This window comes from Phyllostomus discolor, chromosome 12 (genome assembly GCF_004126475.2).
Source record: "Phyllostomus discolor isolate MPI-MPIP mPhyDis1 chromosome 12, mPhyDis1.pri.v3, whole genome shotgun sequence".
In the NCBI taxonomy this organism is placed as follows: domain Eukaryota; kingdom Metazoa; phylum Chordata; class Mammalia; order Chiroptera; family Phyllostomidae; genus Phyllostomus; species Phyllostomus discolor.
In genome coordinates, this window is record NC_040914.2 from 14,804,550 (window position 1) to 14,876,638 (window position 72,089).

General features: G+C 42.7%; 2 long non-coding RNA genes and 1 other non-coding gene across 3 annotated transcripts; 2 read left to right on the plus strand and 1 right to left on the minus strand.

Moving 5' to 3' along the window:
- Window positions 1-13,543: 13,543 nt before the first annotated feature.
- On the plus strand, window positions 13,544-22,095 carry LOC118497578. Its single transcript, XR_004900111.1, has 2 exons — window positions 13,544-14,126; window positions 17,219-22,095. It is a non-coding gene; the product is annotated as an uncharacterized LOC118497578 (long non-coding RNA).
- Window positions 22,096-24,103: 2,008 nt separating this feature from the next.
- LOC114511763 lies at window positions 24,104-24,206 on the plus strand. Its single transcript, XR_003685732.1, has one exon. It is a non-coding gene; the product is annotated as a U6 spliceosomal RNA (small nuclear RNA).
- Window positions 24,207-28,857: 4,651 nt separating this feature from the next.
- LOC118497497 lies at window positions 28,858-31,224 on the minus strand. The gene is made up of 2 exons (XR_004900021.1): window positions 31,056-31,224; window positions 28,858-29,287 (listed from the first exon to the last, which is right to left on the minus strand). It is a non-coding gene; the product is annotated as an uncharacterized LOC118497497 (long non-coding RNA).
- Between the last annotated feature and the right edge of the window lie 40,865 nt (window positions 31,225-72,089).

Consider the following 72,089-nt stretch of genomic DNA (forward strand, 5'->3'; position numbering starts at 1 on the left):
AACATTAGCGTGGGGAAGATGGCTAGCATAGGTAGAATCAGGGGAAGTATGGAGATGAAATATAGAGTATTTTAAAATATATTTTATTGATTATGTTATTACAGTTGTCCCATTTCCCCCTTCACTCCCCTCCACCCTACACCCCCCTACCACCCACATTCCCCCCACTTTAGTTCATGTCCATGTGTCATACTTTTAAGTTCTAAAACTTCTACATTTCCCATACTATTCTTACCCTCTCCCTGTCTATTTTTTACCTACCATCTATGCTACTTATTCTCTGTTCCTTTTCCCCCTCTCTCCTTCTCTGATTGCCCTGTTTCTAATGCTCCATGTGATCTCCATTTCTGTGGTTCTGTTCCTGTTCTAGTTGTTTGCTTAGTTTGCTTTTGTTTTTGTTTTTGTTTTAGGTATGGTTGTTAGTAATTGTGAGTTTGCTGTCATTTTACTGTACACATTTTTTATCTTCTTTTTCTTAGATAAGTCCCTTTAACATTTCATATAATAAGGGTTTGGTGATGATGAACTCCCTTAACTTGACCTTATCTGGAAGCACTTTATCTGACCTTCCATTCTAAATGAAAGCTTTGCTGGATAGAACAATCCTGGATGTAGGTCCTTGCCTTTCATGACTTGGAATACTTCTTTCCAGCCCCTTTTTGCCCATAAGGTCTCTTTTGAGAAATCAGCTGACAGTCTGATGGGAACTCCTTTGTAGGTTACTGTCTCCTTATCTCTTGCTGCTTTTAGGATTCTCTCCTTCATTTTTACCTTGGCTAATGTAATTATGATGTGCCTTGGTGTGTTTCTTCTTGGGTCCAACTTCTTTGGGACTCTCTGAGCTTCCTGGACTTCCTGGAAGTCTATTTCCTTAGCCAGATTGGGGAAGTTCTCCTTTATTATTTGTTCAAATAACTTTTCCACTTGTTGGTCTTCCTCTTCCCCTTCTGGTATCCCTATACCAATACTAATTCAGGTGTTGGAACTTTTAAAGATGTCCTGGAGGTTCCTAAGTCTCTGCTCATTTTTTTTGAATTCTTGTTTCTTCATTCTTTTCTGATTGGATGTTTCTTTCTTCCTCCTCCACTCCACTCCATTATTTGAGCCCCAGTTTTCTTCCCATCAGTATTGGTTCCCTGTACATTTTCCTTTATTTCACTTAGTGTAGCCTTCATTTTTTCATCTAATTTATGACCAAATTCAACCAATTCTGTGAGCATCCTGATTACCAGTGTTTTGAACTGTGCATCTGATAGGTTGGCTATCTCTTTGTCACTTAGTTGTATTTGTTGTGGAGCTTTGATATGTTCTCTCATTTGGGCCATTTTTTTTTGTCTCAGCGCACCTGTTATGTGATGAGGGGCAGAGCCTTAGGTCTTTGCCTGGGCGGGGCAACCCAGTCACTGAGTTGTGACACTGTATGTGGGAGAGGGGTCTGAGAGGGAACAATGGAGCTTGCTCTGCTCTCTGCCGGATTTCAGTCACTTCCTCCACTTCCCACAAGCAAATTGGGTCCTTCTAGTGCTGATTCCTGTGTGGGTGGGTTTGTGTACATTCTAGGATCCTGTGTGGGTCTCCAATGAACTCTCCTGTGAGGCTTGGAGTTTCTCCAAGCAGCTCAATCACACAGGTGTTTTCAATTGGTGTTTTGAGGTTTTATTTTCCTATGCTTGGACCCTGTTTGGCTGGTCTGTCTCACTCCCAGTTTTGCCTGGTTTATCTGCAGGGGAATGTGGGACTGCCCAGTCCAACAGCCACCTGGTGCACTATGCCCCTCCACAACATGCCACCTCGATGAGTCCACCAGCTGCTGTCTTATGCGCCCAGTCATCCACCAGCCACCACTTTGCTGCAACCCCTTTCCTCCTGACTACCCAACTCCGTCCCTCCTACCAGTCTGGATAAATATGTCTACTGAACTCCTTGGTTGTTGGACTTTCATACAATTCAATTTTTTCTTGGTACTGGTTGTTTTTTTGTTTCTAAATTGTTGTTGTCCTTATTTTGGTTGTGTGAGGAGGCACAGTGTATCTACTTATCCTTCCATGTTGGCCAGAAGTCCAGAGTTTTTATTATAGGTTAAATGAGGCATTCTTGGGACAGCTAGAAAAAGATAGGGGTGAAAAGAACATATTATAACCCAGGAACGACTATCACTCTCCATAGGGAAAACACCCCTTCTGGACTTCACGTCTTTTTTATACAGAAGGTGTCCTAGAAGGCGTTCCACAAAAGTGAGTCCCATTCTCCAAGTTTTAGTATGCCAAGGGCTAGTGTGGTTCGGAGACATGACTGTTAAAGTAGGAGCTCCAATTCCCCCCACCATCCCATCCCACACTCCCATAGATAGTGTTAGGTTTGGCAGGGACAGTAGTAGAACCCACACTAGCATACACTTCCCACTTGGCACCCCAGTTTTTAAATTGTTAATGGGGTGTTAGGAATATCAGTGAGTGAGGGCTGTTGATCTCTACACAATGACCAAGTGATAGGCTCAGAAGTTTTTGTCTTAAGTTTGCAAAGGGGTACATCTGGAGGGGGAACAGTTACTATTGTCCCCATCATTTTCTCCTTTAAAACCTATGGCTCCTATAAGGGAGATATCAGCTTGAAGTTCCTTATTATCAATGGCATGTGCTTACCATTTAAAAGTTATAGCTAAACACGGAGTGTCAGACAGCATGGAAAAACAAGCAGGCAAATGTTCTGACACATAGACAGTATTTGTAGGGACAGATAACCAATGTCGTTTTTTCCTCTAAAAGCCCATCGGGGGGAGACAGATGTTTCCTGTCCATTTGGTATCGTTGCTAGATAAAGGAGGCTCTGAATTCCACCAGGTATGGAGTTTAAATATGGGTGGATTACAGCTCCAGTAAATATGCTGAGTCTCAACAGCAAGGCTCAACATCCAAAACTAGTTAAGAGGACAAGTGTCAACATAACTTTGATAGAATTAGAGGACCCTATTGACAAGTAGGCTAAAAACCTGTTTTCTGGAGTGCCATTGACCCCTGATTGCTGAATAACTTGTTTTTCCCTATTATTAAGGGTATTTAGATCACCCCACATTCCTCTCTGGGGTTGATGTTGAGAACTAACTGCCTTCAAGGGTTTGCATCTCCTGGTGTGGTCACCACTTTGCTTTTGTCCCTTGGGACACCTGCTCTGTCTGTTCTTTCATCCAGCCTACTTCCTGTTCGAGCTGTGGAGTCCTGATGAACAGCCACATCGGATGCTGGGGATGGTCTATTGTTATATGGCTTTACTCTTTTTGCTTGAAGCCACAGTGGTCCTGTAGGAACAGGAACACAAGCACACCCTCTTCCCCAGGTTAATAGTTCAACTAGGCCTTCCCATCTTCCTTCTCCCAGTGGGTCTTTGTGTAAGACCAAAGGCCTGTTGTGTACAAAATATTTTTCTATGGGTGTTCCTAAGCTATCATCACAATTTAAAAAATTACATGTGTACATTGCCAGCATGGTTAAATTTTGGGGATATGTTCCCTGACTCCCCATTTTTTGTTTATGTAATAATGTTTTGAGGTTTGGTAAGCTCTTTCAACAATTGCTTGACTTGTAGGATTCTAGGGGATACGTGTTTTATGCTGAACTCCCATTTTTCTATAAAAAGCCTGAGTGGCTTTCACAATGTAACCTGGTGCATTATCCATTTTGATTTCTTCTGGGAGGCCTAAGTGACTGAAGGCCTCGAGCCAATGGGCTCTAATGTGTTTTTGCAGGTTCTCCCTCTCCTGTAAGGGGGGAGGCATTTAAGGCACCTGAACAAGTACCTATAGATACATAAGAGTATTTGAACTTCCCGAAGGGGGAGGGTAATGAGTACCAACTGTTTGCCAAATTACCTGTGGCTGTAACCCTCTGGGGTCAATGCCAAGGGCAGGGGAAGCCTTAGAAAGAGCCTGACAGTCAGGACATTCTTTGAGTATTTGTTTTGCCTGTGCTTGAGGAATTCTAAACTCTTTACGTAGGGCTTGGCTATTTTGATGAAAAAAATGATGAGACTTACCACAGATTGAAAAGTATCTGCTAGGCTGACAAGGGCATCAGCCTGAGAATTACCTTCTGCCATAGGGCCAGGTGAGCCTGAATGAGATAGAATATGGGTAACAAATAAAAGATGTTCTCTTTTATCCAGAAGACTCTTTAAGGTTAGAAAAAGACATAATAATTTGGGTTCAATAGAGCCCTACAACAAGGCTTGATCCGTATGAAGAAGAGTATATACAGTGTATCCAGATTCACAGACCAAATGAACAGGCTCCTGAAATTTCTGCCCATTGGGTGGAAATTTCTCTGCCCCTCAGAGAGAAAATGTTTCCATTTATTTCCTTCCTTCCAGGTGACAGAAGCTTTACCTATTCTTCCTGAGCCATCAAGAATAATTGCTTTAGCTTTAGAAATAGTAGTGGCACTGAATTTTTCTGCTCAGCGTATATTAAGAGTGGGGAGGTTTTGAAGAAGCTTATCAGAAGGTCAATGAATGTTAAGATCTCCATCGAAATCAGCAATTGCACACTGGAGTTCTAAGGAGTAACTATCAAGTTGTTGTAAATAGGCTTGGGTAAGTGGAACATGTATAACAGCTGGGTCAGGGCCAAAAAGCTGAACTACCCTGTCATGCCCCTTAATGAAAAGCTGACACCATGCAGTGACATAAATAGTAATTGTAGGCTGAGATAAATGACAACTGCCCAATTAAACCCGCAGGTGTCGCTAGAGTAGAGAAACAAAATAGTCCGAAGGGGAGTTGTTTATTAACCCTTGTAAGCTGTCTGCAGGAAATATATTGATTGACTAAACTTAATTCCTGTAGAGCCTGGATACTGAAAGTTCTGGGAAAGTTTAAATCGGGGTCTCCTTTAAGAGTATTAAATAGGTGAGTTAACTGTCTTGTAGTAATTCCCAATTAATAGTTCCTAACAGCTGCTATAAGCTGCTAAGGGTTAAGGGATCTGGCACCTGAACGTGAACTATTTGTGGTCTGACTGTGCAATGAAATAAAACATACCCCAAATATTGCCAGGGCTGACACTGTTGTACTTTTTCTGGGGCTATAAATAATCCTGCTGAAGAAACATTGTCTTTAAGACAGAGGTAAACTTGCTTTAACTCTTTCTGAGATGCTGTAGCAATTAAGATGCCGTCCATGTAATGATCAATAATACTTTGGGGAAATCAGCTTCTCACTCGCTGAATGGCCTGATGAGCAAAATGATGACAAATGGTGGGACTATTCAATAACCCTTGAGATAAAACCTTTGAATGAAATCTCTAAAGGTTGTGAATTATTAAATGCAGGGACTGGAAAAGCAAATCTCTTAGGATCCCTTTTAGCTAAGGGAATAGCAAAGAAACAGTCCTTTTACTCTTCCCCATGGCTTTTCCTGTTTAGCCCCAAGGTCTGATCCTGGCCTTCCTGGGAGGGCTCCTCATCTGTGGGCTTTAAGCCCTTAACCCTTGGCTTCCCAGTTTCCAACAGGCAGGAAGCAGTGCCACTGAGGCTCCAAGTACAGCTGGAGCCTCAGTTTTAAAAGAGCCATTTCTTTTCTTCTGTTTGGAAAGACAGGCCGCCTGCTCTTTCTGCAGCTGCAATGAGTTTGAACAGTGAGTTAATTGCCCTGTTGTTCTCAGGACCTTGTAGCTCCTAGGTGCAGTTTGCAAGGAAAGAGGGAAGGATGGGGGCACTCTGCTTAAATATGTTTTAGACAAAAGTGGTCATGTGCCAAGGGCCTTTTGTGACTCGATTGACTAACCATTCCCTCCAGGAGAATAGCCAGTTCTTCCCCAAGGAAACAATCAGTGTTTACAGGTATGGAGTTAAAAATGGTGCTTACTCTTCCATGTAGTAGGGCGAGTTCTCCCTGGGAGATAGACACCTACATTTCATTTTTACAATAAAAGGTTACGGCTCCAGCATAAACAGAGAGGATTCTTAATATTTCTTTAACACGTCACACCCCCATCCCACTTACAGACATGTTTGTTTTAATTAACAGTTACGCCAAGGGCCAATATTGGCTGGACATAACAGGCACATCTGCTCCTGTGTCTAATAGACCATGGAATTCTTTGTGTTTTGTTTTTATCTTTAACACAGGCTTTTTTAGCCCTTAGTAGTCATACTAGACCATCATAAAGTTAGAACTACTGTTACAGAACACAACAAGGAGAGCCTGGGATGATATACTATTATTGAAAGAAGGCCCCGGGTCCGTTATGTCCGCTGCCAGAGGAAAGACGTCTCTCAATGCCAGAGATTCGTGAAAAGGAAAGGAAATGTTTATTTAATGCTCTACTAACTTAAAGTAGTGACCTAATGTCTTCACCAAAATCCCAAAGTCCCTGAAAACATCTACAAACAGACACAGTCCTTCCTTCCTTCCCCCTTTGCCCAGTCCAGAGTACCATATCTCAGGAAAGGAAATAGGAGTCCATAGCTTAGGCAGTCCTCTGGTTCTTCCCAGTTAGTACTCCATCTCGACTGGGGGACCTCCCTGGGTTCCCGGCACCCTCAGCTGAGTCGCCGGGATCTCTGCTAAAACCAGGTGGTGGTTCCCCCTTCTAAAGCTGTGGGGGTCCCCACTCTGCCAGGCCGCGTGGTTCCCTCTCTCTGGGATGCGGGAGTCTCCACTCTGCTAAAGACGCGTGGTTCTCTCCTCAGGGCTGTGCATGGCTCTCCTTCTCAGGGCTACACATGGCTCTCCTCCTCAAAGCAGCATGGTTTTCCTCTCAGGGCTGCGCATGGCTCACCTTCCTAAAGCAGCATGGTTCTCTTTCTCAGAGCTGTGCATGGCTCTCCTCCTCAATGGCCGCCAAATCTGGGTTTTAAATCCCCGAGGCCAATCTTCCTCTGCAGCCTCATTTCCGACTCCTCCCACACTCGGCTTCACATGCCAGAACTCGTATCCTTCCAGCTTTACTGGGCTGCCATCATGAGTCTGGGCAGGTGTGGCCCCAGGTCCTGGAGCCAATCCTCTCTGAGCTCCCACACAGGCACTGTAACTCAGGGGACCCGCCCCCCCCCCCATTACATCTGGGTGGGGAAGTTACTTCCATTCCCCTGGCTTAGAGCTGATCACAGCTACTTAACATATCTATGCAACCAGTCAAAGGCTATAGGTATGTTAAATGACCAAGCCAGAGGTTAGCTGCAAGGCTGTTGCTATGCAAAACAGCTCTCAATGGCCCTGCTCCATTTGTCCCTTCCCCCAACCCACACCCTGGGGTGGGGGGGGGAGCAGATGGAGACATCCCAACATTTCCTGGACACCTTAAGTTCTGGACCCCATTTTAAAATGCCTATTTGGGGCCCCCCTCTTGGCTGCACCCTGTAACACTACTAGCCCCAGGGCAATGGCCCCCACACTCCTGTCAGAGCAGTGACTGCCTCATCTTGTTCCTTTAAGATGAGCTCCATGGTGGTGGCCAGGTCCAGACTTGTGCTCCCCCTAGTGGCAGCACGGAGATTGGAGGCCCAACATTTTCCTGAGGCCAGAACAGCTGATTGCTGTTGTTGGGGCTCCTTTTTGGGTTCTGGGCACCTGAGCTCCCATGCCCCCACTCTCATTTTCCCAAAGGGGAGGCAGTAATTTCCCATCCTTGTCATGGATAGGCCTGCACTGATTGGCTCATTGTTTGATTTTATGGCACCAAGGACGTTCCTTCCTTGGGAATTTTTTTTATTTTTACTGCCACACTCTTTCCAAATGTGTCCTGCCTTGCCGCAATTAAAGCATTTAATCTCGCCTGTTAAGGCTGCAGCAAGTAACATCTCCTTGTGTTGTTCTGTTCCAACATTCTGACAGGCTTTGATTTATACCTTTCATTACTAAAACTATGTATCTTCCCAATTGAATTAAAATTGTCAACCTTTAGTGACAACTAAAAGTAAGTAATTAATTAGCATGCTTTAGTTTGACAAATTTAGGAACACACTCATAACTTTGAGAAACATTTTTTTCTCCCACCGGCAAATACATTTACTTTTTTTGTGTGTGTTTTCCCCCTTTGGTGATTACTGCATTCCTTGAGTGTGCTCAAAAGTGACCTTTCTCATTATCTAGTGCCCTTGACAACTTTAGGGAGGCTGGAGAAGAGGAAGGGAGGATACCAATCTTGGCATGGCTTGTTCTCAGGACCAAAGCAGTCCCTGGGCCTTCAATCCTGAAGGAGGATTCAGGCTGTTTAAAAGACACACTTAATCAATTTTTTTCTTCCTGAGCTTTTTACTGTCTCAGAGGGGAGTGAGATCTTTTTACTTCTTTAAACAATCAATTGAAATTCTTTCTGAGTAAAATCCTTATGATGTAACAACATTAGAGACCTCGTTCCACTTAACAGAGGTTTAGCAAAACATTTTGAAACAGAGACTGGGCCATTTCTTAAAAAAAAAAAAAAAAAAAAATTCAACCAAACCAGAATTTTCAAATGAAATCCTCTAAAAGGTGGGAGTGAGACCCTAGCCTTAATTTCTCATCTCACACCACCTGGTGCCATTTCAAATTCTGTCCAACTTTTCCCTAAATAGCTAAGTCTGAAGATCCCTTATCAGGGAACCAGGGGTGGTATTCATTCCTGAACAATTTGAAGCAGATTAACTGGTTCTGTTCTTTGACCTGACAGCCCACAGCCTTCAGGAGCTGCTGTATTAGCTTGAAACACTGCTCTTGCTCCTCAGAGACCCCATTCCCCACAACTGAGGGGTTTGTAACAAACCTTTAAAGGTAACTACTCAATTAATGCATAAAATAACCACTTCAGAAACTTCTGCTGCAAGTGAAGCAATTGTGAAACCAGTTTCACTTTTCTAAGATTTTTTAATTTTATTTTAATTATTGTTCAAGTATAATTTTCTATCTTTTACTCCCACCCCAGCCCACCCACCCAGCCCTCCCCACCTCCCTCCCATTTCCACCCGCCCCTAGTTTTTCTCCATGTGTCTTTATACTTGTTCCTGCAAACCCGTCCCCTTTTCCCTGGAAATTCCCCTTTCACTTTTGTCCTCACTCCATCTGCACCTTCAAGTCCTACTTCTTGCCAGTGAGAAGAGTGTAGTGGGTCAGAAGGTGCTGCTTGTGAGGCGCGGTCCCAGGGCTGCTACCCCTAGGTCATCCCTGCCTCTCTTCTAGGTATCAGTTTCTCCCCTGCTTGTCTAGAACAGCCAGTGGGGCTCAGAGTGCTGGCTGACTACACCTCATGCTCACTTCTCCAGATGAGATGAAACCACATGACCGTGATTGGAATTCCATGTGAGTCCCCTGCACGTCTCAGGGATTGACCCCAGACATCTCCGCAAGGCCCCCACTCATGCAGGGACACCTGAGATCTTAAGCTGGAGGGAGAATTGCCTCTTTTCTTCAGCGCTCAGCAAGAAGCTGAGACATTCATAAAGAACCCAGTAACTATTCGCTGCTTTTAAAACTGATTGAAGTGAAAGTCTTTGCTCTTTCTCCCATACCTAAACCTAGGTGGGGACTGGGCCACGGGGAAGGGATTGTGAGTGTTCTTACAGTGTGCCTCTCGTTGGGTGCACTTTTGTTTGTGACTGGCCAGAAATCTAGTGTTCTCTCCGGGTCCACATTCCAGATTATCCTGTCATGGGTGTCTTCTAGCAGTGAGTGCCCTAGTGACTTTTAACTACTCAACCTGTCCCAATGGGGTACGGCAAATGCTTGGGAAAGAGCAAGACTCTTACTCACTGAAGTGGGTGCAGGAGAGAGAAATGAAAAGAAAACCACTCAAGAGACAGCAAACAATAGACCTTTCCTTTCATCCTGAACACAACTGGCGACCTTACCGAGTCCGTCTGCGGTGCTGCTGGGTCCCTGTGGAGATGATTAGTACTAATTTCTCATCCTCTTAGGTGTGCCGTCCATGACAAAATAGCTCATGGCCTCTGTCCCTGGCCTGGACACCAGATGATGGGGGTCCTCCACCCCCAGAACTCTCTTGGTAATCGCAGATGAGAAATACAAATGCCCAATGAAATTGGGAACTTCCTTGGGAAGGAAAGGTGATCAGTCCCTCAAAACACAAAGGACCGGAATACCTTCTTCCCTGCATTTTTATTGGGTTCAGCTCACAGACATAGAGCATGCACATAGAGCTCATCAACCAGTGCTCAAAATGCTACTGACTTCATTTACAGATAATATTTCAAGAAATACAGGGACTGTCTCAGGACAGGGTTGGCTTTAGCTCAACTGTCTACTTCATAGCAACAGGGCAGAGCAGGTCTCAAAGAAAAAAACTTATGTTCTTTCTCTGGCCAGGTTCCCCCTGGGAGCCGTCTGATCCAGTACCAGGTCTTTGGCATAGTTCCCAGGCTGAGTCAGGCAGGGAGAGCAAAGCAGCCAAGGACCAGGAGACTTTTGCAGGAAGACTGAGGACTCAGGCTATGACAAAGCCAAGGGGTGAGGGTCTTTCTGCCCCTTCTCTGAAGACACCTGAGTCCTTCCCTGATGGCCCATCAGGACAGTGCCTGTGCTAGGTTGTCCCTCCTCCTTTGAGGGATCTTATCTGTCATCGGCTAACCTGTCATCTGTCCGGGACAAGCAGCGGGGAAGTGAGGGAGGCAGGGGCTTGCTCCTGCCAAGAGGTAATGTCCTATCTCCTTAGTGGCTCATGTCCCCAAGGCCTTCTCACTCGGCTCTAGCCATGGGACAAAAGGCTACAGTCCCTGAAACCAGGCATGACAGCTCCCCAAACCCCCAATGCCACCCATCCTAACCCTGGATCTCACCCCACTTTGCTTTTGTCCCTGTGTCCTTTATACATGTTCCTGAAAACCCCTCCCCCTCCTCCACCATTATCCCCTCCCACCTCCCCTCTGGTTACTGTCAGTTTGTTCTTCATTTTACTGTCTCTGGTTATATTTTGCTTGCTTGTTTGTTTGTTGATTAGGCTCCACTTATAGGCAAGATCCTATGGTATCTGCCTTTCACGGCCTGGCTTATTTCACTTAGCATAATGCTCTCCAGATCCATCTGTGTTGTCACAAAGGATAGGAGCACCTTCTTTCTTTCTGTGGCATAGCATTCCATTGAGTAAAAGGACCATAGTGTTTTTTTAATTGCATTATTATTGTTCAATTCTTGTCTGCATTTTCTCCCAGCCACTCCCCCTCACCCCAGCCAAACCCACCTCCCTCCCTTGCTTCCACACTTCTCCTTGGTTTTGTCCATATGTCCTTTGTAGTAGTTCTTGAAAACCCTTCCTCCCATTGTTCTTTCCCCCCTCCCTTCTGACTATTGTTAGATTGTTCTTAATTTCAATGTCTCTGTTTATATTTTGTTTGCTTTTTCCTTTTGTTGATTATGTTCCAGTTAAAGGTGAGACTGTATGATATTTGTTCCTCACTGCCTGGCTTATTTCACTTAGCATAATGCTCTCCAAATCCATCTATGCTGTCACAAAGAGTAGGAGACCCTTCCTTCTTTCTGTTGTATAGTATTCCATTGAGTAAATGAACCACAGTGTTTCGATTCATTCATTCACTCATGGGCACTTAGGTTGCTTCCACCACTTGGTTATTCTAAATTGTAGTACTATGAACGTTTTAACCTCCTCAAGGAAATTTTGACCCTGCATTTTAGAAAGAGAGGAAGGGAGAGAGGAAAGACATCCATGGGTTGTCTCCTATATGCACCTTGACCAAGAATCACAACCACACCAAGAGGCTATCAAACAAACAACCTTTCAGGATTGGAACATCGCTCCTACCAACTGAGCCACAGTGACCAGGGTGACTCACTTCTTTCATGGAATTGGCTCGCACACTCACTTCAAGTCTTCTGTCTCTCCCAGGTCCTCATGCTATTCTCCAGAACTTGCACAATCTATAAATATCCAGCCTCAGTGGAATCTGAATGCTATCTTCACCTTATGCCTGGTGCTCTATCCTATTTGGCCTGTAACTCAGGACCACTTGCCTAAGTTCTGAGCTTCTTTCTTTGCCCCTAGAGGCATTGATTTTCAGCCTATTTGCCACACATGCTTTGGTGCAGCTATGGCCTTGGGGGCTATTACTGGACCAAGAATGCTTTACCAGTTTTGGTGAGGCTGAATGTGAGAGAAGAGCTCTAACATCCCCAGGTGATTTGGAAATCCACTCATCTGGAGAAAAAGGTGGTTTCCCATGAAGACAGCATTTGCTTGAGAGAAAAAAAAACATTCTACTACAACTCATTGTAGTATATCCAAGAAACTTCAGCATGAAATGATAAGTAACTGCATTCTTTTTTATGTTCTAGAGCAATGAGAAACACTAGAAAGGATAAATTAAGAAGACCATGGAGGTAGTGGATGCCGAATCATTAAGCAGTCTGTTCAAGAAAGAGGAAAGACAGTTGCCCCATCAACCACGGTGACCACAAACTGTATGAATTGAAAACAATGTTGCAATGAGGCAAGTGACTTTGCTTTGAAATATACCAACTACCGTACACCATCAAACAAGCAGCCTACTTCCACATCAGATCAAACAAAGATGTAATGATTGATGCCAAACACACCAGAAACTCTGGTGTGAAACTGCATTACAAGAACATTTGCTGAAAAATCAAAAGAAATAACATTCTTTGGTTAAAAAAGAGAACTGCTGATCACAAATAAAGTGTCTTGAGGAAAATAAAAGGTGTCAAAGAAGAGATTCTGACAAGATTTCATATTATAAAGGGGTTTTGTTTCCCTCAAGCCACGTGATGCAGAACTTGAGCAATTCCCTGAAGTTCTCAGAGAGAATAAAAATACCAAGAACGCAAGAGGCTAAGGTCTTTTCTTGATGCATTGAAAGAATATAATGATAACATAAGGAATAAGAGAAATAAACATGGACACAGACAACAGTGTGCTGCCTGTTGAAGGACAGATGGGTGAGGAAGCAGGAAAACAGTAGAAATGAGAGGAAGGGTAGAAAGGGTACAAAGTAGGCAGAAAAGGGTAAGTGATGCTGGTGGGAGGAGACTTTCCTCAGGATGGTGGACACACAATGCAACAAAGGGGACATACTGTAGACTGGTTCACCTGAAAGCTGCACTGTTTTATTGGCCAATGTCACCTAAATTCATCCTGGCAGAACTGTTTCTGGTTTAATCTCTGCCTATGAAGCCAGCGTGTGTTTAGACAATCTTGTGAATGCTTACAAGACAACCTGACATATTATTTTTAGGAGATGACACCCCCTGAGGAATTCTAAGAGGACAGTCTGGCTTCCTCACTCCAGAAAAATAGGGGATGTTAAAATCATGGTCTTCAGGAAAGCACACAGTCTCCCGTTTATTATCCTCCCCAACTTGTTCCTGCCCTGCACCTTCAACTACAAGGGACCATGGAATTTTGATTCTGAGCTTAGGTTTCATTGCCACACCAATTCCACCTCCCTGACAAGAAAGCCACCTTAAATCCAAGAAAATAAAAGATTTATGCAACAAATACGTGGTGTCATTGTGGTTCTGTGGTGACTTCCTTCCCATTTGGGAGGTGAGTCCCTGATTGGGTTCTCAGCAGTGGTGGGGTCCCAATCTGGAGGGAACCCCCCAGCAGTCGAGAGGACATCTCCATGGGGCAAGGCTAGTCTGAACTGTGAGCTTCTGGGGATTTAGCAGAAAGAGAAGTTTCAAAGTAAACCTCTAGAATCCAGTCCTCAGGAGGCTATAAAGGCCTCCTGTTTCAAAATAGAATCAGAGACACTGAAATTAAGAAGAGACTGCCAGTATCTAGAGTGGGGGTCGTAGGGGATAATGAAGGGTAAATGGGGAATGGTTTTTAGCAACATGCATAAGGTACACAAGGACTAAACCAAAGGGGGCTAGGATGAAAGGTGGGAAATGGGGATGGCCAGAATGTCGGGGGATAGTGGAAGGAAAATTGAGACAACTGTACTTGAAAAACAATTTTAAAAAGTGAAAAAATGTTCCCGCTTCAGTATGGAGAGCAGAGGAGGTGGCCTTGAGTACACTTCCCAGCACAGGGAAAGGGGAATCTCCACACTTGCAGACAGACATCAGCCAGATGGCAGAGCAGACATGAAATGGCTGCCACAGGGAAGTCGAAGCCATCAAGGGCCCTGAGCAGCTTCTTGGGGCGGCAAGTCTCAAGGAACAGGTTAGGGTCTGGAAGGGGGAAACATGAACCTCTCTGTGTCAGAAACCTCCCCCAGAAGTGTAAGGACACACCTTGGCTGGGGAACAGTGTGAACTTGACAAGCCCCTCTGCCATCCTAACGGGACCCTTCAGACCTCCAGTTTTGACAGAGTGGGATTCCACTCATTCCACTTTTGGCAGGAGCAAAGAAAAGGCTAGACAAGCAGTGTCAACCCCTGAAAAGTGATTCCTACCCTTGGAACTCAACTCCATGACTTTCTATGGTACTTGTCCTGTCCTTGGTTTTTCCCCTTACTTTGTCCCTATATCCCCACCTGTCCTTTTCATGTTCTTCTGGGCTCCCAGCAATCAAGAACTGCTTGCCCCTTGGTCTCACACCACCTCATTTGTCATGATTCTTCTCAGCAGCGCACATCCCATACTCCTTTTTGACCCCCAACACCCACCTCATCACTGTCTGCCTCCCAATTGATCAGGTTTCTCCAGCCTACGACTTTTAGGCTTGGGCACCTTACCCCAAGCCACAAACGTGCTACATGCTTGGAGGCTCTGCACACTACACTCTATACTCTTCCTTGTTTTTCACCCACTGCATTTACCCCTCTCCCCATTTTTAGGTTAATCTTGGTTCTGAACACTCCAAGGTCTTTTCACCTTCCAGCCCTGCCCTGACCCCTCACCTTGCACAGGCATTTTCTTCAGCCTTCCTACAAGATCTCCATAAGTTCTCCTTATAAATGTAAACATCCACTTACATGAAAAATTGGCTGCAGTGTGACTGGAACCTTGGAAGTCAACATTGCTTTTCTGACCCAGCAAGGGAAGGACTGCAATCATCAGGCCCAAACCCAGCTTCCAGCTGCTGTGCAGTCTTGGCCAGTGAAGAACTGAAACTGCGAAGCCTGCCCCAGCTCCAAAAACTGTCTTTGACGTGTCTTTCTGCCACCTTTCACAGCTGGTCATTGGCCAGTTCTGCCCCCCACCACAGCAGTTCAGGAAACCTCTTTGGCTCCAAACAATAACACTTGAAAGAATTTAATGGTGCTTGAAGAATAATAGAAAGATGCATGACTGTTGAAGAAAAGGCAGGTGGGGGAGGCATAAAAAGGGTAGAGAGGAGATGAATGGTGGTGGGAGGAGACTTTCCTCGGGATGGTGGACACACAGTGCAATATACAGGGGATATACTGTAGACTGGTCTACCTGACAGCTGTATTATTTTGTTGACCAACATCACCTCTGTTCATTCCATTCAAAGACATTAAATAAGTACGTCAGTAAAAAAAAAGTTTTTAAAACAAAAATAATGTTTCTTTAAGAATTGTACATATATTTGCCAATGAAAGAAGCTGTTTTTAAGAGTTATGATAATCATATATTTACTAAATAAAGGATCTGAGTTGCTTCCTTGTTAGGAATCCCTAGAGATTAAAGCACCTAGGAGCAAAGAATTTGAATTAAATTAAAAAGAATTAGCATATGTTTAGTAATAGAAGGTATAATGTAAGGAAACATTTTTTTAAAAGAAAACTGAAGAGAAATGGACTGTTCTAAATTTGCTTATTTCTAAATGAGTTAAGAAGAGACAAAGTGAGCAAGATGAGAAAAGCTGTAAACTATTATTGATGAGAAATTTTTAGAAACAAAATTTCACGTATGTTAAGCTGAACAATAAAGTTGATTCTGTAAATAAGTTTAAATAACAAAAATAAACTTATAAAGAATTTGAGTTTGGTTCTTCTTCCTTCCATCAAGGGGAGAATGTCTTTCATGTATCAGCTTAGAAAACAAAGGCTCTGGTTTGTTAAAATAGTTCTGTGTCAGAAGAAACTAATTCAAGACAACAAGTGGTTATTGGTGTTGTGGCACACACCCATTGGCCAAGACTTCTTTGGAAGGAGGAGCTTGCCCAGTACTCCTTTATAAAAGAGGCTGACTCTCCACAGTGATGTCACTCCTGGCCACAAAACCAGTGGAAGGAAGGGTGACATTCTTCGTTTAGAGCTGTGAACTTCATTTGGAAAGGACCTGGGCATGGAGAACGCAGTATATACTTTAGCTAAATATTTCACGGATAAGATCTTGGATATTGGAAGACATCAGTTAGAGGCACGTGGAATGGAGCAAGCCCTGATTGTCTTGGACCCACTGTGTACCTTTCTAATCAACCAGATGCTGATGTTTCTACTTGGCAAGATATCTTCAGCTGCGTACAACCGGGTAAATATGACTGTTTTACGAAGGGACATCACATATTATTTTAGAAGGATGATGCGTCGTCGCCAACCAGCACAGGTGTTTGTGGTTTAATCTCTGCTAATGAGGCTACCTCCTGTTTAGATGATCTTTGTGAATGCTTAGAAGACAACCTGACATATTATTTTTATGAGATGATACCCCATGAGGAATTCTAAGAAGAGAACTGTGGCTTCATCACTACACATGAATTTCATATGTTAAAATAACGAACTTCAGGAGGACACACAGTCTGCTGTAATTTGCTCCCCGGACTTATTCCTGCACTGCCAGGAATATTCCTTCAACTACCAGGGACCATGGCATTTTGCTTCTCAACTTAGCTTCCATAGCCATACCACCTCCACATCCCTGATTAGAAACGCAAGCTTGAAACCAAGAAAATGAAACACTGTCCTATGAGAATGTGGTGTGGCTTCTGGTCCTGCGGTGACTTCCTTCCCATTTGGGATCTGAGTCCCTGGCCTGGGCTCTGAGCAGCAGATGGGTCCCGAAACCCCAGGGAACCCACCACCAGGAGCTGGGACGTCACCTCCATGGGCAGGAGGTGTCTGTGCTGTGAACACTCAGGGGATTTACCAGAGAGAAAAGTTTCAAAGACAAAACTATGAAGTCAAGTCCTGAGTCAGCTTTAAAAACCTCCTGCTTCAGAATGGAGAGCAGAGGGTGGTGGCCATGAGTGCAGATCTCGGCGCAGGTAAAGGGGATTTCCACACTTGCAGAAAAATGACAAGATGGAGGAGCAGACAGGAAATGGATGCCACAGGGAAGTCCACGCATTGAATAGGGCCCTGAGCAGGTTCTTGGGGCCAGAAGACTTCAAACAACAAGCTGAGGTCAGGAAAGGGGGAACACGAAGCTCTGCATTTAGGAACTGCCCCCCACTCTCCTCCACAGAAGTGTAAGGACAGACCTTGGCCATGGAATGGTGTGGACTTGACAAGCCCCACTGCCATCCTAAAGGGACCTTTCAGACCCACAGTTTCAACACTGTGGGACTCCACTGAGGCCACTTTTTGCCTGAGGAAAGAACAGTGTGGTCAACAGTATCAAGCCCTGTGGTTATTCCTATCCTTGGAATTCCCCGCTCGGATTTTCTATAATACTTTCCCTCTCTCCACCTTCCTCCTTACTTTATCCCTACATCCTGACTCATCCTCTCCAGGTTCTTGTGGGGTCTCCACAGTCAAGAACCTTCTACCACTTGATCTCACATCCACTGCATGTGTCTGGATTGTTCTGGCTGCACATACTTCAAACTCTTTTTTGTCCCTCAACACCCACATCTTCACTCTCTGCATCTTCTAGCTTAATCTGGTTTCCCCAGCCCAGGACTTTTAGGCTTGGACACCCTACCCCAAACCACAAGCCCCAAAATACATGCTATACTCTCCACTTTTCCTAGATTTTGACCCACTGTTGCCAACCCTCTTCCTATTTTTATGTTAATCTTGGTTCTGAACAATCCAAGGTCTTTTCACCATCCAGCCCTACCCTGACCCCTCACCTTGCACAGGCATTTTCTTCAGCCTTCCTACAGGATCTCCATAAGTTCTTCTTATAAATGTAAACATCTGCTTTCATGAAAAATTGGCTGCAGTGTGACTGGAATTTGGAGGTCAACATTGCCTTTCTGACCCAGGAAGAGAAGGACTGCAATCACCAGACCCAGACCCAACTTCCAGCAACTGTGCAGTCTCAGTCATTGAAGAACTGAAACTGCGAAGCCTGCCCCAGCTCCAAAAACTGTCTTTGACGTGTCTTTCTGTCACCTCCACCAGCTTGTCATCAGCCATTTCCCCCCATGGCAGTTCAGGAAACCTCTTTTGGCACCAAACAATAACGCTTCACCCACATCCTGCTTTTAAAGTTTGCTTCTGCTTTTGTTATTTTTTAACCTTCCTGAGGACATTTTGGCCCTGCATTTTAGACAGAGAGGAAGGCAGAAAGGAAAGAAAAGAAAGAAACATTGATGTGAAAGAGTAACACTGATGGGTTGCCTTCCATATGCACCTGGATCAAGAATCACGAGCACGGGAACAGGCTATCCAACCAACAACCTTTCAGTATGAGGACAAGGCTCCTACCAACTGATCCAGGGAAACTTACTTCCTTTTTTGGAATTGGCTCTGACACTCAGCTCAATCTTTCTGTCTCCCCAGAGACCTCATGTCATTCTCCATTCTTTGCTCAGCCTATAAATTTCAAGCCTTAGTGGGATCTGAATTCCCCTCTTCACCTTGTCCTTGCTGCTCTATCCCATTTGGCCTGTCCATCAGGACCACCAGCCTGAGTTCTGAGCTTCTTTCTCTACCCCTAGAAGCAGCGGTTTTTAACACATGTTCCAAGGCACACTGCAATGCCACAATGGTCTTGGAGTCAATTACAAGGCCAAATATGCTTTTCCAATTTTGACCAGGCTACATGTGTGAGAAGATCTCTAACATTCCCAGGTAATTTGGACATCCACTCATCTGGAGATAAACTTGGGTTCTCATGAAGATAGCATTTGGATGAGAGAAAGCATTCCACTGCAACTCTTTGCAGAGTATCCAAAAACTTCAACGTGAACTGATGAGTCACTGAATTCTTTTTCATGTTTTGAGTCAAGGGGAAACAGAAGAAGAAATGAAATAAAGAAAACCATGGAGGTAGGAGCTCCAAAATCATTAAGCAGCCTGTTCAAGAAAGAGTGAAGACAGTTGCCCCATCAACCACTTTGACTTCATATTTTATGAATTGGATGGAATGTTGCAGTGAGGCAAGTGACTTTGCTTTGAAATATGTCAGCTAATATCTAGAGCATCAAACAAGCAGTCTGCTTCCACATCAGATCAAACAAAGATGTAGTGAACGGTGCCAAACACACCAGAAACTCTGGTGTGAAACTGGCCCACAGCTGGAATTTGCTGAAGAACTTCAAAAGTATGAACGTTTTTTGGTGAAAGGTGAAGAACTGCTGTTCACACATAAACTGCCTTCAAGAAAATGAAAGGTGTCAAAGAGATTCTGACAAGATTTCCGATTATGGAGGAGATTTTGTTTCCCACCAGCCACAAGATGCAGAATTCAAGCCCTCCCCTGAAGTTCTTAAGAAGAAATAAAACACAAAGAAAGCAAGAACTTAAGGTCTTTTATTTGACATATTCAAAGAATTTCACAATAATTTGAAGAACAATAGAAAGAAACATGGACACAGACAACAGTGTGCTGACTGACTGTCAAAGAAAATGTGGATCGCGGAGGCAGAAAGTATGTACAGTGGGGACAAATATTTAGGGAGGGATACTTTCCTTGGAATGATAGACACACAATAACACATACAGGGGACAGATTGCAGAGTAGTCTACCTGAAACCTGTAGTATTATATTAACCGACATCACCTCATTCAATCAATGAATTCCATTCAAAAAATTAAATACATACATTAATAAACAAAATTTAAAAAACAAATATATGTTTCTTGATAAATTGTAAATATATTGGCAAAGGAATGATTTTGAACCTGTGCTCTGAGGCTCACTTGAGTGCCTCTTAAACTTTTGATTCTTGTTAGCATACTGATTCTGGTCTCAAGAGGTATGATAAAAATTTTTGACTAGTATCGATTGGCTTTATTTAATTTGTTTATTTCTTTCATGTGTCTGTATTTTTGGTCTAGACTGTGTCTTCAGTGTGTTTTCTGCTTTGAAGCCCCTGGTTGACCACTCATGGCACCTTGCAGAAGAAGGGGCATACGAGGTTTTAAAGTCAGTCAGGATTGATGGATGGTGAAGCAGAGACTGTTCTGTGATATGGCTGATGCCTGTCCCCCAGGCTAGATCTTGGCCAATACATACATTGTTCCCATAAATTCCCTAGGAGTCTTTCTGCTTTACCTCCCCCTTATTCTCAAAAGCATGTTGACTCTTGTAACAGGCTGGCTCCTTGCAAAGAAATAACATGAAAAATTTGTTCTTTTTATCTGGGTTGGGTCTCAAAGCAATACCCCTATCCACACTTCCCTGTTCTACATAATTCTTAAGTTTCCGCTAAACTGATAGAATTCTGGAGTTGTCAACTTCATTGTGTGGTCTATCAAGCCCAGGAAATTTTACCAACAATTTGTATTCAGGACTCTTTGGATCCCATCCGAGCTCATGTTAACAACACAACTCAGAATGGGAACTGGTCACTTAAAATATGAACCATGTGGTTAATAGATTAGGCTTTCAGCAGACCTGACATCCAGATAAACAAGTGAAAATACAGACCAAATTCAATACCATTGCCCATGTCAGTCACAACTGCCTATGAAATTAAACCCAATGAACATTCTGGACACTAGTGATCAGGTGAGCTTTTGGTTGTTAAAACCTTCAATGTGGCTGAGCATGGTGTGTCCTGCCTCCTTTAAGAGAAGACATTGGCTGATTCACTAGTGGAATTCTCAATGACATAGCTCTATATGTCTCTCTTTTTGTTAGTTCCAAATTGTATTACATTGCTGTGATATAACTATAATCATAAATATGGAATTTTGTCGAGCTCTATGAGTCATTTTGGCAAAATACTCAACCCACTGGGGTTGTGGAAAGACCTGAAGTAGTTCATTGGACAAAAGTCTGGGTGGCCTTGGAACTCCACATGTGTAGCTAGTGTTGATGTCAGGAGAGTCTTATGAAGGAAGTTTCTTTTAGCCACTGGGTATTGTGCTAACTCTGATGGTGAGCCTCAGAACTCAAGTGCAGGGCACTCTTACAGTGATATTGAGAATCATAAACTTCAGAAAAGGGGACATACTGAGATGCATCTCCTATATTAGTTGGAAACCCTAAACCCAAGTAAGAGCCTCAGGTGTGCTGTTGAGGTCCAACTGGTGAAGAAACTGTGTCACTGAAATGCACGTGGTGGATATCCTCAAGAGATCAGAACTGAAAACAGGAGGTCCTGTTACAGAACAAAACTTTGTAGTAGCAACAAGGGCGATAGAATCTGAGAATTACAGAGGCCAGCACGTAGCCATCAAAAGCATTGTGGGAGTAATAACCCTAATAAGCTGCACTATCAGAGTGCAAGCTAGTGTGCAAAGATGTAACAGACAGCTCTTAACATAGTGCCTTTAGAAACAAAAGCTATGAAAGGTCAATGATGGTGTCACTAATAGACTTAACAGAGAGATAAAGGAGCAAAGATCCGGGGGAATTCCTACAGACGTTCAGATCATGATGGTGGAGCAGGAAAATACTGTGCTCTCCTCCTCCTACAACCATATCACAACAACAAGTAAATTATAGAGCAATAAACCTAAAAGCCATCTGAAGACTAGTTGACAAAAACTATAATATAACTATGGATATAAAAAAGTAACCAGGACTAGACTGATAAGACTAATGAAAACATAAAACAGGATGGTCCCAAAGCCATGTGTGGTGGTTGAGAATCAGGAAAAATATCTTGGCTGCAGAAGTCCTCTAGGGAGTGAATGATCCTAGCCCCATAGAAAGCTCTCCTGCCTAAGGCCCCAGTACAAGGAATAGGAGTCCCCACAGCAGCTGGCTGTGGAAACTGGTGGGGATTCTGTCCCAGTGAAGTGCGGGGCTGTTGGAAACACATGTGTCCTCTCAAAGGACCCACACATAGACAGTTGCTCACAGACACTCACTCTAAGTTCCAGCAAAGGGACAGCAGCCCATAAAGAACCAGAGAAATTAGGAAAAAACCTGAGCTGGGTGGCATAAAGGCAAGGGTGGCCCGTATCTCTGTGTTGAGCCTTGCCGCCAATCTGCATGCAGGTGGGCAACAAATTTAAATCTGCCTTAACCTGCCCAACACTGCTCACCCCGCCCTGATGATTCCCTGAGACCCTACCCCATCTGACTCAGCAGGGACTCCATCCAGGTGAAATAGCAGGCTTGTGAAATTCATGCCTCCTTTTAAAAAGCCTGTGCACAGACTCACTTACAAACACTCAGTGTGCCTTTTTCTTTTATGGAGTGGCCCGGGCTTAGTGATGGTGGCAGCTAGCCTTGGGTCATAGCATGACCTCTCTGACATTCCCCAAAGCCCAGACAAGCAGCTACCATCTGGGTATCACACTGTAGCCCAGGTAGTCCTGGGCTGGGCACCAAAAGTGCCAGAGTCCCTGCAAGTACCTGAAGTCCTGAGTCCACAACCCTCACTCACCTTTTTTCTCAATCTCTTAAGCTCAGCAAACTTCAAGAACACCCTGCCTCACTCCCCCTCCATCAGGTACCACAATCCCCACTGCCAGGCTGCTCCCTGGCCTCCACTCTGTGCCTTTCATGACTTTTTTATGGACATTTACAGTCAACTGCAGCCTTTAGGGTCAGAAGTTTTAGGGTACTGGAAAGGTAACATTTTGTGCTCCTAAGGTGTTTCCAGGCCAAGATGAAACTGCTAGAACCACATCCACCTTGGGGAACAAGCAGCACCAGTCTACCCCTAGACAAAGTCACTCACTGAAAACCCTGGCCTGCAATCCTTTATAGAAACCAAGATCCCTGAACTCTGGTTGGCACACTCCCCTCAACACCAATCCACCTGCCTTTCCCACTGTTTTCCCAGAATGAAGTTTTAAAACCCTCTTCAGATCTGACATTCACTCCCAGAATTCCTCTCTCCTTGCAATCTCCTCCCGCCTCTTCTGCTTCAGTTTACCTGTATGGTTTTTGCACCCTCTCATCTGTCCTTGCTACCCAGGCTCCTGGTCCCTCAGTGGCCTCCAGTCTCTCTCTCACACCCCTCCAAAGGCCTTGTTGCCCCTTACCTGGGACTACAAAGTCCTAAAAGGCAAGTTCCTGCACTCACATGGTTAGAGCCCACATGTTTCTCTGGCTACCTCTGTTGAGGGACACATTGTCTCCTTCCATCCCAGCACTACTACAACCCCAACCCTGCTTACCGGTGTTTTTGTTTTGTTTTGTTTTGTTTTTTGACAGTTTCTTGTTTAATTTTTTCCCTTCATCTATAGGAGTGCATGCCTCCTCCATGGACTTCCCCTAATTAAGTGTTTGGTCCCAGTATCAAAGGAAGTCCTCCAAGCCTCCAAGTACATTATTGTTTCTTTCAAAAAGCCATCCTGCCTCTTAAGACCATGACCATACCTGGAAGAATAGCTGCCTCTTCTTTTCCACCTCCCTCAACCAACTCCAATGACTCTCTTCTCTGCAGTTGGACTGTGACTTCTCCTTCACTTTGAAGTTCTCAGCCTTTTCCTGAAAATATTCTCTTCTGCCTCTTCTCCCTACATTTTATCTTCATTTGAAACCAAGATTACAACATATACACTTCCTCTCATTTCTGCTTTTCCAATCATTAAAATTTCCCATCTAATTCTCTCCAAGATTTTACATATTTTCTGGCCTCCTGATGGTCCTTTGGTTTCAAAAGGGCAACCAGCCTGCAGGTCTCTCTAGGATTTTGTTCTATGCTCAGGAGGCAATCAGAGCCAAAAAAAAAAGCTCATCAGAACCAGAAGGTAGTTTCTATTTTCCAATACCTTGTTTCTTGTTTGTGGACTCTTTGAAACAGGTACATGGAATTCATGCAAATAACAAAAAGCTAATAATGTTTCCTATGTTGTGAGTGCACCTCAGGGGTCTCCTGGTGATCAAAGGACAGTGAAGGCATTGGTTCCCCATGCCCAAGATCTGGGGCCTTTACCCCACTGGCCTTTTAGGGAGTCCTTACACTTCCCACACAGTCAAGATTCTGAGTGGTGCTTGCTTTGGCAGCACATATATTAAAATTGGAATGATAGAAGATTAGCATGGCCCCTATGCAAGGATGACACACAAATTTGTGAAGCCTTCCATATTGTTAGACACAAATAATTGGAAACATATACCAGGTTCATGAATTGGAAGAATCAACATCATCAAAATGTCCACACTACCCAAAGCAATTTATAGATTCCATGTAATCCCTATTAAAGTACCAATGACATAATTCACAGATATAGAACAAACATTTCAAAAATTTATATGGAAAAATAAATGACTCTGAATAACTGAAGCAATATTGAGGAAGAAGAATAAAATAGGAGGAATCACAATATCTGACATCAAAAGATATTACAAAGCCATGGTAATCAAAACAGTCTGGTACTGGCATAAGAACAGGCACACAAATCAATGGAACAGAATAGACAGCCCAGAAATAAACCCAAGTTTCTATGGTCAATTAGTGTTCAACAAAGGGGGCAGAAGCATAATATTGAGCAAAAATAGACTCTCTAACAAATAGTGTTGGGAGATTTCAACAGCTACGTGCAAAAAAAAAAAAAATGAAACTCAAACACCAATTTACACAAAAATAAACTCAACATGGATAAAAGATTTAAATATATGTCATGACACCATAAAAGTCCTAGAGGAGAACACAGGCAGGAACATTTCAGATATTCCACTCAGCAATGTTTTCACTGATGTGTGCCCTAGAGCAGGGGACATAAAGGAGAGAATAAACACATGGGATTTCATCAAACTAAAAATCTCCTGCATGGCTAAGGAAAACATCAGGAAAACAAAAAGGGAACCAACCATATGGGGAAACATATTTACAAATGATACCCAGACAAGTACTTGATCTCCAAAATATATAAAGAACTCACACAACTCCACTCCAGAAAGACAAACAACCCAGTTGAAAATGGGCAAAGGATGTGAACAGACACTTCTCCAAGGTGGACATAGAGAGGGCCCAAAGACATATGAAAGGTTTCTCACCATCACTAGCTATCAGAGAGATACAAATTAAAACCACAATGAGATACCACTTCACACAGATGAGAATGGCCATCATAAATCAACAATCAACAGGTGCTGATGAGGTTGGGGAAAAAAGGAAATTCTAGTGCACTATTGGTGTGAATGCAGACTGGTGCAGCCACTGTGGAAAACAGTATGGAATTTTCTCAGAAATCTGAAAATGGAACTGCCTTTTGACTCAGCAATTCTACTGTTGGGATGATACCCTAAGAACCATGAAACACCAATCCAAAAGAACCCATGCACCCCAATGTTCATAGCAGCACAATTTACAACAGCCAAGTGCTGGAAGCAACCTATGTGCCCATCATTAAATGAGTGGGTCAAAAGATTATGGTTCAGAAGATGGAGGCATAGATAGACACACTGCGCATCCTTGCACAACCAAAAGAAGGACGACGACAAATTTAAAAACAAAAAACAACCAGGACTGACAGAAAATTGAATTGCATGGAAGTCTGACAACCAAGGAGTTAAAGAAACATTTGCCCAGACCAGTAGGAGGGGCAGAGACAGGCAGCCAGGTGGAGAGGCCTTGCAGCAAGGCAGTGCCTGGAGGATGGGGGCAGGAGACATGGTGGCTAGAAGAGTGGGTGGTCCCACATTTGTGTGCAGATAAACAGGGAAGGACAACCGGGGATACGATAGACCATGGCACCCAGGGTTCCAGAACAAGGAAATAAAGCCCCAAAACCTCTGACTGAAAAAACTGTGGGGATTGAGGCAGCAGAAGAAACTCCCAGCCTCACAGGAGAGTTCATTGGAGAGATCCACAGAGTCCTAGAACACACACAAAACCACCCACCTGGCAATCAGCACCAAAAGGCCCAATTAGCTTGTGGGTAGTGAGGGAAGTAATTGAAAGCCATCAGTGCACTAACCAAGTGCCATTGTTTCTTCTCTGATCCCTCCCCCACATACAGCATCACAACACAGTTACCTGGGTTGCCCTGCCATGGTGAATACCTAAGGCTCTGCCACTTCCTACATAACAGGCATACCAAAACAAACAAAAATTACCCAAATGAAAGAAAAGATCAAAAGCTCAAGAAAAAAATACAACTAAGTGATGAAGAAACAGCCAACTTATCAGATGCACAGTTCAAAACACTGGTAATCAGGATGCTCACAGAATTAGCTGAGTATGGTCGCCAAATAGAGGAAAAAGTGAAAACTATGAATAGTGAAATAAAGGAAAATGCACAGGGAGCCAACAGTGAAGGGAAGGAAACTGGGACTGAAATCAGTGGTTTGGACCAGAAAGAAGAAAGAATTAATTAGCTAGAACAGAATGAAGGAACAAGAATTCAAAAAAATAAGGAGAGAGGCTTAGGAACCTCCAAGACATCTTTAAACATTCCAACATCCAAATCATAGGGGTACAAGAAGGAAAAGAGTAAGAGCAAGAAATTGAAAACTTATTTGAACAAATAATGAAGGAGAACTTCCCCAATCTGGCTAGGGAAATAGATTTCCAGGAAGTCCAGGGAGGTCTGAGAGCCCCAAAGAAGTTGGATGCAAGGAATCACACACCAAGGCACATTATGACTACATTACCTAAGATTAAAGTTAAGGAGAGAATCTAAAAAGCAGCAAGAGAAAAGAAGACAGTTACCTACAAAGGAGTGCCTATAAGACTATCAGCTGATTTCTAAAAAACAAAACAAAACAAAACAAAACAAAAAACAGCTTACAAGCAAGAAGGGGCTGGAAAGAAGTATTCAAAGTCATGAAAGGCAAGGACCTCCATCTAAGATTACTCTATCCAGCAAAGCTATCATTTAGAATAGAGGGGCAGATCAAGTGCTTCCCAGATAAGGTCAAGTTAAGGGAGTTCATCATCACCAAGCCCGTATGATATGAAATGTTAAAGGGACTTATCTAAGAAAAAAGGAGATCAAACCTATGAACAGTAAAATGATGACAAACTCACAACTATCAACAACTGAACCTAAAAAACAAAAACAAAAATAAAAACAAATTAAGCAAACAACTAGAACAGAAACAGAATCACAGAAATGGAAATCACATGGAGGGTTATCAGCATGAGAGGGGGTGGAGGAGAAAGGGAGAAAAAGTACAAGGAATAAGTAGCATAAATGGTAGATAGAAAATACACAGCAGGAGGTTAAGAATAATATAAGAAATGTAGAAGCCAAAGAACTTACATGTACAACAATAAACACGAACTAAGTGGAGGGCGGTGAGTGGAATGGGATGAAAGAGGGTATGCGGGACAGAGGGGAATAAAGGGAAGAAAATGAGACAAATGGAGTAGCATAATCAACAAAATATATTTTTAAAAAATTATGGTACATTTACACAATGGAATACTACACAGCAGAAAGAAAGAAGGAGCTCCTACCCTTCACGACAGCATGAATGCATCTGGAGAGCATTATGCTAAGTGAAGTAAGCTAAGTGGTGAAAGACAAATACCATATGATCTCACCTATAAGTAGAACCTAACCAAGAAAACAAACAAGCAAACAAAATACAACCAGAGACACTGTAATAAAGAACAAACTGACAGTAACCAGAGAGGACGGGGAGAAAGATAACAGGTGATAATAGGGGAAGGGTCATCAAGGAACATCTGTGAAGGATACATGGACAAAGCCAAAGAAGGTAGATTCTCAGGTGGGAAGTGTGGATGGGTGGGGCAGGGGGCATGGTGAGGTGAAAATGGAAACAACTGTACTTGAACAACAATAAAAAAAAAGAAAATAAACATCAACTTAAAATTTTTTACCATTAAAAAAACATACAAGCAAGCAAAATATAATCAGAGACATTGACATAAAGAAAAAACTGACAGTAACCAGAGGGAACTGGGGAGGGGATAACAGAGAGAAAAAGGGGAAGGGTCATGAAGGATCGTGTATAAAGGACACATGGACAAAGCCAAAGTGGGTTAGGATCAAGAGTGGGAGGTGGAGATAAGTGGAGTGGCAGGAAGCAGTGGAGGGAAATGGAGACAATTGTACTTGAACAACAATTAAAAAAGAGATTCTAGGAGATGATATCTTTGAAAGATTTATGTATATTCTTGCTTACAAGTAAGGTGAAAATGTATGTGGAATTGGAACAATGTTGGTGGTTAGGGTCCTTCCAGGCCTCTACAAAATCATTGGTTATTTACCACACATGTTATTTGTTCAGTGTTCCCACAAATGTTTTTGAGGAGACCTTAACTATTTCCTATGCCCCAATGGGCCATCCTATGGGAGCTGTGGAGGAAATTTCAGACAAGGGACTAAGGAGTGAGCAGATGGTCATCTGTATGTCTCCAACGTGCATCTGAGGAAATAAGGCATTCACTGAGTCTTGGAGACCAGAAGTCTGAAATGGGCCCCCCTGTGCTGAAATCACACTGTGTGTCATCAGGACCCTTCTTCCTCCTCAGGCTCTACAGGGGATCTGATTTTGCCTTTTCCAGTTTCTGAGGCTGTTCTCATTTTTGGCTCATGTTTTCCTATGAGAACACATGCCTTTCTTCCCCTGTACCCATGGTCACAATTGCTCTTTTTTATGTCATTTAGTTTCTCTCTCTCTCTCTCTCTCTCTCTCTCTCTCTCTCTCTCTCTCTCTCTCTCTCTCTCTCTCTCTCCCTCCCTCCCTCCCTCCCTCTGTCTCTCTCTCCTCCCCTCCTCAAAGAACATTTGGGATTACATGGAGGGACCACCTAGAAAATCCAGAGTAATTTTTCCATCTCACTACCTACATCTTCATCACATGGGCAAAGTGGCTTTTGCCAAAAAACGTAAGTCACAGGTTCGAGAGATAAAACTCAGAATATCTGTAAGGGGCAATGATAGTGCCTACCACAGTTTAGAAACATTTCACAATGTTCTCTTTTCTCACTTTAAAAAGATTTTTAAAAGCTACTCCGTTACAGTTCTAGGTACTTAAACAGGGTAAGCGTTGTCCCCACAGTTGTAGCTGCTCATGGTCCCAGTTCTGGAGGAGGCTCCTATTACCTCTCCCCTCCTTGGACATTTCTGTTGACACATCCTTCCAGACAATTTGGCCCCAGGGTGGTGACATTGGAATGAAAATGGAGCAGTGAGCAGTGTCCTTAATCAAGAGCACTTCCAAAGGCTATGGATCCTGCTCAGGTCAGATCTGTGACCCTGTAAGAAGCCAACTTTTCAGGTCTAAAGTCATTTCTGGGATTGAGGCTAACAGACACCTCCATTCTATCCTCCAAGAATTTAGCTACTTCATTTATGGAAGACAAAGTTTTAGAATTTTTAATAGACCATTTGACTATATTTCTTGTGGATGACTTTCAAATATTTCTGAGAAGTAAGTGATGTGTCCAATAAAGCCATTGTGAACGTTCTTAAAACAGATGTTTTCTATTGAATAAGTTTCTTACTGGCACTGGGCAGAATTGTTCCTATGAGCTCAGTTGTCAGAAGAGAATAGACCACAGAATAGAGGCCCCATGGGGTTAACACATAACTAAACTGGAGAGAAAAAAAATGGAAGGAGCAGGGAAAGAGTCCAGCTTGCTCAGACTCCTCACACAGCATGTGGCTGTGAAGCCTTGCAACCCCTGTCCTGTCCTGTCCTGTCCTCACCCCCGTGAGAGACCAAGTGTGGCAGGAGTGGGTTTAATACAAAAATATCACAGGGAAGGAAACCACAACAACTGCTTCTTTGAAAATTCATTCTCATAAATGACAAAATCATAGATTGGAAGCTTTAGTATTACTGAACTGCCCATGCTACCCAAAGTGATCTACAGATTCAATGCAATGTATTATAATCACAATGATTTTTTTAAAAAAAAAATGGAAAATAGTCTCAATTCATGTAATATCTTCTGGAACCCTGAGGACCCAAAGTAATCTTCAAAAAAAGCAAAATTAGTGGCTTACACTTCTTGATCTAAAAACACATTATAAAGTTAAAGTTAAAATAGAGTATTCCTACCCTAAAGACAAACACATAGGCCAATGGAACAGAACAGAGAGCCCAGAAATAAATCTTCCTCTATATGGTCCAATGATCTTTAATAAAAGTGCCAAGACCACTCAATGGGGGAAAGACAGACTTTAACAAAAGGTGTTAGGAAAACTGCATATTCACATGTAAAAGAATTTTATACCACACACACAAAAATTAACTCAAAATGGAATAAAGATCTAAACGTAAGACCTAAAACTATGCACTTACAGAAAACAGAACACAGAAGAAAAGCTTACTGACGTTGATTTTGGCAATGATGTCTTGGACATGATACCAAAAGCTCAGAAAACAAAGAGGATATGAGATTAAGACTACATCAAGCTTAAAAACAACTGGTCATCCAATGAGTATAATAGAAACAATAGAATAACAAGTAGCGTTTACGAATCACATATATCTGTTAAGGGTTAACATCTAGGACATATATAGAAACCCTACAATTCAATAACACAAAAAGTCAAATTATCTGATTAAAACTGAAAAAAACACATGAATAAAAATTTCTCCAAAGAAGACAAGCATATGCATGGATGCCCAACATCACTAATTTTTAGAGAAATCAAATCCAAACAACAATGAAATGTTCCCTCACACCCTTTAGAATGGTCACTATCAAAAAAACAGAAAGTGACCTGGGTTGGCAAGATGTGGAGAAATTGGAACACAGGCCCAGCTGATGAAAATGCAAACCGGTACGGCTATGGTAGAAAACAGTTTAGAGCTTTCACTACAAATAAGAAATAGACTTATCAACCCTAGCCTGGGAGCTCAGTTGGTTAGAGGTGTGTTCTGATATGCCAAAGTGACAGGTTTGATCTCTTGTCAGGGCACATACAAGAAACAACCAATGAATACATCAATAAGTGGAACAACAAATTGATTTCTCTCTCTCTCAAAAGGAAATCAATCAATCAATAGACTTACCATATGGTCCAGTAATCTCACTTCTGCTTTTATGTCCAAACACATGGACGAAATATTTTCAAATTTATTTCATTGTACCATTATTCACAATAACCAAAAGGTAGAAACAGCCCTAGACAGAATAATATAAAAAGAAAATATGGTATGTATATGTGTATATATATGTACATATATAACAGAATATTATTTAGCCTTAGAAAAAGATCATTCTAGATATGCTAAGTGAAACTAGGCAGTCAGAAGACAAGAATGGTATGTTCCACTTATAACTGTTATCTCAAGTATTCTGATTTATAGAAACAAAGTAGATTGGTCATGGCAGATAATTTGCGGGAGGAGGAAATGGGGCATCATTTTTCAGTGGGTACCTATTTTAAACTTTACTAATGAAAAAGTGCTAGAGGTCTATTTTATAAATATGAGAATATATATAACACTATGGAACTGCACATGAGCTCTTGGTTATGATGGTGAATTTAATGTTATGGGTTTTAATACAGTTAAACGGATTTTTTTTTAATTTATCATTGTTTGAGTACAGTTGTCTCTGTTTTCTCGCCACCACTTTCCCCCACCCCACCCACCCCCACTCCAACCTCAACCCTTCCCCACTTTAACTTTGTCCATGGGTCCTTTATTCATATTCCTTGGCAACCCTTCCCTTTTTTTCCCATTATCCCTTTCCTTACTCCCCTCAGGTTACTGTCAGTTTGTTCTTTATTTCAACGTCTCTGGTTATATTTTGCTTTCTTGTTTGTTTTGTTGATTAGGTTAAAATCTGTTTAGGACAAATACCATATGATCTCACAGATTTTTTAAGCAAAAAAAAAAAAAAGCTTAGGCTTAAAAGCCTTGAGGCTTTTGAGAATATCCTACATTAACAGTGGAAGTTCTGTACACAATTAATACAGAGAGTGTGGTTTGTGGGTTTATTTCCTGTTTTTAAGCACTTTTTTTAGTTCCAGGCTGTTGGTCTTGGGGCCTCTGAGCCTCTCAGAAGCACATTGTGGAAAAGGAGGTCCAAAGCTCCAATGACTCTCAGTCGCTGAAGGTAATGGGCAGGAGGGAAAGGTCTAGTGGAGATGGGAAGACTGGTCAAGGAGATTGAGTCTGGAGAGGTGGACAAATCAAAGACTTCAGCGAGTTGAAGACTCTAAGGTGTAAAATACAGTACCAATGAGAACAGGGGTGATGAGTAGTGACACATTTTAAGTGAGCAGTGGTGGGGACTTCCCAAGTCAGCTGCCCTGTGTGGTCACTGAAGCTCTCCTTGTGTTTAAGAAATGTTTGCCTTTTCTGAAAATATTAAACCGAGTTAGTGCTCTAATGTTGCAGCATGTAGTCTATGGCAGAAGAGGAGGAAAAGGGAGAGTTACCCGTGGCATTAAGAGGCGGTTAAGGCAGAGGGAACAATTTTAAGGAGCATGAACAATGTCTCAGTTGATTAACTTCCTCCCATGAGCAAGCTTCAGGTTAGGGCAACAATGAACCCTCTCAGAAGATCTGAGAGCTGCGAAGTCACAGAATGGAAACCAAGCCACCAGTTCTTTAAAAACCAACCACTCTGGCCACCAAGAGAGCCAAATGATGTGCTTAGGATGGTCTTCATTCTGTATGCAACAATACCACTGACACATTCAAGCACAAAACAAATGTGCTTGAATTCACATTTGGAGACAAAATATTTAAAACTTGTTATGGTGATAAAATACACATAATGTGAATTTTCTATTTTAAGCCTCTTAAGGTGCAGTTTAATGGTATTAAATACACGCATGCTGTTGTGCTGCCTTCTCCATCACCCATCCCCAGAACTCCTTTCACCTTATGAAACTGAAACACTACCCGCTAAATTTTTAAAAATATCTTTACTCTCTTTTCCTCCAGGCCCTGACAACCATTATTACTCTTTGTGTCTCAATAATTTTGATTAATCTGAGTACCTTGTATAATTGGAATTATAAAGTAGTTACATTTTGTGCTTGATTTATTTTACTCAGTATCACACCCTCAAGGCTTATCCATATTGTAGCGTATTACAGAATTTTCTCTATTAAAGGTGGAGTAATATTCCATTGTCTGTTTATACCACATTTTGCTCACCCATTCATCCATCAATAGACACTAGGATGGCATTCTCATTTTAGCTATTGTGAATAAACCTGCTATGAATACGTGTGTGCAAACATCTACTTGAGAACCTGCTCCCAGTTACTCTGAGTATGTACCCAGAAGTGGAATTGCTGACTTACATGGTAATTCTGTGTGTAACTTTCTGAGGCACTGCCATACTCTTTTCCAAATCAGCTGTTCCATATTACACTTCCACCAATGGAGAACAAGCATTCCAACACTTGCTATTTTCTGGTTTTTGCTGATAGTCACCCCAGTGCGTGTGAAATGGAATCTCATTGTATTTGTAAGTCTTTATTTAAATTGAAGTATAATTCACTTTCAGTATTCTAGCAGTTTCAGATGTACAACATATTGGCTCAACATTTATTTACATTACAAAGTGATCTCCACGGTATGTCTAGTTACCCTCTGCTGCCATACAAAATTATTGAAAAATTACTGGCTACATTCTCTATGCTGTTTGGTACACCCCAGAGACTTATTAATTTTATAACTGGAAGTTTGCATGCTGTAACCTCTTTCAGCTATTTTGATCATCTTCCCACCCACATTTCTCTGGACTCCAGCAGTTTATTCTCCTCATCCATGAGTCTGTTTTTGTTTTGTTTGTTTATTTGTCTTCCTTTTTAGATTTCACATATGGTAACATCTTACAGTATTTGTCTTTCTGTGTCAGACTTATGTTACTTACAATAATACCCTGCACACCATCCATTTTGTCACACATGGCAAAATTCATTCTTTGTTATGGTTGATTTATATTCCATTTTATTTTATGTATACATGTGTATTTACATGTAATAAACATATATGGCATATACATATCACATCTACTTTATACATTCATTTATTGATGGACAACTAGGTTGCTCCAATATTTGGCTATTGTTAACAATGCTGCAATGGACATAAAGGATCATATTTCTTTTTGAATTAGTGTTTACATTTTTTTGGATAAATAATCAAAAGTATAATTACTGGGTACTGTTCTACCTTTTTTTAAGCTTTAAAGTGCTACTTTCTTTCTTTTTTTAAATTTTATTTGTTTATTTTTAGAGAGGGAAGGGAGGGAGAAAGAGAGAGAGAGAAACATCAATGTGTGGTTGCTGGGGGTCATGGCCTGCAACCCAGGCATGTACCCTGACTAGGAATTGAACCTGCAACACTTTGGTTTGCAGCCCGTGCTCAATCCACTGAGCTACACCAGCCAGGGATTATTCTACTTTTAATGTTTGAGGAATCTCATTGCTGTTTTGATCAGTGTTTCCCTGAGAGACATGACTTCTTATCACAGTTCCTGAACCTGACACTCAGCCCTGGGTCCTGGCCCTCACGCAGGACTCACCTGGGCCTGTTTTACTGATCTCCCCTTGGCCTTCTGGAATCTTGTCTTCTCTTCTAGTTACTAACACACTCACACCCTTCCAGGTAAACAGCTTTCTTCCTGGGCCATGGCCTCCGTTTCCCTCTCCCTCAGGCCCCAGCTGAGGAATGTAGCAGCAGGGAGGATGCCCAACCTACCCAGGGACCTCTGGGTCCCTGGATGGCACCCCACAGGGGAAGGAAGGCCTTAGCTCAGCATTCCTGGAGCCCCCAAAGCCACTCCCTCTCTGAACCCTCATCCTCTCTCCATTCCTCTCTCCCACCCAGGGCACAGGTTCCTCTTCAGCAGCTTCTGGGGCCTTAGTTTCTTCTCCATGCAGCCCTAGGTCTCTGGCAATAAACTGTTTCCTGACTCAAGTAGTTACCCAGGTATTAGCTTGGTTACGTTTTGTTAATTCATGTGTATGTAGTATGAACTTTCTTAGGCTTTTTAAATAAACTAGCTTATAAAGTAACATTCATGGTTTTGTTTCATGATCATCTTAACTTTAAATATAATTGTTCCACCTTTAATATAAATAATATTTTTACAAAAATATAATGACCCATTTCTGATAAATAACACTTATCCTTTATAATTATGTCATTTATTAAAATAAGTTTATAGGTTTTTCAAACAACAAAATAATTGTGTTTATTTAAAAATGCAATAACCAGTTTTTTAAGAGTAATGAACTTGTCCTTGTAGAAAATAAAGTAATAGTGTTTCCTTACTATTGTAAAGACATTCCCTTTTGAAAAGTATAATATGCTTTTAAACATGTAATGGCCTTTGCCTTTCAAAATATGCAGATCATGTCCCATAGACAGTCAATGATCCTGTCTTTAATAAAAGTATCCATTTTTGAGGAAGTGTAAATATCTTGTAGTGATGGCAATGACAGGAAGAAGGCTTCACATGCCAATATGGATGTGTTTCAGAGACACAATATTTAGTAAAAAGAAGCAACACTGATCCATGTGTCTAGTCCATGTAGTGTGGGCAGGTAAGTGCAGAAGTAACAGACTAGTACCACCGAGTTCTGTGCCTTCTGAAGTGACAGCCCCAGTAAGAGACTGTTTTCTCTCTGAAATACAGTATGGGAAGAATGAGAATTCTTCAGGGTCATTTCAGAGATGGAGTAAATAGAGGCACAAAAAGCCAGGTGGGGACTTCTGGCCAAGATGGAGGTGTAGGCAGATACACTTTGCCTCCTCTCACAACAAAAGAAAGACAACAACAAATTTAAAAAAAATAACCAGAAGTGACAGCAAATCAAATTGTATGGAAGTTCAACAACCAAAGAGTGAAAGAAACATTCATCCCGATGGGTAGGAGGGGCAGAGACAGGCAGCCCAGTGGAGAGGACTCATAGCAAGGCAAAGGCTGGAAGACTGTGCAAGGCAGTGGCTGGCAGAACAGTCAGTTCCACATTTGCATGCAGATAAACTGGGAGGAACAACTGGGGAGTGAGACAGACTTAACTGTCTGAGCCCAGGGTTCCACACTCTCTGGACAACCCATGGTTCCAGTACAAGGAAATAAAGCTGCAGAACCTCTAACTCCAACCTCATAGGAAAGTTTTTTGGAGAGACCCACAGGGTCCTAGAATGTACACAAAACCACCCACCCAGGAATCAGCACCAGAAGGGCCCAATTTGCCTGTGGGTAGCAGAATAGTAACTGAAAGCCAGCCAAGAGCCAAGCAAGCAGCATTGTTCTCTCTCAGACCCTTCCCTCACATACAGCAACCACAACACAGCTACCTGGGTTTCCCCACCCTGGTGACTACCTAAGGTTCTGCCCCTTACTACATAAGAGGTATGCTGAGACAAAAAAAAAAAATGGCCCAAATGAAAGAAAAGGTCAAAGCTCCAGAAAAAATACAACTAAGAAATGAAGAGATAGACAACCTATCAGATGCACAGTTCAACATACTGGTAATCAGGATGCTCACAAAATTACTTGAGTGTGGTCACAAAATAAAGGAAAAAGTGAAGGCTATGCTAAGTGAAATAAAGGAAAATGTACAGGGAACCAACAGAAATGGGAAGGAAACTGGGACTCAAATCAGTGGTTTGGACCAGAAGGAAGAAATAAATAGTCAACTAGAACAGAATGAAGAAAGAAGAATTCAAAAATATGAGGAGAGTCTTAGGATGCTCCAGGACAACTTTAAAAATTCCAGCATCTGAATCATAGGGAAGCCAGAAGGAGAAGAAGAAGAAATTGAAAACTTATTTGAAAAAAATAATGAAGGAGAACTTCACCAATCTGGCTAAGAAAATAGACTTCCAGGAACTACAGGAAGCTCAGAGTCCCAAAGAAGTTGGATTCAAGGAATCACACACCAAGGCACATCATAATTACATTGCCCAAGATTAAAGATATATAAGGAGAGAATCTTCAAAGCAGCAAGAGAAAAGGAGACAGTTACCTATGAAGGAGTTCCCCTAAGACTATCAGCAGATTTTCTCAAAAGAAAGCTTACAGGCAAGAAGGGACTGGAAAGAAGTATTCAAAGTCATGAAAGGCAAGAACCTACAACCTAGATTACTCTATCCAGCAAAGCTATCACTTAGAATGAAAGGACAGATAAAGTGCTTCCCAGATAATGGAAAGTTAAAGGAGGTCATCATCACCAAGACATTATTATATGAAATGTTGAAAGGACTTGCCTAAGAAAAAGATCAAAACTATGAAGAGTAAAATGACAACAAACTCACAGCTATCAACAACCAAACCTAAAAACAAAAACAAATAATTAGAACAGGAACAGAATCACAGAAATGGAGATCACATAGAGGGTTATCAGCAGGGCAGAGGAAGGGGAGATAATGGAAAAAAGGTACGGAGAATAAGTAACAAAAATGATAGGCAGAAAACAGACAAGGGGAGGTTAAGAATAGCATAGGAAAAGCAGAAGCCAAAGAACTAATATGCATGACCCACAGACATGAAGTAAGGGCCAGGGGGGATATGGGTGGGATGGGGTGTGCAGGCTGGAGAGGAATAAAAGAAGGAAAATGGGACAACTATAATAGCATAATGAATAAAATATATTTAAAAAAGAAAAGAAAAAAAAACAGGAAGGCACCCTTTGAAAGGACCACAGTGTCTCTTCACCAGAGAACTTTGCCCATGATTTTGGGTCTTCAGTACCCTGAACAAAAATTGATTATTTATTATCATGTTTGGCATTTGTTGTTTACAGGACTCTCATCATGTCAGACATGCAGCAATTTTAAGTTTGGGGTCTTTTGTTACATACCAGTATATGTCAGGAAGGAGGCTAATCATTACATCATTCCTACACATTGACAGCACTAGAATCATTTCTATCTTACAGTGAAAATGAAACAGGGTGCAACCAGGATGCCCCCAAGAGGGATTTCTAATGGGGTCCAGAACACGGGGTGTCCAGGAAATATTAAAAATATAGGATGTCCTCACCCCCACAGGTCTGAACTGGGCAATGGAAAAAATGGAGAAGAGCCATTGAGAGATATTTTGCATATCAACAGTTTTGCAAATAACAGCAAATGGGTCATTTAGCATTCCTATAACTTTTGGTTAGTTTCATAGATATGTTAATTAGCTATGGCCCTGCTTTGAGCCAAGGAGATGGGAGTGACATGGACCCATGATGTAACTGGGAGGCAACTCCCCTTGCTTACAGATCCTGAGTGAGAGCTTGGAGATTGTTGGCTTCACACCACTGGGTCATGCGAGCCTGGACTTACTATGGCAGCCCAGAAAAGCTGGAAAAATATGGGAATGCTGGTAGGTGTAGCCGATTGTGGGAGGAGTCTGAAATGGGGATGCAGAGGAAGATTGGCACTGGGATTTATACCCAAGTGTGCCAGCCTTGTGGGTTGGAGCCATGCAGTTTTTTGTGGAACCACACGGTTTGGGGCTCTCTTTGCCATGCAGCTTAGGAAACAGGACAGACAGTGCAGGACTAGGGACGGGGACAATGTGAGACCTTGCAGGAAAGGAAAGGGGTGAAAGGACTCTTGCTGGTGGGCCATGAAAAGGTGCCAGGTGGGTTTGACTTAAGAACTGGAGATCCCAGCCACACAGCTGATGGTGCTGAAAACTGCACAAGTCCTGCCAGCCAAGCACAGGTGACTGGGAAGAACAAGGGGCTAGCTGAGCCACGGACTTCTATTTCTTTTCCTGAGATATGGTACCCCTGACTGGGCAATGGGGGGAAGGAAGGACTGTGTGTGTTTGTGGGTGTTTTAAGGGACTTGGGGATTTTAACAAAGACAATGAGTCATTACTCTAACTCTGTATAACTTTTGAATAGTTCCTTTCCTTTTCACCAAACTCTGGCATTGGGGGCATAATTCCCTGGTGATGAGCAAGGTAGATTCAGTACAGCGGGGCCCCAGGAGAGGGGGGTTCATTCAGTATCTTGTCCCTGCCACAAGTTGGTTCTGTAACACACTCAGTTTCCTGCATGCACTTATGCACAGGCAAATGTACCCCCTATCTGAACAGTGAGCACACGTTCTTCCCAGGTTGGTAGTGGTTGTAGGGACCCAAAGAATGAGCTTGACAGTCACTGGCCTTATGAGGCTGATATTCTAGTGATAAGGAAGAGGTGATCAGGAAATTTCAAACAAGTGTTAAAAATCAAACAAGTGGTATTTCAGGTGATGGTAAGTCCTCTAAAAGATAAATGGGATGATGGAGACAGAGAGTGGGTGTGTTGGTGGCTACTATCTTACACTGGATGGTAAGGGAAAGCCTCTGTGACTGAATATCATTTGAATGAGACCGAGAAGAGGGAGAGAGGTACCATGGAGGTCTCTGAAGAAAGACTATCTAAGGGAGTAAAATGGCCCTGCAATGTCCCTGCAATACCCCTGGGGCAGAAGGTTGCTTGCCCTGTTTAAATGTCAAAAAGCCATTGTGGCCAGAATAGATGAGGTGAAGAGAATGACACAAGAAGTGTAAGTGTAGGCAAGGACCAGATTTTGGGGGCAGTGCTATCAAAGGTGATCTGCAAGGAGCTAAAGAGTGTGGTACCAAAAGTAAACCAACCACCTAACTCAGTGTCCTGCTTACTTCAGCTGCCATGGTTTTCAGTGCAAGTTTTCTCTGCCAAAGCACTGAGATGTTTGATGTTTTGGTGGAAACTCCCTGTCCTGTGCAGACCAGCCCTGTGAGCAGCATTGATATAGGACGTTGTGGGCTGTGGTGAAGATGCTGATTTGGTGTGATTACGGTGGGTCCACAGGAGGGCTTTCAGAAGATAAAGGATGACCTGAGTTGAGTTTTAAAAGAATTCATCACTGAAGAATTACTGGTCCGTCCTACACTGGAAAAAATGGATATAAACTGAGCCAAGAAGGTGGCAGGAAGACCAGTTAAAAGTCTGTTACAATGACCCCATGTAGCCGTGATGGTGGCTGGGACCCGAGGACTTGAGTTCTCTTTATGCTTGCAGACTGCCCACAGGTGTGCTGATGGGTTAGAGAGTACTGCAAGAGCAAGAGAGGCACGAAATTCCAACAAGATTTTTGACCTAGGCATTTAAAAAGACAGAGTTGACATTTATTGAGAAGAGAGTTTCTGAAAGGATCAGGTTGGAAAGGGGGAAGAGTAAAGATCTTAACTGTACACATGTTACATTAACGGTGCCCCTATAATGTCTAGGACGGATACCCCATGATGGCTTAGCTCTTTTTTTTTTTCAAAACCTCTTGGAAAAAGTACTGAGAAGATGAAAACAGCAATTCCCAGTCTCTCTGACAACAGATTTAATATGTGAGTTCAGGGTGAACCAAGCGGTTTTGTGAGGTGCTGGCTGTGCCTCTCCCAGCAGGCAGGGCCATGAAGCTGGTACATCCTAGACTGTTGCTGCACAGGCTGCAGAGGGGCTGTGGCCTGAGTCCAATGCAGCCTGTCCATTTTCCAGGAAGTAGCAGTGTTGTCTTCAGTGAGGGAAACCTCCAGCCCTGCCTTTGGAGATCATTCTGGAAGCTGCAACTTCAGTCTGCTTTCAAATGCATAAAAAATAACTTTAAAAAATACTTTTCTACAAAAGAAAGGCAGATGTTTTTGCATTAGTTCATTAAACAAAGATAATTATTTCTAATGCAATGCTCCTGACATAAAAAAAAAAAACCTGAACACACAGGATATGTCAGTGCCCAATAGATTTCATTCAGAAAAGCCAGGAAGTGTGGGCTTCCCAAACAAATCTTAGTCAAATTGTAAGGCCTACAGGAGGCATATTGTTTTGTTGTGATCACTCACAACCCCAAAGACATCTTAACTCCCACTGTGGCTTGAACATAAAATAGTTATTTTATGCTAGATGTTCACACTGTGAGTAAAGCCAGGTCATGGTTGACTCCTGTTAGATGTTCTTTCTTGTATCTGTGACAACACTGAACGTGACCACAATAAGCTCTGGGTCTCTTGGCATTCTGTTCGAAGTGATGACAGGGAGGTTCAAGCCTCTTGCTCTGGGTCATGCTGAATATATTTGTCCAAAATAATGACAACTTCCCCAGATGGAACCTGTCCTTCCCTAAGTAACATTCTTTGAGGCTAACTTACTGGTGTTTTTCACTTTTAGGCATTATCTAATTTAAGGCCTTTACTCTTAGAAGATGAAAAATCAGCCACGTTCTTTCCTATCAACACACACACATGCACACACACAAACATTCTTTCCATCCATATCTCCAGTATTTTTCTGAAGACTAGTATTTAGTGTGGTCTTTGTGTCGATTTAATGCTATTCACATTTGAGCCAACTAACTGTGAGTTCTTTAAATCTGAATCTTTGATGCACATCAGAGATGGAGAACAATCCTTCTGTAAGCTACAGAGGTAGGGGAGAGATGGTTCGGCTCATTAGGCACTAGTAATAAGAAAAAATAGCAAAGAAAAAGCCAAAAACTTTTCCACATCTATTCACAGCCCCTCCTGGTTACTTTGCATTGGTGCTGCCTTCTGGTGGTCACAGTACAAATTGCACCTCCCAATGCGGTCAAACCAATTTTTTTTTGTTGTTGTTGCAAGGTCACTCCTGAGGCCAGAACCAGAACAAGTTAATATCAAGTGAAAATGCAGGGTTATTCTTCAAAAGCTACTACGAATTTTAGGATGGTAAAAGCAGAGTATTAAATTTACTGCAGGTTTTTTCTAAGTGGCTGCATGGATTTTGAGCCCATAAAGCCAGCCCTCCCTCACAGGGCAAATGGATGTGTTCATTCTCCAAGTCAATTCCACTTAAAAATCAGGTTAAATAAACCTGTGCAGACCTATACCTAATTTCATCCTTAATGGTGAAAACTAAAGATTTTCTCACTGACAATGAACAAATCAGCCAGATTTCTAATTGCCTTAGAAAGACACATGTGCTCCAAAAACTGGAAGTGGTGCCTGCTCATGTGGATGCTCTAAGATGGTGACATCAGTGAGGACAGTGACACCAGCAATTAAATCAGCTCTAGTGACCAGCAGTTTCAGCAAAGCATGAACTGTAGGGACACCCTCATCTGTGACCATTCAGGAATCTGGCACATCTATGAGGCTTTTTTGGCTCTAATAGTGTGGGCACTGATGGACATACCCTCCAGAGTAAAGAACAATTTGCTTTGCTTTACCTCCATCTAATTTATGTTAGAAGAATAAGAGGTGTTTGCAAAGCCTCTGGTGAGACCTAATAGAATCACACGCAGATTCTAAGGGCTTGCAACAAGGCCGTGCCTTCTACAGTGACAGAACAACAGCTCCTGATGGCTTCCAGGCCTCGGGACAGATGGAGGGTCTGAACATGGACTGTTATGTGCCCAGATAATCAGACCTCCTCATTGTGACCTGGCTTCTATCACATCCATCAACTTAGGTCAGCTGGGGAGGGCAGCATCCCTCACAGATGGAGTGATACATCCTGGATTAGACAGGACAGGTGGCCCAGACCACTGGAACCTACTGCTCCAGTACTGTGACCTGTCACATAGTTCTTATCTGGAAAATCACAAGATGTTCACTCTGATTAGTCAACAAAGGAAGAGAAGATTCCACTCACTCCAAGTTTATCCAGACCCTCAGTACCCCTCCCCTCCACACATACCATCAGCCACTCCATTGCCTGTCCACAGGCACCTAAGTCAGCCTTCCTTGCTGACAAATTCCCCTGACATGGCTAACTTACTGACTCAGATGAGACACATCTTGGGGTGTGGGAGGAAATATTTAGTTTTTTAGCTCTTCAAGGCCATGTGGAAACTGCTTCTCCAGACCACACACTTTGAGAGCCAGGCTCACGTGTCTCTATTGGGTCAGAACTTGAGACACGAACACCTCTGGAGCTCAATTTAATCCTTGCCCTCAAGCCTGCCCTGCATCCCCCACCTCCCTCAGGCTCCATCCCCAAACCTTTTCTGGTCTGACTGCCTCACCCCGCATCTCTCTTCCTGACTGAATTCCCCAAACTGCTTTGATTCACCTCTTGCATCCATGGTGTTCCCAGTCCCATTGCACAATCCCTCATTGCCCTCCAGGCTCCTGGCCCCCACTGGATGCTCATCTCTTTTCTCCCTGTTGTCCCCATTCCCACATCACCTGTGCCAGGGCTGCTGCCAGCCTCTACATCTGTTTCCTCTTGTGTTAATATCAGGGCAGTGAGATGAGTCTTCAAGACCCCTGTTCTTTCTCCCAGCTCTGGGTCTCATCTCTCACACTCACTCAAGTCTGGGAAATGGAAACCGCCACTTTACTGCACCAGCTCCAGTGACCCCTCCCTCAAAATGTAGGCCAGTCCCTCACTCATACAGCCCCATGCTGAGACCCTTCAAGGTGCCCTTTTTCATGGCACCCATAGGTCTCCATGAATCCATATGATGCCTAACATGCACAGAACCCACAGACTTTACAGTTTCCCATTCTGACTTCGAGCAGACCCCATCCCTGCATGGCCCAAATCTGCCGACCCACAATCTGCCTTTGGGCAGGTCTTTAAGGATTTTAGCCAAATAACCCAGATGCCATGGACACTGGAAGAAAACACAACCAGAGCTGAGACTTCTTTCCCATTTCCCAGGTTCTGATTGCAGACTCTCTAAGGACAGGCATGTGGAGTTTGTAAAACCCACACAGAAAACAAACAATGAGGACACTGACGTCTGGCTTGAGCTGCAGGTCACAGAAGCCCAAAGCAGGGTCCTCCAGTGCAGGCCTGTCTCTAGGTTACTGACATGACAGGAACCTGTACATTTCCTGGAGCTGTTGAGTTCCATGACAGAATATTTTTGAAATTATCTGTGGTCTTGTTTTTTGAAGCTGCTGTGAAAATGTGTGTGGATTGAGAACACTGTGGGTGGTTAGGTCGTGGCATGGTTTTATGCCTGCACATCTCCTCAGGTTCTGGACTAAACCTGTGCCAAGGAAACCTGGACGCCCAGGAGGAGCTAGGAACTCAAGTCATCTCCTGCTGGAGACACCGGTCACAGGGAAGGTAGAAAAACTATAAATTTTTTTAGAGGATCCCAACTAGATAAAGAAAAAATCAGAAGATTTCAGAATATAATAAGGATTGACATTGTGAGCAAGATGAAAGGACCAGCTAATTACAGGTGAGTGATGTCAGAGATATTTAAAAAGGCAAGAAAGACTTTATTCAAGATCATGCAACAGGGCAGTAAGGCTGAATTCAACTCCCCTGGAACAAAAGGCTGGGGAGATTTGAAAACAGCAGGAGGAATCATAGGCATCTGCATTTGCTAATGGGCTTTACACAAAATAAAAGTAAAACTCCTCATGAAATTCTGCCAGAGGTCCTTTTACATCTGGTTGGAAAGGTCTCCACCTAAGTTAGGCATCTACTCTTCCACAGAGATGGGGCAGAGAGAAACCAAAGGAAGGCTACATCTCACAGGGATGGACCCAAATACCCTAGTCAAATATTCTCTGAATCACACTAGAAAGAAGCTTTTGCGGAGACATGTGTATGTCAAAAGGTTAGACAAATAATCTGGAATCACAAATTGCAATTACGTTTCTAGAGAAAATGTTCTATTAAATTTGAGGTCAGAGGCCTGTATTTATAAACACTTGTCAGAACATTAGAGACTCTAGGGGAACATTAAGGCTTCTAAGTCATAACAAAACTGCTTTCTGCATAACAAGGAGAAATACAACTGTATCTTATTCAGCCAAGACTCAGCTTGCATCTCCATTAGTTTCTGCAATTGATAAGGAGGTGCAACTTCCCAGCAATTTATAAACAGCCACAAAACACCTGAGAGTCCCTGAGCAGAGGCAGGATCAGATCTCCAGAAGACTGAACTTCTGGAGTTTTGTGTGTTTTTTTTTAATGGAGACATTACATTTTTTTTTCTGAAGTCACCTTTCCTTTAATCAACATGATGTCCAAGGAACAAGAGTGTTCTTGTTCCTCCAACATGGCTGCTGTCATTAGATTTCACCTGAGTAGTTGTGTCAGTGCAGAGGAGCTGACATGCACCACATAGTTTGCTCCGATGCACGTCTTTTAACAAGACCTAAGATGGAAGTTTTAACAGCCTCTTGAGCTTAGGAAGCCTCACCCTCACACAACACCCTCAGTCTCTGTAGCTTTGGGTGATGCTCTTTTCTCCAGAAGTTATCAAAATACCCGTGACATCAAACTTAGCTTTATAAAGGGTAAGGTCACTTCTAATTCTGTGGACATCAGTCTGAACTAGGACATTTGAGCCAAAACCTCAGTTGTATTACCAATGTTTCAAATTTATTTTAATTTAGAAGTCACAGTAACATTGAACTTATGCAAATAAGTCTATTTCCATAGAAGTGAGAATACTCAAGGGGGCCTTAGAAATTTGGAGGGAGAAATAAAATAGTGAGACAAATATCAGTGTGCTAGCCACATGGGGGCTCTCTTGTCCATTGCCATTGCCCACATCAGTGTCCACACACCCTCCAAACATTTCCTTGGTGAAGGCACTAAACTCAGTTTTCTGTGAGCTCCTCATGTGCTTCCACCTGCCATCAAACAACCACTTCCTGTCTTGTGAGGAACTCAGCATCACCTCCACCATGGAGAAGGAGCAACTAGGACAAAGCAGAGGTGGATCTGGTGTGGAATGTGATCTTCAGTCAACAGTAAGGACAATGTCAGCACACATTTTTTGTATTTATTTATTCAATGCAAGTCATCTAAGTACAATCTATCTTGACAATAAATCTATTAAAAAGTTGCAAAAATAGTTCAGAGTTTAATAACATAGAAGGAAAGAAGGTCACTCATATTTCCCATCCATCTCGAGGAGGCATACTTTCAACAGAACTGATGGGTCAGAGACTTCACTCTGGTCATCCCCAGCATCCTCTTTCCTGATGGGGTCTATGGTGAGGTTTCTGTGGTTCTGGAACAACTTCATTTTTCTTCTGAGCCACCGATTGCTGCAATGGAACAAATACAGGTTAGAACCACATTTGTGTAGAGGTCATGGCCACAGCAATTTTGTGCTCTGTGACTGTGGTGCTGAGTGCTAAAAGGGTAGGCACTCTCAGGGGCTCTGTGGAGAAACAAAAAACGTGACTGATTGTGAGTGGGCTTGAGAACTGTGACCACACTGCATCCCTTGAGATCTCAGCCTCTCTCAGTCCACAGTGAGCTCTGTGAAGTTCACCAGAGGATGGTCCTGCCTCTGCAGAAAGACCATTATCTTTCTTCAGATGACAACCTGTAAAAAGAGAACTGTGTGCTCTTTCTCAGTCCAGGTCACCTCAGAGTGACCTCTGACCTGTTCCCACAGACGTAGCACAGGGAACCCTTTCCCAGCCCATGTGTCCTACAACCATATCATCAGGGAAGATTTTTTTCTCTGAAAGACTTTCTTTGCCTTCAAAAAATCAAATCCCTCTCCTCAAGTAAAATTCCATATGTGCTAGGGAAGGCCAGCTTACCATTTCTGTCCATCTCTGGAGCCATGGGAAATTACAGTAAGTGGGAAGATAGTTGTCTCTTGATAAATAATTTATTAGGCAACAAAGATGACCTAACCCAGTCTCATGACCTTGGATTCAGAGAACTTCCATCTAAAGGATTTCTCATTGTGAACAGCACTTTACTTTCTGGCCTGTGGATTCACTACCACTATAAAAAAATCTTTAGAGAGAAGAGATAATGGTTTTAACAAGGGACGGAGACTATAGGAATAGAAGAAAACCACTCAGTATATTAAAAGCCATATAGGAAATTCCACAGCTAACACAATGCTCCATGGAGAAATATCGTAACTCTACTAATATCATGAGCAAGACAGAAATGCTGCTTTTCCTACTTACTCAATGTAGTACTTAAAGTTCTGGCCAGAAAAATTAGGCACAAAGATGAAACAAGCAGTATCTAAATTGGATAGAAAGAAGAAAAATTTTCTCTTTCATCTGACAACATTATCTTATATGTAGAAAACTGTAAAAACTTCACTCCCCACATGCAAAAAAGAAATAAATGAACCTGTTAGGACTAATGAATTCAGTAAAGTTGCAGGACAAAAAAAAAATCAACACTCAGCATCAATTTCTATTTCTTCAAAACAACAATGAACACTCCTAAAATAAAACTAAGAAAACAGTTTTATTTCCAACAGCATCACAAAGGATAGAATACTTCAGAATAATCTTAATTAAGGACTCAAAAGACATACACACTGAAAACTAACAAATGTTTTTGAAAAAAAGATAAAAAAGAAACAAACAAGTGGAAAGATACCCATGCTTATGAATGGAAGATCCCCACTGTTTACACATTTGATACCATCCCTATCAAAATCCCAATGGCTATTCTGCAGAATGAATAAATCCATCCTATAATTCATATGAAATTTCAATGAACCCCAAATGGATTCAGTGACCTTAGAAATAAAAGGAATGAAATTAGAGGTCCCACTCTTATGAATTTCAAAGCTCACTACAAAGCTAGAGTAACCAAAATAGTGTGACACTGGCATGAAAACTTCTGTTCATCAAAGAACACAATGAAGTGCTTTTGACAGAAAAGCTAAGACTGTTCTGTAAAGAAAGGACAGTTTTTACAACACATGGTGCTGAATAGTAATATCTACATGCTAACAAATAAGATGGATCATTGCCTGTACCACACACAAACATGAAGTCAAAATGAATTGAACCCTGAAAGTAAGACCTAAAACTATAATATACTCTTAGAAGGAAATATAGGGGAAAGCATTATGACATTGGATTTGGCCATGATTTCTTAAATATGACACTAAGAACAAAGGCAAGTAAAGAAAAATTAGATAAATTGCACATTGTCAGAAAATAACCTCTGTGCATCAAAGGACACAGTAAACAGAGTAAAAGGCAACCTGTGAAATGGGACAAAATAATTTGCAAATGATATATGAAAAGAAGAGTTAAGATCCAGAGTATACAAAAAACTCCTGCAACTCAAAAACAACAAAGCCAAGTACCTGATTTAAAAATGGCAAAGCACGTAAACAGACATGTAAAAAAGATATACAAAGGGCCAACAAACACATCAAAAGATGCCTGCCCTGGCTGGGTGGCTAAGTTGTTTAGAGGGTTGTTTTGTGCACTCAAACTCCGGAGGCTCAGTCTTTGGTCACAGCACATACCTAGGTTGGAGGCCCAATCCTTGGTCGGGGTGCTTCCAGAAAGCGCCAGTTCTCTCTTACTTGGATTTTTTCCCCTTGACTTTTTCTCTCTCGGCATCCTCTCATCTCTCCCTAAAACAACAATAACAAAAATATGGTCAACATCAATATCATTAGGAAAATGCAAATCAAAACTCTTGGAGTTGCAGTTGTTGGTTGTGTTGCTGGGTGTGGGTAACTGCTGAGCAGGAAACAGAGAGGACAGTGCCCTGGGTGGTACCTTTGATTGCTCAAAGGCTTCTGCAATCAGAGTTGGCCCCTCTCAGCTCTCAGTCAACTTGAGTCTAAAAACAACAAGGCAGGTCTTTGTATCACAAGACAAACGCATGAGGACCTGAGCACTCAGAGAACGTAAGTCCTCCAGCTCTGTGTCTGGGACGAAGCACAAATCTTCTCAGTGTCAGTTTAGTGTCAATGTCCAGTTGTGGAAAGACACAGACTGGGAGTCAGAGACACCACTGCACTTCTCCTGGTTCTTCACTGACCACCTCCCTGCCTGGTCAACCAGAAACCAAGTTTTCCAGCTTCAGAAACATCCACCACCCAGCTGAGATGTGTTTCTATGAGGCACCATTTCCCAAGACATCCCAGGAACTTGGGTTTAAGCAGGAATAACACATAGAGACCAGGAACAAGCCAGCGGTCAGTTGACTACTCAGGCCCAAGGGCCAAGATATAGGTCAGGTCTTCCATGTGAGTGTGATCAACATGAGCCAGTGAGCCAATAAATGATAGAGCAAAGTTCAAGGAATGAGCTAGGAAAGAGTGAAAAGGAAAGGCAAGAACTGACCACCAGCAGAAGCATGTGCTCTGTCCTTGGTCATTAAAGTCATTCGCCCTCTGTTGAGGGCAGATGAGGATGTGTGCAAGTACAGAGGGGTTGCAGAAGGCAAGTGAGGAGCTTAAACTTGCAATTCTGGTCATTGTAGACCTTTTGTTTGGGGTGGTAATGTGATAGAAATATGGAAAGAAGTTAAAATTTTGCATATGTGGAAACTATTCTTAATACCCCAAGACCTAAAACCCAGTGCAAGAAGGAATATTTCTCTAGAGAGCAGCAAAGAGATTGAGACATGAGTCTCAGCCCCTGGAGGGACAGGAAGCTCATCCTATGTGGCTGGAATTCTAATTCCTGCAGGCAGGACTCTGCATTCTGGTTCCAGTCTTTGGAGATTTTTGATCATTCATTCCATCACCATGTATTTCTTTATAATTCATCAAAAGAAATTGAATGTTCGTCTCAGAATACTCCCTGAGCTGGCTGCAGATGTGGACTGGAATGTGAAAAGGCAAAGTCCCTTTTCTTTTTATTTCCAGTGAGAGTGACACCAACACATCTTGAAACAAACAAGTGACTTCAGTCCCAGGGCAGGGAGGTGTGGAGCAGCCACCTGAGGGGGAGGCCTGGGCGTTCCCAGCACTGACTCTGATTGTTACTACAGGTAACTTTGTTCTAGAATAAAAATTAGTTAATTCTCCATTTGCTATGACTCCCCAGACCAGAATATATCCCTGTGAGTGGAAGGTGCCTAAGAAGAAAAATTTGAACCAATGGTTGGTCTAGGGATATATGAATATCTAATGAGGCCCACTTATCTGCAGACAGACTTCAACTGACTCTGAGAAGCTGCTTATCTTTTGTGTGACTTTGCTTCAGTGACCATATCACCCCATGCCTGTTTCCCCTCACTAAAAAATGATAACTATTTGACTGCCAAGTAGGTTGTCAGTGTATTAACCTAAACTATTCACAGTATCTGACCGAAACCTTGGGATAGAAGAGCTGTTCAAGCAAGAGGCATCTGTTATTGATTGAGTCTGAGAGAGAATCCCCTGGGCTGATCCCCGGTACATGTGGAGCTGCCAGGAGCATGTTTTCTCTGCTCCTTCCAGGGAATGCTGACCTTTCTCTGGTCTCTCCTACATTCCCCAGAACAGTCAGCTAATGATCCAGGTACCTTGTCCAGCTGTGCTCTCCACATATAGTCATAGGTAAAGAACCAGGTTTTATCCACGCCCACATGTGGCTCTTGGGGCTGAGCCCTGGCTCATGACCAACTCGGGAGCCTTGTGAGTTGGGCACCCAGAAACCATTACACTTACTTAGCTCTTTCAAGGAGGCAAAACCTAACCTGACAAAAGCTTGCTAAGGTTCCTTGAGTCAGGACCTTTGGGACAGAGTTCTGGAGAGGGGATGCAGAGCTGGGCTTCTCTGTGAGAATTCTGGGGGAGTGGGGAGTGGGGATTGGGGTGGTGATACACAGGCCAGGCCCTTACCAAGCCCTGAAGGTTCATTCTCATTAGGGTCATGGAGAAGAGCCCAGGGGACTGAACTGAAACTGGTCACTCCCATCAGACTGGTCCTTCTTTCTGTGGTGAATGTCTGCAGAGCTGGCTCCAGGAAGGAAACTCTGATTTTAAGAAGTTTGTCTCTACTGTGTGTCCTGCACTAAGTGCCAAAACCCAACCCAAGACATGATGTGTGGGCATAAAGGCAGAGTCCAGGGTTGTCTGTCCTGTGTGTGAAGTGCAAGTCACCCCACCCAACACTCAGATGTCAGAAAGCAATTACTCACGGGACACACGGAGCCGTCCAGATGCAGTTCGAGTGCTTGCATCTTGAAGGTAGACTACTACAGTGTACACTCCTGCATCCCTTAGGGTGACACCCTTTATCAACAACGATCCCTCGATATTCACAAACTCTCGACCGCTGTTTGCAGGCCCTCTTCTGTACTGTTTTATCTGCACCATGGCAGAAGCAATGAAACTATCATAATTTACATTGTTTCCCCTGTACCAAAACACTCTTTCAGCTCTGGGAGGCGTATTACGAATCTTTAGACCCACATCCATTCCTTCAATAGCACCAGTTGACACAACAGCAAGTTGGGCACCAGTAGGCGGGCTCCAGAAGGTTAACAGTGACACTAGGAGGGAAAAGACAAATTGATCAATGTTGGGATCTATGTATTGGGATGGAGAGATGAGGCTCTGGATACTGAGTAGGTCTCTTCATCTCTCAGCCTTGGTCTTTGTGTGTCTCCCATGGCCACCATGGAAGCATGGCCACCATTACTTCAGCATCTCTGAAACTGTTGTTTTTCTATTTCAAATACTCTTTCCGGGTTTCTTTCCAGCTCATTCCCTCACTATCCTCAGACTCCTTCTGACCCTCAGGGGTGTCCTCGGGAGAATCCTTTGCTGACCACCTCATCTAAAGACCCTGTCTTCACTTTCTGATCTATTCCTGTTCTGTTCTCTTCATGGCACTTGTGGGCACCTGACATCACATCTAGATTTTTTTGTCTCCCCTTCCCATAGAACATGAGCTTCACGTGGGCAGGGGGTTTTCTGGTCTTGCTGTACTCCCAGTGCCTGCAATAGGCTGGAATTACCTGTTGGTGAATGAATGCATGATCTCAGGGTCCTGCACCCTCTGGAGTGTATTTGCCCCTTTCTGAGGTTGGTGATAAGGACAATGATCAGCACCCTGGTTAAGATTTTTCTGGTATCACCTGATGTAAGTTGTCATTATCATCATCGATTTACAAAATTGAATTCTCAGTGATGGGTAACTTAAGAAATAAACTTCAAGGTTTCCCATTCCCTCTCCACTTGCAGATCATGAGATTATTGTTGCTGAGCCCCCTCCCCATCCTACACTACTCCCCTATTGTTTCCCCTCAAGTCCAAAGAGAAGCCTTCCTTCCCCTCTCAGAGAGCCCTTCTCTCCAGAAGACTCTAGCCAGTCTCTGTCTCATCCTCATGCCCCCACCCCAGGGATTGTGCCCTCCTTACAAGCCAGCAGCAGTCCTTGCCAGTGGACAAGTCCTCTGTGGGTAGGGACTGAGGCAGGCTCCATCATGTCCACCATCTGCTCTGTCCCTCCTTTCACAAGCAGAGCTTGAGGTCCAGTAAGGCTCACAGCCAACTCTGTCTGGACTGGTGGGATCTGCTGTCACCCCTTCTTATACCCTGAGCCTCCTCTGGGGCAAGATATTTTCCCTGGTCATGTGAGCCAGGGGCAGAGTCTGTGGCTAGAACCCACCCTCTCCCTCCCCTTATTCCTGCCACCTGCATCCCCTATTTCAGGTGTACTGTCTCCTCTTAACCTGGTTTTCCTGGAACTGCTGAAGCCTATGAACATAAACCAGCACATTCCAGCACTTACATGACGTGTTTGGAAAAGAACAAACCTGAGGCATCCACATCCCAGGCATGCCCTTGTCAGATGCAGAGTAGCTTCCCCTGCAGCCCACTTTCTTCCACATTTGACTTTTCCCTTTTTAGCAAGAGTTCTGGAACTACCTCAGGAAAACTTCTGACAGGGATGTCGCCCTGCTGTGCATCAGACCACCCATGAAACTTTATAAAGATTGTAATGCCCAGGCGACACAAGAAAAATGCTGCTTAAGGAGCTGCCCAGCTAACACGGATACTGGGCCAAAGGGAGAACCCATGATGCAGGGGTAGAGGGGACTCTCCCTTTCTCCTTTGCACACAGGGAGGGGCTCCGATCCTGTTTAACTGCAGATTTGGACTCAACAGTTTTGTAACAGACCAGTAACTCTACATCTGACAAGCTGTCAGGGGAGGTTGATCCTACTGGCCTGTGGAGCTCACTTATAATAGCAAGGCTGATGGAGGCATGTGTGTCCCTGAGATGATGGCCCACTCACCTCAGCACTGGCCTCTGCTGTGTCTTGGTCTGGGGTCTGTCAGCAACACACAGAGCACCTCAGGTCCCAAAACCTAAGGATTATTTCTGTTTGTGACACAGAAACCAGCTAAACACAGGGTCTTCCCGGCTTCTCAAATGCTCTGAAAATGTTGGATTCACTCCCAGTTGGAAGGTCACAAAAATAACATAGGGATAAGAAGAGGTCAGGCTTAGTGATGACTGCAGAGGGGACACTCCTATCTCAGGTTGTCACTAGCCTGGACTTTGCTTCCATGGACAGAAACCCAAAACCAGAAGTGTCAGAAGGACCTGCAGTTCTTGGGTGTGATGGCAAGGAGCCATGTGATGGCAAGGAGCTCTGCATGTCCTGGGGAGAGAGATCTGGCAACAGGTCAGGTGGCTGTGGGCTCTAAGGTCTTTGAGGGATGGTTTCAGGGAGACCTTCCCTCTCCATGGCTGTTCACTGAGCCTGTCCTTGTTCTCCCTGACTGTTGGATCACCTTCTGTCATCCATCTGGGGTGGTTTCCTATGGCAACCCCACCTCGCCTTGCCCCTGGATGGTGCCAGGGGTGGGGTACAAAGAAGCACAGAGGCCCCTGAGAAAGCCAGTGCTCCTAGGCCCTGTCAAAGCAAGTAACGTCCAAATGTGTAGAGAAATTTTATGAGTTTATTTGAGCCAAACTGATAACATACACCTCGGAGCCAGATCTCAAATCCCACAAAGCATAGCAGTTTTGCAGCTTATTTTATACATTATAATCTGAGAAATTGTATAAAAGTATACAATTAATTCAGTTTTGCCACATACATGTACCACAAAAGTTGTTACAATGAAGATAATGAACGTGCCTCTTACTCTTAAAATTTACTCAGGTCCTCTTGTATCTCTTTATTCTGCCTTTTTCCCCACTTTCTCCCCCTAGTGCAAAGGAAACTCTCGTGTGCTTTCTGTCATTATAGATTGGTTTGCATTTTCTAGGATTTCTAAAATTTGAATCATACAATACATGATTTTGGGTAGAGATTGGCTTCTTGACTAAACTCAATTATTTAAAAATAATTCTGATTTTTTTATCTCTTTGTTCTTTTCCATTGTAGGGAAGCACCAAATGTGTGTATCCATTCACCCCTTCGTGGACATTTGTATTGTTTCCAATCTTGGGCCCTTACAAGTAAACCTGCCATGAACATTTGTGCAGAAAGGTCTTTAACACAAAGAATTAGTTGCTTGTAAAACTACTGAAGGTCTAAAAAATACAAGTTAGGGAGCTACCACAGGGAGTCTAGTCTCAAGGTCGCATGGCCACAGCCCCACCCAGAGGTACAGAAACACCTGCTTCTTCACATGAAGCTGTGCCTGCCACAGCCTGCCCATCAGTCACCACACCAGCAGAAATCATGGCCCCATCTCCTTCCAGCTTCTGAATTATGAACAAATGCACCTCAGAGGGTGAATTTAATTCACACCTGGATTCTCAGTCACTGAGTGGGGAAAAGGTAGTACTTAATCTTTCGGTTCCTTTGATAAAAGATGAAATGTAGGAAAAAATGGAGCACAGATGCCAAGTGCCAATGAACAATACACAGCATGTACAAGTTCACCTGCACCTGCAGGCTGTGTGACTCTGGGTGAGTGACCCCACCTCATGTGATGTAGAAACATGTTTGGTCTACTGTTCTGGTTCTTAGAACAGAGCAACTAAAACTGTTGGAACTTTCTGAGTAACAAGGGTGATAAGAGTGTCTTTTATCATCATGAGGCAAGTCTTGATGGGCCTCAGGATGACTGCACACTGAAGGCAGGTCTCCAGAAAGGCCAAGTCTTACTTAGAAGCTTAGAATTTTCAGTTGTCAACATAAGACATGTTTAAACCCGTAGAGAATTTTTCTGAGTTTATTTGAGTCAGACTGACATCAATTGCCAGGAAGGCAAATTTCAACTGAATGAGAACATTCTTCAAAGAACATCAATTTTGCAACTTATTTTACACATTACCATCAAAGTAAGAGGTATAAGGGGTGACATGAAATCTATTGGTGATAAATTAGGGATGCAGGAAAAGGCAAAATGGGAAAACCTCTGGGATTGGATAAAAACTACAACAAATACACACATACTCTTTTTCACATTGCTTAGTACCAGATAGTTAGCAGTTAACAACACAATAAAAATAACAATGAGCGATTATGTGGTTTCTGCTCTGGTGCAATGAGGGGTTTGGGAAAATAGAAATTACCCTGATAGTCCAAAGATCTGTTATTATAGATGCAAAAAGACAACAGGCATGCCCAGTTAAAGTAAAGACTGACCTTGGTCAGGGAAGACATGGCTACCCACCATTACTCTTTTTTAGTGAAAAAGTTTTGATTTTACACCATCTTATGTGGTTACTTTAGGTCTTTCAGTTTGTAAGTCTCACCACACAGGCCTCCCCTGAGTTCATCAGGCTGAGTACCTGGCCCTCTTTCCAGCAATACTTTCCCCTTTTTGTCATAAATAAATCTGAAGAAAGCACTGATAACCAAAATTCTGGTTTGATAACATAGTCTCACAATTCTGGGAAGGCTCATTCTGAGAAAGTATTAGTATCAGTATATGACTTGCTCGATGACGGATCATCAGGGGTGGGGCAGGACTGTAACACTGGGTTGAGGTCAGCTGAAGTCTTCTAAAGGAAGAGCAGGTACAGGGGAGACAGTCAGGTCCCAAAAACTTTTATCAAGAATAGCTCTGTGCATCACTTCTAACCTATAAGCTGTCATGATTCAAAGTTTCCTCTCTGTCTCATTTCTCTGTATTTTGCATCTTGTATAACATTTACTTCCTACACTACACACCAGTCCGGTTTTCACAATCTGACCATGAGGTGGGTTCTTATTTACTATGGCACATTTAGTTCCCATTGAAAATACTTAAGTGCAGGCCCTGGCTGGCGTAGCTCAGTGGATTGAGCTCGGGCTGGGAACCAAAGTGTCCCAGGTTCAATTCCCAACCAGGGTACATTCCTGGGTTGCAGGCCAGAACCCCCAGCAACCGCACATTAATGTTTCTCTCTCTCTATCTCCCTCCCTTCCCTCTCTAAAAATAAATAAATAAAATCATTATAAAAAAAAGAAGTGGAATCCTTAAAAAAAAAAAAGAAAAGAAAATACTTAAGTGCCATTCACTATTAACCTGATTCCAGCTGGCTGTGCAAGTAAAAGCTGTAGCCTTAAGAAGGTTCATTTGGAGACATGCATGTAAGAATACAATGCTTTAAATTATAATTACCATCTAAAAACTTTATAGGCCATAATGACAGTAAAAGTTTTCAAATCAAATTTCTTATGCCTCCTCAGCAGACATAGAGGGCCATATTTTTATAGCCGCCTCAGCTTCCATTTGAATTCATATAGTTAGAAGTCCTCGCTGACTTAGGGTGTACCGACATTTCCATAACTAGATTCTAGCATTTACACATAAAATTCCTTTCTCAATATTTTTTCCACTAAATTTCTACAATTTCCCTTGTTCTTCTTCACTCATTCAGAAATAACCAACTTCTTCGGACAAACTACTTTTAATTTCTTCAATACAAACACATCCCGTTCCTTTCTTTTAGATTAGCATTCCTTCTAAGTTTCAAAGTATTACAGGAATAAGATGGAGTCCCTGACCAGGCTTCCTTAAGGCCAGCCTATTCAGTATAGGTTCTTGAATTCATGCAGGAAAGATTTCACAACACGCATCCAGGAGATTTTGAGAGCACATTTATTAAAGCTGAGGACAGCGAAACAAGGAAGGGCCTAGGAGAGAGGCAGCAGAAAAGTGACTAGGTGGGGCTGCTTTGGCTTTCTAGAAACATTATGGAAAAGAAGTGAGTTTAGGCCAAGCTGCTTCCAGCTTGGTGGAAAGTCAGAAAAGAGGTTTTGGGGACAAGTTCAGGGGGGTTTTCTGGGGATGAGATGCTGCTGTCCATTTCTCCTCTGGTGGAAAGTCTTGTGAAGACCCCTTAGAGCTTAAAAAAAAAATTTACTCAAACAGATTTCACTGGAAATGCCCTAAGGAGGGCATATGCTGGCTTCTTTGTCCTCAGGGCTTTTATCTGCTCTCCAAAGGTAAGGATTTTAGCAGAAGTCTAAAAAAATAAAAGATTTCAATAGAATATTCATCAACTTTTTTTTTATTGTTGATCAAGTACAGTTTTCTGCCTTTCCTCCCATCCCTCCCCACCGCCCCAACCTTCCCAACCTCCCTCCCCTGTTTCCATCACGGCCCCACCCCCGTTATTCTCCATGTGTCCTTTATAATTGTTCCTATAAACCCTTCACCCTTTTCCCCCATTATTCCCTCCCCTCTCCCCTATGATCACTGTCAGCCCATTCCCAATTTCAGTGTCTTCAGCTATACTTTGCTTGCTTGTTTGTTTTGTTGATTAGGCTCCTGTTACTGGTGAGATCATATGGTATTTGTCTTTCACAGACTGGCTTATTTCACTTAGCATAATGCTCTCCTGCTCCATCCCTGCTGTCACTAACAGTAGGAGCTCCTTCTTTTTTTCTGCTGTGTTAGGTGTGCTTTCTCATGGTCATGGTCTCCATTGATTGATTAGTCAGTGCCAGGGCAAAGGGTCTAAACCACATGACCAGAGATAGGCCAAGGTGGGAAAGGCCACCCTAGGAGAGATTTGGCATCAGCTTTGCCCATTGCAGGGCACTCGAGGCTTTCTGTTCTTGTGACCTTGTTGTGTATCAGGCTGTGAATTGCTCCAGCAGTGTACTCCTCCATCTGTCTCGGTTTCCTAATTCCACTTAGCAAGGTATTTTTTCTAGCTTTTTGCTAACCTGCTTCAAATACAAAACCACAAAAAGAGTATTATTTGTAATACAAAAGTTAATACATACACCTTTGGCAATTACCAAAAGTTGAGCTATACACACAAGATTTGAGAAAAGCACCTTTAACGAGTATAATTATTACTATGACTAATATTAACAGATAAGTAAATACAACCAACTTAATAAATCTTAGCATAAATACATAAGTGCACGGGTTTTGTTGAGGTCTTGGGATAGTTGTCTATCTTTCAAGTCAGCACCTTCTCATCCTACAGGATGCTTTGATCACTGTGTGTCCACTTGTGGTTGGGCACTGGGTAAAGTCCCTTCCTACAATGTCAGAGAGATTCTTTAACTGGTATCTTTCCCAATGGACAAAGCAAGTCATGGTCTTTGAAGTCTTCATCTCCTAGAGCACACTTGTGAATTGAATGTCACAAATTTATCCATTCCTATAAGCTGGCTAAGTCCTTAACACTAATGCTTTTGGTAAAGTTGATGTATATGTTTCTTCACAGTGCTAACTTCATGAGGAGAAAATCTAAGTGTTTACCAAAAGAAGTAGACTTCAGGTTGAGGAGCACTATAAGGAGAGATTTTGACCAAAAGGAATTAAAACCTTTTGAAAATTTACCGATTTGGGTTTTAATTGTACCATTTGTATGTTTCATCAATCCAAAGGACTGGGGTGGGGGGGTGCGGTGCGAGGCTAGGCACAATAAAAATAATGTAGAATAGGCCAAATAATAAAAATGCATTGCAGCCCTGGCTGGTATGGCTCAGTGGATTCAGCCAAGACTGGGTTTGCATCTCTATCAGTTCCTGCAATTTATAAACAGGTGGAAATTCCCAGTTATTTATAAACAGGTGAAAAATAGCTAAAAGTTTCTCAATAGGGCCAGGATCTAATCTCTTAGAAGGCTTTGCCTCTGCAGTATTTAATGGAGACATTTTATTTTTCTCTGTAGTCACCTTTCCTTTGATCAAATGTCATCTCTTAAAAAGGAGAGTATTCTTGATTCTACAACATGGCTACTGTCACGTGATTTGGCCTGACTAATCACCTAAGTGCAGAGGAACTGATATTCACCATGTAGTTTGCTCTGACCCAGGTTTTTCTATGAGACCTGAGACGGGAGTTTTAACAGCCTCTTGATGTAAGGAAGCCTCCCCTCACATTTCGCCTGCAGTTGTTCTAGCCTTAGGTGATGTCCTTTACTCCAATAGGTGCCAAAAGACCCATTAGGTCTAACTTAGCTTCATAAAGGGTGAGGTCATTTCTAATGCTGTGGGCATCAGCCTGAACAAGGACATTTGAGTGAAAGCCTTGGTTGTATTACCAATATTTTTTATTATATCCTATTAACAAGGAGGACAGAGTCATACTGATACTAAACTTATGCAAATAAGTCTATTGTCATGAAAACGGGAATACTAAAAAAACTAGAATTCTTTAGGAGAAGTCCAACAGGAAGAAAATTGGTCATTGTTGCTACCCAAAGGGGTGTCCTCCTGTCCTTCCCATTCTCCACAGCAGTGCCCAGGTGCTGTCCACATGTACCCCTGGAGAAGGGACAGAGCTTGGATTTTTTTTCCAGCTCATCACATGTTTCGTCCATCATTACAGGAACATTGCTCCTCCTCTGATGGACTTGGTGTCACCTGCACTGTGGAGATGGTACAAGGGAGACCAACCAGAGGTGGGATCTGGTGTGGAATGTGACCTTAGGTTAACAATAGTGACTATGTCAGCTCACTCGAGGTAAAATATAGAGAAGAGTCGAGCATTGATTGACTGGATGCAAGTCTTCAAAAAACTTTTTACTTTCATAACAAATTTATTTTAAAAGTGCAGAAAAGTATTTTAGAGTTTAATACCATAGATAAGAGAGAAAGGTCATTTATTACACATCCAGCTCAAGGAGCTTATGTTCATGGGGACTGATGGTGTTGGTGACTTCAAACAGATAGTTCATAGTGTCCTCCCTCCTGATCGGGTCCATGGTGAGTGTTCTGTGACCCTGGGTCCACTTCATCCTCTGACTGAGCCACAGACTCGCACCACTGAAAAGTGATTGGGAAGAGATCCCACTTGTGTAGCAGGTCAGGACGATGGCGTTTTTATGGTCTGTGAATGTGGTGTTGCTGGCATATAGGGTTGGCACTCTCCAAACTCACTGCCCCCTCAGACATTTCAGCTCTGCACAGTCCATAGTAAGCTTAGTAAAGGCCACCAGAGGATGGCCTTAACCTCTAAAGAAGGATAATTGTCTTTGTTCATGTGACAATGTGTAAGGACAGGATTGCAACTCCTCTCTGACCCAAGATAACCCCAGAGTGACCCCTGACGTGTTCCTGTGGATATCTTTGTAACATCAGCACAGGGAACCGATTTCCAGCCCATATGTCTTATAACCTCATCAACAAGTGGAATTTTCCTCTTAAGACCTTTCATTTATCCTTTCCTAGGATGTTCTTCGTCTTCAAAAAGATCCTTATGTAAACTTCTGGTGTACATTGGGTAAGGCAGGTTTACCACTTCTGTTTCACTCTGGGGCTAAGAGAACTTTACTTAGTTCTCCTACTTAGTTCTCTTTACTTTGTAAGTGGGAAGGCATTAACCTCCTGTTGAATAATTTATTAGAAAATAAAGATTTCCCAAGCCAGGCAGGCTTCATGACCTGGGACCAGAAGAAGTCTCATCTAAAGGTTTTCTCTGTCCGAACATAGCTTATTTCCAGGCCTGAAGATTAAATATCATGATGAAATAAGTCTCTAGACAAAAGTAATTATGGTTTTAACAAAAGACAGAGACTGTGGGAATAGGAGGAAACTAACTACTCAATATGGTAAAGGCCATACATGAAAACCCACAGCTAACATAATACTGTATGAAAAATCACAAAACACATTACTAAGATTGTGAGCCAAACAAAGATGTTGCTTTTCTCACTTATTCAACTTAGTACCAGGAGTCCTGGCCAGAAAAAAATAAACAAGAAGGTAAGAAAAGAAGTATCCAAATTCAAAAGGAAAAAGAAAAATTATCTCTTTTAACAGACAACATAGTCTTGTGTGTAGAAAACCCTAATGATTCTCTCTCTCTCTCTCTCTCTCTCACACACACACTCACACACACATGCACACACCTGTTAAAACCAGTACATAAGGCAATGTTGCAGGAAACCAAGTCAACATGGAATAATTTTCATTTCTTTGCAACAATGAATAAACCCAAAACAAAATTAACAAAACAGTTTAATTTACAATAACACCAAAAGAAAAGAAAATACTTTGCCATGACTGATGTGGCTCAGTTGGTTGGTTGGGTGTCGTTCCCCAGAACAAAAGGTTGCCAGTTCAATTCCTGGTCAGGGCACATGCCTGGGTTGTGGATTCTGTTCCTGGTTGGGGTATGTAGGAGATGCAACAGATTAATGTTCCCCTCTCTTTCTTCCTCCCTTTTCTCTCTACAAATAAATAAATAAAATATTTTTTTAAAAATAAACTATTTAGATCAACTTTTAGAATTTTAATGGATAATATGACTACATTTCTCATAGATGATTTTCATATATTTCTGGAGAATTAGTGATATGTTTAATGAACCACCACCAACATTCTTAAAACAGATGTTTTCTTCATTGAATATTATTATTACTGAATAAGGTTTGTTTTTTTTTTTGTACCAGACAAAATTGTTCCAGTTGAGCTAGAAATGGGAGGGGGGAAAAAAGAGGATAGACTACAGAACAGAATCGCCCACTAGGTTATCCAATGGTTAAACTAGATTAAAAAAAAACTGGAAGGAACAAGAAAAGAGTCCATCTTGCATAATGTCCTCACTCAGCCCCTGGATCTGAAGCCTTGGAACCTCCTGTGCTGTTCTCACCTCAGGGAGTCACCAAGTGGGATGGGAGAGGTGTGTGGACCCCAGCAGAAAGCTGACCACAAAGAAATTGCAGGGAAGGGAACCAGAGCAACTGCTACTCTGAGAATCCATCCTCACTAGCAATAAAACCACAGATTGAAAGATTTAATACTGTTAAACTGTCCATACTACACAAAGATTCAATGTAATATATTATAATCTCAGTGACATTTTTTAAATATAAAATATTACTTTCAATTTATATCTTAAGAGACTCTGAGGAGCCAAAACAATCTTGGAAAAAAGCAAATACAGAGGCTTGCACTTCCTGATTTCAAAACACTTTACAAAGCAAAAGTAAAAATAGAGTGTTCTTGGTATAAAGACACACATGAAGATCAATGGAACAAAATAGAGATCCCAAACACAAACCTTCTTGTACATGGTCAGAGGATCTTCAAAAAGGGTGCCCAGACCACTCAATGGAGAAAAAAACAGACTTCCACAGAAGATGTTGGGAGAACTGAATATTCTCATGTAAAAGAATCTTATACCACACACCAAAAAAGTAACTCAAAATGGATTAAAGAACTAAATGTAAGACCCAAAATTCTAACCCTCACAGGAGAAGGTTTTGTGAAATGTGTTATACCTCCCTTGGCACTCAAGGCCATGGAGCTCTTGGGCCCTAGACTTGCTACAGAGGCTGCAGAGAGGCTGTGGTCCAACACCAATGCAGTGTGTCCATTTCCAAGTTTCTTTTTGTTTTGTTTATCCAGGAAGCAACAGCAGCTTCTTTAGTGAGGCAAATCTCCACTGTTACTTTTGGAGATGATTCTGGAAGCTGCAAACTCAGTCTATTTCCAACTATATAAAAAATAAGTTAAATAAGTAATACTTTCCTACAGTAGAAAGGTAGACAATTTATGGACTGGTTTATGATGCAGGGGTAATTATTTTTTAGTTCTATGTTCCTGATATAAAAAACAAAACAAAAAGAAATACAGAGAACATGTCAGTGCCCATCAAGTGTTATTTGGACAAAAAGCCAAGCAGTTTGGTTTTCTGGAACAAATCTTAAATCAGTGTGTAAAACCCAGAGGGAGGATATTGTTTTGATATGAACATCTACAACTCCAAGGAAAGTTTAACTCCCACTGCAGGTGAAACATAAAGTTATTATTCAAAGTTTGATATTCACACTGTGAGCAAAGCCAGTTCAGAGCTCATTCCTGTGGATGTTCTTCCTTGTATTTGCTGGGACACTGGATGTTGCTGTGATAAGTACTGAGTCTCCATTTGTTCAACATGATCACAGCAAGGTTCTGGCTTCCCTGTCTCAGACATAATGAGGACATCAACCGGTCCCTAAAAATAACAGATCTCCAGATGGAACCGAAGTCTTCCCTAAATAACATGCTTTGAGACATTATCTAGCCCAAGGTCTTCTCTCTTGGAAGAGGAGGACTCGGCGGTTTTCTTTCCCAACACCACCACATTTTCCCCATCCCATCTCTGCAGTTTGTCCCTGAAAAACAATATTTAGTGTAGACTTTATTGTGTCTGTTTAATGCTACTCGCATTTGAGCCAACCAGCTGTCATTTCTTTACATTTGAACGTCTGAAGGACATCAGAGAAAGAGAACCTTCGTTCTGTGATCTACGGAAGTGGGGGTGAGGTGGTTCTGCTCATCAGAGGCTGGTAACGACACAAATACAGTAGAAACAGCTTAAAACTCTTCATTCCCTCACACCTCTTCCAGGTTACCGTGGGGTGGTGCTGCCCTCTGGTGGTCACATTACTAATCGCGCCTATCAGTGGGGTTAAATTTTTCCTTCCAACCCAGGGTCACTCCTAGGGACAGAACCAAGAAAAGATATTGTCAAGTGCAAATCCAGGGCTCTTTCTATGAAAGACATTAAAAATTTCAGGATGGCAAAAAAAAGAGTATTAGCCCTACTACAGGCCCTTCTAAGTGACTGCACAGATTGTGAGCTGGTGAGGCCAGCCAGCCCTTCCTAGAAGGGCAAATGAATGTGTTTATCCTCTGAGTCAATTCCAGGCCAAACTTAAGTCATAAATATCGTACAGACCTGCAGTGCATGCCATCCCTTAGTGGTGAGAACTAGAGGTTTTTCCACTAAAGATAAACAAAACGGCATGTTTTCTGAATGCCTTAGTCAGACACATGTGCTCTGAAGGATGCAAGTAGGTGCCTGCTCCTGTGGATGCTCTCAGACAGTGACATCAGTGAGGACAGTGACACCAGTGACATCATCAGCTCTAGTGATAGCAATGTCAGCAAAGCATGAGTTGTAGGGACACCCTCATCTGTGACCATTCAGGGATCTGCCACCTAGTCTGGGCTCTGCTGGACGTACCCTCCAGACTAAAAGGCATGTTGTATTTCTACCTCTGTTTATTTAATGTTAGAAGAATGAAAGGTGCATTGTGAGTTTCTGGTGGGACCTAATGAGAGAACTACATGCAGACTCAGGGTCTACAGCAAGGCCGTGCCTTCCACGACAATGGCACAATAGCTCCTGACTGGCTTTTAGGCCTCAGGGGAGATAGAGAATCTTAGTGTGGGCTGTAATGTGACCTGGTAGCTGGACCTGCTCATCATGACCTGGGTTCTATCACACCCACTAACACATACACAGGTGGGGAGAGCAGCCTCCATCACAGATAAAAGTAATACATCCTGGATTAGACAAGGATACATAGCACAGACCATTGTCACCAACCACTCAGTACTGTGACCTGTCACATAGCTCTCAGCTGTAGAATCACAGAAAGTTCACTCTGACTAGTTAATAAAGGAGGAAAAATTGACACTCACTCCAAGTCTATCCTGGCCCTCAATCCCCCTCCCACACACACATCAACCACTCCCTTACCTGTCTCCAGGCTCCTCATCAGCTTTACTCATTGACACACAAGTCCCCCAGGACATGGCTAACTTGTGGACTCGGCTGAGGCATGTCTTTGGGTATGAAAGAAAGGCCTGGCTTTGCACAGCTCTCCCAGGCACTGTGGAAACTGCTGCCTTCAAACCACACTTTGAGAGCCAGCTGCACATGTCTCTACTGGGTAGGCACTGGAGACTAGACACCTCTGACCCTCTGTTCAGTCCTCACCCCCAACCTGCCCTGCATCTCTCACCTCTCCCAGGCTCCACCCCAACCATGTTTCTAGTCTGACTACCTTGCTCTTCAACATCTCTCCTGACTCAAATCCCCGAACTCCCTTGACTCATCACCTGTGTTCATGGTGTCCCCATCTCTACAAATCCTCACTGCTCTCCAGACTCCTGGCCTCATACTGGATGTTCATGTTCTTCTTGTTCCCTGTCCCATGTGCCCTGTCCAGTCTCCTCTGCCAGCCTGTACATCTGGTGCTCCTTCTTGTCCCAATATCAGGGCACTATTCTGAGTCTCTAAGAAACTTATTCTTTTCCCCAACCCTGTTTCTCACCACGTTTGCTTATCCAGGTCTGGGAGAATGGTGCCCTCACTTCACTGCACCAGCTCCAGTGGCTCCTCCCTCAACAGATAAGTCAGCCCCTCCTTCATTTTTTCAACCCCATCCCGAGACCCTGCACAAACAGCCCTCTTTCATGGCATCCTTAGGTCTCCTTGAACCCATATGATGCTTAATACGTCCACGTACATAAGGCTTTGCCATTTCTCATCCTGATTCTGAGCAGATGCCATCCTTCCTAGGCTCTCTTTGCTTACCCACAGTTCACCTCCAGCCAGGTCTCCAAGTCTTTCAGGTAAATACCCCAAAGACCACAAGGAGCAGAGAAATAAATAAAAACAGAACCAGAGGAGACATGGACTTCCCATTTCCCAGGTTCAGGTTCTGGAGCCTCTCAGGACAGTCACTCGGAGTTCGTGAAAACTTCAAAGACAAAGAATGAGGACAATGACGTCTGGCCTAAGTTCAGGGTCACAGAGGGCACAAAACAGGCTCATCAAGTGCAGGCCTGGCCGATGTGATGGGGACTTGATTGCTTACTGCAGTAGTTGACTTTTATGACAGAATATTTTTAAACTTTCTGTGATCTTGCTCCTTTCAAATGCAGTGAAGCCCTGGCGGATGTGGCTCAGTGGGTTGGGGTGTCATCCCTTAACCAAAGGGTTTCGGTTTTGATTCCCGGTCAAAGCACATATTTAGGTTACAGGTTTGATCCCCTCTTGGGCAACTTATGGAAGTCAAGCAATTGATGTTTCTGTCTCTCTGTTTCTCTCTCTCTCTCTCTTCCTTTCTCTCTAAAGGCAAAGGCAAAATGCCCTTAGTGAAGATAAAAGAAATTCTAAAGTGCAGTGAAAATGTGTGTGGAATGAGAACACTGTTGATGGTTACATCACTGTCAAGGTGTGACCTTTCATGCTGGCACGTCTTCTCAGATTCTGAGAAAAAGGCCACACGGAGGCCACCTGGGCTCCGGAAGGATCTGGGCAGCCAGGTGATGTGCTGTAAATATCAAATCAGAAGGGATGCAGGAGAATTGGAAATATTTATTTTAAAACATGAAGTCAAATAAAGAAAGAAATTGGAAGATATGGCACAGATTGACACTATGAGCAAGATGACAGGGTCAGCTAGTTACGGGTAGGTGATGTCAAAGTAAACCACACATCACACAAATTTAAAGGGGCAGGAAAGACTTTATTCAAGACCATGCAGCAAGGCAGTGAGACTGAACTCAACACCCCCAGAACAGAAGGCTGGGGAGATTTTAAAACAGCAGAAGGAATCACAGGCACCTGCATTTGCCAGTTGGCTTCACACAAAAGTAAGACTTCTCATGAAATCCTGACAAGAGGTTGTCCTACATCTTAGCCATCTTCACAGCCAAGTCGCTTGTGAAGGTCCCCACCCAGTTCGGCTCCTACCCTCCCTCATAGACTGAAACCTAGGGACACCAGGAGTATTACATTTCAAGGTATGTGCCCAGGCCCTTGCTACAGATGTTCCTGGGTCATACAACTGGCAAGAAGCTTTTTAAGAAGACTTATGTATATTTCAAAAAAAGGCAGAGAAAGTATCTGCAATTACAAATTGCAATTACATTTCTAAAGGAAGTTAATGATTTTTTAGTCTGAACAGGACTTTATCTCTTGCCTGTGGATCATGGTAAATTAAATCTCTAGAGAGAAGTGGTTATGGTTTTAATAAAAGACAGGGACTGTAGGAATAGAAGAAAACCACTACTCAGCACAGTAAAGGCCATACATAAAAACCCACAGCTAACACAAAATTTAATGGAGATACACCAAAAATATTACCAAGATCATGAACAAGACAATGATGCTGCTTTCTCCACTTATTCAAAATAGTACCAACTTTGGTACTATTAGTAAAACTTTGGCCAACAATTAGGCAAGAAGATGAAATGAGTTATTCAAATTGGAAAGAAAGAAGAAACATTATCTCTATTAACAGACAGCAAATATTTATATGTCCAAAACTAAATATTCTGCCCTCCACACACACAAAGAAAACACTGACGAATTGAACTAACAAATAAAATGAAGCTGCAAGAGACAAAATCAACATTCAGCATATCTCCATTCTTTGCAACAACAATGAACAATCATAAAATTTAATTAAAAAAACAGCTCCAATTACAACAGCATCAGAAGGGACACAACACTTAGGAACAAACTTAACCAAGGAAATAGAAGATGTATACACTGAGAAACATTTCTGAAAAACAATAAAGAAGAAACAAAAGAATGAAAAGACATCCATGTTCATAGACTGGAAGACCCACAACTATTTACATATTTGATAAAATCCCTATCAAAATCCCAATGACTTTTGGGCAGAATAGAAAAATCTATTCTAGAATACATATGGAATTTTAATGTACCTTCAAATGGTTGCAACAATCTTACAAAAAAAAAGAGTGAAATTGGAAGTCCTATACATCTTAATTTCAAAGCTCACTACAGATCTAAAGTAATGAAAATAGTGTAACACTGGTACAAAACAACTTCCATTCATGAAAAGACAATTAAATTGTTTCAGTAAAGAAGCCAAGCCTGCACAACAGAGAAAGGCCAGTTTTTTAACACATGGTGTTGAACAGCAATATCCACATGCAAACAAATGAAGTGGACCGTAGCCTTATACAGTACACAAAAATTAATTCAAAATGGATTGAAACCTAAAAGTAAAACCTGAAACTATGAAACTCTTAAAATATAGGGAGAAGCATTATTATATTGAATTTGGTAATGATTTTTTTGACTATGACACTAAGGACACAGGCAAAAGAGAAAAATTGGATGTTGTCAAAATGAAAAACTTCTGTTCAAAAGAAAACAATCAACAGAGTAAAAGGTGCCCTGAAAAATGGGGGGAAATAGTTTGCAAATCCTATCTATGTATGATATGATATAAAAGGGTTAATATCCACAATATAAAAAGAACAGCAATAAAACCAAATGACCTGATATAAAAAAACGCTTGAATAGACATTTCTCCAGAGAAGATATACAAAAGGCCACGAAGCCCATGTAAAGATACTGGACATCACCATCATTACAAAAATGCAAATCAAAACTCTCAGGGTCAGAGTTGTTGCTTGTAATGCTGGGTGTGGGTAACTCTGCTGTGCAGGTAACAGAGAGAACATTGCCCTGGGTGGTATCTGTGATTGTTCCAAAGGCTTCTGCAATCAGAGTCGGCACCTCTCACCTCTCAGCCAACTTCAGTGTTCAAAAGGACAAGGCAGGTCTGGGTATCACAAGACAAACACATGAGGACCTGAGCACTCAGAGAACGTAAGTCCTCCAGCTCTGTGTCTGGGACGAAGCACAGACTTTCTCAGCGTCAGTTCAGTGTCAGTGTTTGGTTGTGGAAAGACACAGACTGCGAGTCATAGGCACCCCTGCACTTCTCCTGGTCCCTCATTGACCAGCTGACTGGCCTGGTTGACAAGATATTATTCTTTAAGGCTGCACAGCCCTCCATCACCCAGCTGAGGTGTGTTTCTGTGAGGCACCATTTCCCAGGATGTCCCAGAGACTGGGGTTTGAGCAGAAATAACACATGGGCACCAGGAACCAGCCAGTGTTAATTGACTACTCAGGCTCCTGGGCCAAAACGTGGGTCAGGACTAACCAGTCATTGTGACTGAAATGAGCCAATGAGCCAATAAATGACAGAGCAGAGTCCAAGGAATGATCTAGAATAGAGTGAGGGGAATAGGCAGGAGCTGACTGTGGCAGCAGAACCAGGTGTTCTGCCCAAGGTCATTAAAGTCATTCTCCCTCTGCTGAGGGCAGGTGAGGGCGTGTGCAAGTGCAGAAGGGGTGACAGAGGGCAGGAGTGGCGAGTACACTTGCTGAAATTCTTGCCCTTGTGAACCATTTGTGTTTGGTGGTTATCAGATAAAATATTTTAAAATAAGTTAAAATGTTTGCATATGTGAAACTTATTATTAATACCCCACAGCCTAGACTAACTGCAGGAAGCAGTGCTTCTCTAGAGAGCAGCAAAGGGTCTCAGACAGAGGTCTCAGCTCCTGGGAGGACAGGAAGCCTGTCCGGTGTGGCCTGAATTCAAAGGACTCTACATTCTGGTTCCAGTCTCTGAAGAGATTTTTGATCATTCATTCATTCATTTACCATTTATTTCTTTCTAATTCATCAAAAGCATTTGTTAAGTGTTTGTTACAGGTCAATCACTAAGCTGATTGCAGCTTGTAGAGTGGGGAGGGACATGGGAAAGTCATTTTCTTCATATTTATGACACCATGACACCAACACATTGGGAAACAAAGAAGTGATCTCAAGTCCAGGGCAGGGAGGTGTGGATCAGCCACCTGAGGGGGAGGCCTGGGCATTCCCAGCCCTGACTTCGCAGGTACTTTGCAGGTACTTTGGTTCTGGAGTAAAACCAGATGAAGTCTCCATTTCCTTTCACTCCCCAGGCCAGAATCTCTCCCTCTGAGCTGAAGAAACCTAAGAAGAATGGTTCCGAGCCAGTGGTTGGTCTAGGGAACCACAGATACATAATAAGGTACCCAGTGTAGAGGAGAAGGTAAGGCTGTAAATGCTGACAGACCTGGAAGGACTCTGACCAGCTGCTCATGGTCTGTGTGACTCTGCCTTAGAGACTGTACCACCTAGGTCTCAGTTTCCCCTCAGTGAAGGAGAACAAATATTTTGCTGCCAGGTTGTCAGTGTATTAACTGTGAAATATTCACAGTCTCTGACCTAAATCTTGGGGTAGAAAAGCTGCTCAAATAAGAGGCACCTGTTATTGATTGACTCCAAGAGAGAATCCCCTGAGCTGATCCCTGATGGACAAGGGGCTGCCAGGAGCGTCTTTCCTCCTGTTTCTCCCTGGGGATGCTGACCTTCTTCTGGACTCTCCTATGGCCTTCCTCACAGTCATTTAATGATCCGCAGACATGTAGCTGGTATTGATAAAGATGGATTCTCTAAAGATGCTTCTGGGACAGCATGTGCAAGGAAACAAAAGGATTTTCATCACTGGTGGGGTTCATGGGGACAGGGATGTTCCCGTGTCCTCAAAGCTTCACCCCACAGATTACTTATGAACTAGCCCAAAATGCAACACAGTGATGTTAAAATCCCCATGTGATGCACTAGGAAAGACATAATGTCCCTCATGGAGGAAAACAACTTAAATCAGTCATTAAGCAAAAAATAGACAAACCTAGGATGTGAGACATTACAAGTGGAATCTGCCACAGAGTAGGGACACTTCTAAATTGGAAAAAAAAAGCCCACAGAGACAAGACAAACCAGGGAATTCAGTGTGTGACCCAGGGTTGTCTTCCTGACCAAAAACAAAACAAAACAATGCAAAGGATGTTATTGGCACAGAGGAGGGAAATTGAAAATGTACCAAATATATCACAGTATTGTACCAGTGTAAATTACTGGGGTATGATCCTGGACTTGGGGTTACATGCCACAAGGTCTTTATTCATAAGGGTCTTTATTTTAGTTGCTGAAGCACTTAGCAGTAAGAGTCACAAAATCTACCACTTGTTTTTTTTTATTTAAAAATATTGTAAAACTGTGTGTGAACCAATACAGCAAAATGATAACCACTGGTGGATCTAAGGATATGAGTGTCCTTGCATCTTTTTGGTAGGTTGGATATTTTTGTAAATAAAAACACTAGGGAACAAAGAGAAATTACCCTTTGAAGGGAAGGTGGACCTTCTGGACCCTCCATAGGCCTCCTGTGTGGACAGGGCCCTGTGTGAGATCTTGCTCAGGACTTGGAGATGAGAAGATAGATGGGGCCATTCACTACCCAGGAAGATCAGAGCAGTGACAGAGGTAGGGGCTGGACCTGGGGAAACCCCAAGGAGAAGTACTTGCTCCTTGAGTCACTAAGGAAGTCTACGGCAGTCTCAGGGAGAAGTGTGTTTGCTGGAGAGAAGTATGGAGGCAACCCCACAGAAATGCTAAAAGGTCTGACTTTGTCATCTGTAGGTAAATCCTGAGAGCAAATTCTGGCCTGACCCAGCCTTCTGCTACCTGGTGAGCCCAGTGGCCAGTAAAGGAGGAGAAAGCAGAATGAGTTTGACAGAGTGTGAGCTGAGGGGCCCACATCTGACTCCCTTAGACACAGCCTGACCTAGAGTCCTTGGCTGGCATCTTTCCCTCTGTCAGTGTCTGGATCCTCTTCTCAATATAACAGGGAGCTGTTGCCATTTTTGTACCCAATGAAAAGGAAAGAAAGGAAAGAAAGCTGTCCTGGCATCGCTGAGTGAATTCATTAGAGCTGTTATCTATGGCACTCCATACAGCTGGTAATATAAGGTAGTGTTTGTCCTTGTTAGTATTTCTGTTCTTGTGATGAAGTTGGTAGTACTCGAAATTCTCAGAAGATCCCTACACAGGTGTCATGGTTAGGAGCCAGCCCCTGGGGTCATGTCCTCAGCCCTGGAGTGGATATACCATATCCTATCCACATGCCCTTGTCCAGCTGGCTTGGGCTGACAGTACCTCAGAGCTGCTTCTTCTCTCAAGAATCAACCTCACTCAGAGGGAGCTAGTAACCACACACCCTTCACTCCTTCCACATGGGGGCAGACCTTGTCCAATGGCTCACTGGAATGGGGGTGTACAAGGGTGGTGTTATTTCACGGCTGGTCCAGCTCTGTGGTGATATGTGTGTGGGATTGAACTAATGTGTGATTCCAGCTCAGACCCCTCTGTCCTCAGTCTCCCTGCCTTCCCAGCCTGCTTCCCTCACTCCCCTTCTCTTGAAAATGCTCCCTCAGGAAAGCACTTGAAGAAGCATCTCTGTCTCAGGCCCTGCTTCTAGAACATCTGTCTCAAGGAAAACACTTCCTTGTCATGTCATGTGATAGAAATCCTACTTCCGACAACAAATACATCACCAAATTAAATTTGTGTGGTTTAACATAATAGATTTTTCTTTCTCAGTTGCAACATGTCTACTTGGTGGAGTGTTTTGGGAAA